We start from the raw sequence: 72,089 nt of genomic DNA, 5'->3' as shown, positions 1-72,089 counted from the left end.
AGTGAGAATACTAATAATCACTACTGTCCCGTAAAGGTCCAGGTTCAAAATAAAAGAGTTAGGTAAAATTACAAGGTAAAGTTTAATGCTCAAACTAACAACAAAACATTCAGGACTCATAAGGATAATGTAATGGCAAAAAACAGGTTAAATATATGGTTAACTGCAATAGCCTCTATTAACACGAAATTAGCATGAGTAAATTTATCTAAGTCAGCCCTGTTAAAATGAGATACCAGATAATACTCAGTGAATGCCAGATATATTATTACAGATACAAAATTTTATTAATGATGACTGACATAAAGAACCTTACATGAATTACAAAAACCTTACCAGGCCAAAGAATTAACCTTATGCTACACAGTATAAGAAAAAATGTAATAACAGTTATACTCAAATTACACAGCTGCTAGATGTTTGGAGACTTCCTGAGCACTCACAACAATAATAAATGTACAGGGGAGGACAGAGATGTGAGCAAAATGAGGAGTAGATCTAAGTGGCAATAATGCAGAGACTGAGCTCACTATATAGGGGCCAGCAGAGCTTGATACAACTTGTAAGAAGGACGCACAAATGAAGCCATAGGGGACAAAGAGCTGACAATCCTACTCTGAACAACAGAAAGAACGACTTACTCTACTATAACGGTAGAAGGGGGGACTGAGGCAGAACACGCTCGTGATCAAACATGCAGCATACTGTGCGTTAAAATTACACAAAGGATGATGAAATCATAGGCTATGTAACACCTCCCCACAAAGAAAAAGAAATTTACAAAGGAAATTTCTTATTACTCTAAAACAATCTGTCTAAAGTCTAGATAAGCAATCTGCAATAACATTTTCTTCCCCCTTGACATGTGGTATGTCTAATGAATACTCCTGAAGAAGTAAACTCCATCTTGTCAATATCTGATTTTTGTCTTTAAACTTACTAAGGAATTTCAGTGGGTTATGATCGGTATAAATGACTATGGGGTTAAAACCAGAACACAAATAAAATGAAAAATGCTGTAAACCCAAAATCAAGGCCAAAAGCTCTTTCTCAATAGTTGAGTAGTTCTTTTGAGGTGGAGTGAACTTCTTACTGTAATAAGATACAGGGTGTTCAATACCCTGATCATCCTCTTGCAGCAAAACAGCCCCAGCTCCTGTATCACTTGCATCAACAGCCATCTTAAAAGGCTTAGCAAAATTTGGAGTAGCGAGCACTGGCTGACTTAATAGGATAGCTTTAAGTTTGTTGAAAGAGGATTCACAGTTATCGGTCCAGACAAATTTAACTCCCTTTTTCAGTAGGTCTGTAAGTGGTGATACAAGAATTGAAAAGTTAAGAACAAATCTTCTGTAATAACCTACCATTCCCAAAAATCTTTGTAGCTCTTTCCTACTTTTAGGTCTGGGAAGATCACTTATAACCTGAACCTTAGCTGCTGGTGGTGCAACATGTCCATCACCAATTACATACCCAAAGTACTGAACTTTAGCTTGACCAAACTCACACTTTGAAAAATTAGCTACAAGATTAGCATGAACCAAACGCTCAAGAAATTTACTGACATGGCATAGGTGATCTTTCCAGTTGTCACTGAACATTAATACATCATCAATATAAACAAAACACCCTGCCAAACCCTCTGTTACAACATTCATGAGCTTCTGAAATGTGGCTGGTGCATTCTTCATACCATATGGCATTACAGAACATGCAAAAGTCTTTCCTAGTGTTACAAAACATGAGATCTCCCTAGCACGTTCAGTCATAGGTACTTGCCAGTATCCCTTTAACAAATCAAACCTACTTATGTACCTAGCCTTTCCGATCTTGTCTATGCAATCTTCCACGCGAGGAAGAGGGTAAGTGTCTGTTTTGGTTATCTGATTAACACGTCTGTAGTCGATGTAAAGCCGCTGTGACCCACCTGGCTTAGGGACTAGAGTGACAGGAGAACTCCACTCGCTCTGACAGGGCTCAATCATCTTGTGGTCCAACAGGTAGCCAAGCTCCTTCTGGATGAGAGGAACTTTCACTGGGTTCACACGGTAAGGAGGCAATTTAATTGGCTTTGCGTCTCCAACATCGACATCATGCATCAACACAGTGGTTCTTCCTGGAGTGGCACGGAACACTTGCGGGTACTCCTGCAGTAATGCTGAAAACTCCTGCCTTTCCTCGGGAGGTAGATGAGAAAGCTTAGTCTGGAGATCATTCATGATATCAGGATTCTTCCCCAAACTATCACTCAGGCTCATACTGCATGGGAGAGCTTCACTTGCAGACTCGGGTGGAACAGCTACAGAGCAGACTAGATTATTTTCGTCCCGCCTGTGATATAACTTTAGCATGTTGATGTGACAAAGTTGCTTGTTCTTTCTACGATCTGGTGTGGCGATGACATAGTTGACATCACTGAGTTTCTTCTCCACGAAATAAGGACCACTAAACTTGGCTTGAAGAGGTTGCCCATGCACCGGTAGCAGAATCAAAACCTGATCTCCTGGCTGAAAGTGGCGTAACCTGGACTTCATCATACCAAGTCTTCATCTTCTCCTGAGCAGCTCCTAAATTCTCTCTCGCCAGCTGTAAAGCAGTGGACAGCCGCTCTTTGAACTTCATCACATACTCCAGCAGGTTGACGTCATCTTCCTCCGACAGCCAGCATTCCTTGAATAACTTAAGGGGTCCTCTTACTTCATGGCCAAACAGTAGTTCAAAAGGTGAGAAGCCCAGTGATTCATTTGGAGATTCTCTTGCGGCAAACACAACGAATGGAAGACCTTTATCCCAGTCTTTCTGATGTTCCAAACAGTATTTCTTGAGCATCGATTTGAGTGTTTGATGATATCTCTCCAACTCTCCTTGGGTCTGGGGATGGTAAGCTGAAGACGTGATCTGGGTGATGCCCAACTCTTTCAGAGACTGCTTGAAAACATTTGACATGAAATTACTTCCCCGGTCGGACTGTACCTCCTTGGGCAGACCAAACTTTGTGAAGAACCCTAGCATTTCCTTAACCACGTTCTTTGCTGAGATATTTCTAAATGGAATGGCTTCAGGATAACGAGTAGCCATATCAATCAGGGTCAACACATAAGAAAATCCTGAAGAAGTCTTAGGAAGAGGGCCCACAATATCCACCAACACACGGGTGAAAGGCGCCTCAAAAGGAGGAATGGGAACTAGAGGTGCAACCTTTTCGGTCTGATTACACTTCCCCACAACTTGACAGGTGTGACAAGACTTACAATACCAGGAAACATCCCTGAAGATACCTGGCCAGTAGAAGTGTTTCAAAATGCGTGCCACAGTCTTCCTCACTCCAAGGTGTCCTGCCAAACTGGAATCATGAGCCACTCTAATGATATCCTGCCTACAAACACGAGGGATGACAACTTGATGTACAACCTCCCACTCACAGTCGGCTGATGCTGCTGGGGGTCTCCACTTTCTCATAAGTACTCCTGACTTTATATAATAACAAGTAGAAGCACCGGCTGACTCTTCCTCACTGCAAGCAGAGTTAGCTAGACCTTTCAACTCAGGGTCAGCAACCTGCAACTCAACCAACTCTTGACGAGACAAATTATCAACACTACAGGGTACTGCCTCATCTGGTGAGTGGTCCAAATTAGCAAGAAAAGTGTCAGCTAGGATAACATCATCATCATCATTATCCTCTAAATCACCAGTAACTTTAGACTTAGCCCTAGTGACAGCACATGCAGGGAACACATCAGAGACATCACAATCCTGGGCCGCAGCCACTGGCTCACTAGACAACTGAGGAGCTGGACACACTTGACTTCCACCAATATCATTTCCAAGTAAGAAAGTTACACCTGACATTGGGAGTGTCTCAACCAACCCAACCATAACGGAACCATTAACAAAACCAGACTCTAAATTCACTCTGCACAGAGGGACAGAGAAGTAATTATTCCCTACACCTTGTAAGATTACAGTTTCATCAGAGGAATTAACATTAGAGCGTAGAACACTGGTCAGCATAAGGGATTGGCAAGCACCTGTATCACGATATATTTTAACTGATTTCCTGTCATTACTGTCCAGAGGACTGACAAAACCATCAGACAGGAAATTAGCACATGAACTCTTGAGAGTGTCACCCACGTTACTGCTCAAAAGAGGAGCTCCATCATGAGAATTTAAGTTACCCCTCAAAGCAGGTTCAGTTAACTCGGTTAAAGAATTCTGGGAACTCTCAAGAGTGGACACTAGACCAATTGACCGAATATTTAAAGACTCCTTTTTGTTCACATCACGCTGTCTCCTGAAACATTTCTCCGTAGTATGACCAAGATTACTACAATAAGTACATTTACTTTTCTGAAATCTAGAGGTGGAGCTGGTATTTACTTCCTGAGAAACATCATCTTTATTCTCTTTCTTGTTACCTGTACTCTGAGTAGAGGCAACGTACTTACTCTCAGCTTTCCCTTTTTCTCTAGAATATCTCTTGTGAGTGAGAACATATTCATCAGCTAAAACTGCAGCATCAGACAAATTATCTATTCTTTTCTCATCAAGATATAGGCTTACATCTTTATTAACACACCTTTTGAAGTCCTCCAGCAAAATCATCTGCTTAAATTTGTCAAAATCAGAATCCACATTCTTAGAATTTAACCACTGCTCTAACAGATCTTCTTTGATTTTTGCATACTCAACATGGGATTGCTTATCTTGCTTGTAAGTTGTCCTAAATTTTACTCTACAGGCTTCAGGAACAAGCTCATAGGCCTTAAGAATCAAGCTCTTAACTACATCATAATTATCAGATTGATCCTGAGGCAAAGATGCAAAAGTTACTTGAGCTTTACCGGTGAGAACAGTTTGAAGGAGTACTGACCAATACTTTTTTGGCCAACACCCTCTCAAACAACTGAAAATACTTTGTTAAATCAGATTCATTAAAAAGAGGGACAAGTTTAACATTTTTAGCCACATCAAAATCATCAGAGCTAGATAATCCAGTTCCACCTTGTTTCATGCGATACTCATGGTCTGCCTGAATCCTAGCAAGTTCAACTTTTGCCTGAAACTCAGCCTCCTTAGCATTTGCCTGAAATTCAGCCTCCTTAGCCTGAGACTCGGCCTCCTTAGCCTGAGACTCAGCCTCCTTAGCACGTGCTTGAAATTCAGCCTCCTTAACACGAGCCTCCTGCAGGGCTAGCTGTAACTTAGCTAATTCAATCTGCGTTTGCTCATTTGGAGGAGTTACATTAAACAAGCTTTCATTAATCATGTCAACAATTTGATCTTTAGAATGATGAGAGTGAACTGCAATTCCCAATTGTTGAGCAACAAGCTTAAGTTCATTCTTTGTTCTGTTTTCTACATCACACACTGTTTGCACATTTGACAAAAAATCTTTGGCTTCATCAAGCGTAGTAATAGTAGACATCATGAATAAATCACAGTCACAAAATATCAAGCAATATCCTTATGATAATATCCTGAATATCCTGATAAGAGGTCGCCAAATTTATGTTACGGAACAGAGAAAGATAATGTACACTTTAAGTGAGAATACTAATAATCACTACTGTCCCGTAAAGGTCCAGGTTCAAAATAAAAGAGTTAGGTAAAATCACAAGGTAAAGTTTAATGCTCAAACTAACAACAAAACATTCAGGACTCATAAGGATAATGTAATGGCAAAAAACAGGTTAAATATATGGTTAACTGCAATAGCCTCTATTAACACGAAATTAGCATGAGTAAATTTATCTAAGTCAGCCCTGTTAAAATGAGATACCAGATAATACTCAGTGAATGCCAGATATATTATTACAGATACAAAATATTATTAATGATGACTGACATAAAGAACCTTACATGAATTACAAAAACTTTACCAGGCCTAAGAATTAACCTTATGTTACACAGTACAAGAAAAAATGCAATAACAGTTATACTCAAATTACACAGCTGCTAGATGTTTGGAGACTTCCTGAGCACTCACAACAATAATAACTGTACAGGGGAGGACAGGAGGACAGAGATGTGAGCAAAATGAGGAGTAGATCTAAGTGGCAACAATGCAGAGACTGAGCTCATTATACAGGGGCCAGCAGAGCTTGATACAACTTGTAAGAAGGACGCACAAATGAAGCCATAGGGGACAAAGAGCTGACAATCCTACTCTGAACAACAGAAAGAACGACTTACTCTACTATAACGGTAGATGGGGGGACTGAGGCAGAACACGCTCGTGATCAAACATGCAGCATACTGTGCGTTAAAATTACACAAAGGATGATGAAATCATAGGCTATGTAACATTATATATATATATATATATATATATATATATATATATATATATATATATATATATATATATATATTAGTTATTTCCTGTGGCACCCCACGAGATGCATAGGGCCTCGATGAACTCTCCCCACCAATATTTGTCTCTTGCCATCTCCTTCAGGTCCCACTAACACTCCTCTCCTGCTTCTCTTTTCTTTGTCCTCAACCAGGATTCCCTCGGCCTACCTCTGCCTCTTCTTCCTTAAGGAGTCCACTCTGGCACATCCTGTATTAAACTACCTTCTTTTCTGTATATGTGCCCCAGCCACTTCCAGCGATACAGTCTCACATATTCATTAACTGGTTCCACTCTCGTAATATCCCATACTCATTCATTTGTAACTCTGTCTTGCCACTTTACCCCCAGAATCCTTCTCAGTATTTTATTTCTCTAATCCCAATACTTTCTGATCTGTTGCAAGTGTACTATACCATGACTCATGCCCATAAATTAAAATTGGTCTAACCATGGACCTGTAAATTTTTATTTTAGTATGTACCGAAAACATATTACTATTCCAAATAAATTTCAGCATTCCAACAGCTCGCCAAGCCTGTCTAATCCTCTCCTCAGTTTCATTGTTTAATGATCCATTAGATGATACAATCGTTCCCAGATATTTAAAATTTTCTACATTCTTCAACACATTATTCCCAATTACACAATCGATTTGGTTCTCCACGTTCATATTAATAATTTCAGTCTTTCCACAATTTATTACCAATCCTACTTTTTCTCCTTCCTCCACCAGACAATCAAGCACCTTCTGCATCTCGTAAATACTGTACTTCCGCGGATCAGTACAATATCATCAGCATAGTCCAGATCCATCAAACTCTTATTTTCTTTCCAGTTAATTCCTGAACCTGTTCTCCTTTCAACCTTTTTCATAACATAATCCATAACCAAAACAAAACAGCAAAGGCGGAAGAAGTCCTTGAATCACTCCTGATCAAACTTCAAATAGATCACTCAAAGAGCTAGGTGGTCTGAGTCTGGTAAATGTTGATGGAGGAGAGTGGAATCTGAAGCAGCTGCTGTTTGCAGATGATACTGCACTGGTGACTGATTCAGAGGAGAGATTGAGACAGTTGGTAGAGGAGTTTGGAAGGGTGTGTGAAAGGAGGAAATTGAAAGTAAATGAGAATAAGAGTAAAGTGATGAAGTGTACGAGGTTGATAGATGGTAGGGGGATGAATATAGTTTTGAATAGTGAGTTGCTTGAAGAGGTAGATTGTTTTAAATATCTAGGGTCACATGTTGCTGTGGATGGAAGAATAGATGCAGAAGTGAAGTTTAGAATAAATGAAGTAGGAAAGGTGCTGGGAGGAATGAAAAAAGTGTTTAAATGTCGTTCGCTTAGAATGGATGTAAAGAGAAGGCTGTATGAGGGTGTTGTGGTACCGATTGCATTATATGGGGCTGAAACATGGAATATGGGTGTAGCAGAGAGGAAAAGTTTGAATGTAATGGAGATGAGATGTCTGAGGAGTATGTGTGGAGTGACGCGTATGGATCGGGTGCGAAATGATGAAGTGCGAAGGAGAACTGGAGTTGTTCGGGAGATGGCTGGCAGAGTTGAGCAGAGGGTGTTGCAATGGTTTGGGCATATGGAGAGAATGGATAATGAGCGATTGGTGAAAAAGATAACTAGATCTGATGTGAGAGGTGTAAGGCTGAGAGGAAGACCACGAATAGGATGGATGGACAGTGTGAAGAGAGCGCTGGATGCGAGAGGGATGTCTGTTGAGCAAGGAAGAGTGGCTGTGCGTGACAGAAATAAATGGAGAGAAATTGTGAATGAATAAGTGATGACGCAGCCCTGAGGGGATATTCTCCCGCATTTGGTCTGATCAGCTAGTCAGGTCAGGTGCGGGTAAGGGGATGGGTCTGTTATGATGTGGCAGGGGTAAACCAGTTCTGCTGTCGGGCCCTGCTGCGGATGTCACTGATTGCATTGCCCAGTTGACCCTTGTGCGGTGTGGTGCGGTGAGGATCTGTCCGTTCTCCCCTTTGGGGCTAAGATGCGAATGAATGTGTTTGAATGGATGAGTAAATGGAGAGTGAGTCGTCCTGTCTCGGCTACCTCCCTTTCCTTGGGGGAAGCAGCCTAGGTATATAGATAGATAGACCTTCATGCAGGCTTCTAAGAGTATTTACAAATTTTTCTGGTATACCATAGAATCTCATAATTTTCAATAGAGCTCCACGTGAAACACTATCAAACGCCTTTTCAAAATCCACAAAACACACACGAAGTGGCATTTTCATCTCATTAGCTTGTTGCATTAGATGCCTTACAATAAAAATCTGATCATTACAACCTTGACCCTTTCTAAATCCCGCTAGTTCTTCTCTTAAAATTGTATCAATTACTGGGTCTATTCTGTTCAATAAGATTTTGGAAAAGACTTTTGCAACTGCAGGTGTCAAAGTTATCTCCCTCCAATTTCCACACACGGTTAAATCTCCCTTTTTGGTATTTTAATAATCACTCCATTTTTCCACTCTCCTGGAATGCCACCATTATACCAAGCCACATTAAAATGTTTCAAAAACGCATTTATCAACTCATCATTTTCCACCTTAATCATTTCAGGAAATATTCCATCCTCTCCTGGGGTCTTAAAATTCTGTACTTCCTTTATAGATTTTTCTACCTCTTCCAAGGTTATATCCCCCGTTTCTATCTGCAAATCTCTCTCGGCTGGCAAAATGTTTTCTTCAGCTGAGACTGGTCTAGTTAGAACAGATTCACTATATATATATATATATATATATATATATATATATATATATATATATATATATATATATATATATATATATATACATATGGAGTACCAGGAGAAAATGATAATGGGAAGAGACTAAAGGATATGTATCAGGAGAGGAGGTTGTGCATTTGTATCTCGTATTTTCAAACACAGAGATGCACATAAATATGCATGGTATAGAGGGAACGGGGACTGTGTTGAAAGAAGCCTGATTGATTATGTGCTTGTAGAGAGGTCGATGATGAGAATGGTTGCTGATACGAGGGCTGTGAGAGGACGATATGGAGATCTGTCAGATCATATGATTTTGGTATGCAAGATCAAGCTGAGAGGAGTGCGGTGGATCAGGAGAGAGAGGAGCAGTCAGGGAGAAAGACTGAAAGTTGAGAAGCTAAGGATCAAAGAAATGGCAGATGATTACAGGACCAAAGTAGAGGAGGAGTTAGAATTACTAAATTGGAATGGAATGGATCTGGACAGCCTATGAAATGCATATAGGGATTGCTTAGTTAGGAATGCTAAAGCGCTGTGTGGTGTGGCAATAGTAACAACAAAGAAGAAAGGTGCGTCATGGTGGGATGAGGAGGGAAAGAGAGCGGTGGAGGAAAAGAGGAAGAAGTGGCTAAAGTACTTGCAGAACAGGGGTTCAGTTGAAATAAGAACTGAATATGTTGAGAGCAAGAAGCACGTAACGAGACTAGTGAAGAGGAAAAAGAAGGAGGTAAATGAGGATCTAGGAAGAAAAATGAATGCGAACTACTCTGAATATAGAAAGTTATTCTGGAAAGAGGTGCGGAAATGTAGAAGTGAAAGCAGAAAGATATGTGATTGTGTGAAGGATGTAGGTGGTAGATTACTAACCAATGGAAAGGAAGTAAGGACCAGATGAAAATGTTTTGAAAGCCTGATGAATGGGAATAGAGAAAGCAGAGTGGCCGTAAACATTATTGTTTTTTTGGGGGGTGCAGAGAAGGAATGCAGTACCAGGAGACGTGACACTCGCACAGGTGAAGAGTACTGTGAAGCAGCTGACAAATGGAAATGCAGCTGGGATTGATGAGGTGTATGCAGAGATGCTTAAGTGTAGTGGAAAAAGTGGAATGAAGTGCTTGTTGGAGATATGTAAGAAGGCATGGATGAGTGAAACTGTGCCTGCAGAGTGGAAGAAGGCTGTGATTGTACCCCTGTACAAAGATAAAAGCGGAGCGAAGTGAGTGGAAGAATGATCGTGGCATAAGTTTATTGAGTGTGGTAAGGAAGGTATACGGAAGAATTATTATAGAGAAAGTAAGAGAGATATCAGAAGTCCTAGGGAGTGATGAACAGGGTGGCTTTAGGAATGGCAGGGGATGTGTGGGCCAAATATTTGCAGTGAGACAGATAGTAGAGAAGGCTTGTGAGAAGGCCCATAAGGTGTTTATGGCATTCATGGATCTGGAAAAAGCATATGACAAAGTTGACAGAGAAGGATTGTGGAAAGTTTTGCGCATGTACGGTGTAGATGGTAAGCTGCTAGGTACCGTCAAGAGTTTTTATGATGGTAGTGAAGCATGTGTAAGGGTTGATGGGCATCAAAGTGAATGGTTCACGATCGGTGTGGGGGTGCGATAAGGTTGTGTGTTGTCCCCATGGTTGTTCAGTATACGAGTATATATGGATGGGGTGATGAGAAATGTAAAAACACGAGTAATGGAGAGAGGGATGGTGATGGGTGGAATATATCAAATTTGTTGTATGCTGATTATGCAATACTGCTTGGAAGTACCGGACAAGAACTTCATAGGCAAGTGCAGAGTTTTGCTGAGGTCTGTGAGCGTCGTGCCTTGAAAGTAAATGTAGAAAAGAGTAAAGTGATGGTTATTGAGAGAGAAGGTGACTCCCAGTGCGATGTTACAGTGAATGGAGAGGGACTGGTCTTGGTGAATTTAAATACCTTGGTACAGCGATAGAAAAGAGAGGAAAATGTGCAAAAGAAGTTGAAAGTAGAGTGACACAAGGAAGAAAAGTAGCTTGTTCAATGAAGACCTTGATAAGAAACAGAGGCTTGAGTGTTGCAGCTGCACGAGGCTTGCACGAAGGAGTGTTAGTGCCAACTTTAACATATGGATGTGAGACTATGGTCTGGCATGAAAATGAAAAGTCAAGAATAAGAGAAGTGGAGATGAGACTGCTGAGGAATGTATGTGGAGTACAAAGGGTGGATAGGATACGAAATAATGTGATTCGTGATGGATGCGGAGTGAGGAAGTTGGTGGACACCAGAATCGCAGAGAGTGTACTGAGATGGTACGGTCATGTGGAGAGAAAGGACAACAATAGAGTGGTGGTAAAGGTATATCTGAGTGACTTCGAAGGAGGGAGGAGGAGAGGTAGGCTAAGGAGAAGGTGGAGAGATATGGTGGATGAGTCTCTGAGGAAGAGAGGTTTGGAAGTCGGTAAGGCTAGGGAACTGACAGGAGATCAAGCTGGCTGGATGAATATTGTGAGAAGTGCATGATCAGGGATTTTTGACACCCCTTTTTAACATGGCAGCATCTGGATTGACTCTATCGGATACAGTTACGTGAAACTACAGAACGTGGTGAATGTTTTTGGCGTAGTCAATAGAACCAGGATTCCGGGAGCTTGAATGATGAGTGAATGGAAGCGTTGCCCGTTGGATTGGGCAAATTTGGGCTGTCTGGACATAGCTACTCCTCGCCCTGCCCTAGGGTAGGAAAGGAGGTCCGGATGATGATTATGATGTATATATATATATATATATATATATATATATATATATATATATATATATATATATATATATATATATATATCCACAGAGTGCATTAGAATTCGGTCTATGTAACACTAGTGTAATTTTTTTTTAGTATTTTAAAATCCTTTTATGATGGACTGAATTAAGAAAATTATTTATTACAAAGGTCTCATGCTGTATATCTGGGCAATAAAATGCTCAGGAACTTTTTCTTTTTTATTACAACACTATCTATCTATAGCCAGACGTTTTACAGCTCACGTAGGACATCTCTCAATGAGAGAAAAAATTTTCACAAGAAAAGATGATAAGGCGAAAGCTCTTTGTCTCCACCCTAATTAGAAGAGCTGTGTGTTGGGAGCTGCCCCACACATAAGAAATTTATTCCACACAGGGGTCAAATAAAACTCTGTATAAAGTTAACAGCTGTAAGGAGGTGAAGAAGGCACACAGTCGGCTTAACACACCTGATCTCTTAGATGTTGATTTTGCAAGAGAGGTCATGTGATCTGTCCATGACAGGTGGCGAGAGAATGAAACGACAAGAACACTAAGAGATGATGCCTTATTAAGTTGTGCGTTGCTAAATATTAATGGATACTGTTGTGGAAGATTTTAGCGTGAGAGATGTAGGAACTGAATATTTTACTCACTATAAAAATAACAAGGTTTCTCTTGCTCGAATTGAATGTTTAATTCACACCAGTAATTAGGTGTACCACAACCCCATCCCACAATAATCGTTGAAGTAACTGCTGTGATGGACCCTGTGAGAAGCAAAATTGAAATATGAAGCGTGGAATCGTCAATGTGCGAGTGAATCAGGTTAAATGTGCAGCTCAGAAAGTCACTAATGAAAAGAAGGAAGAGAACTGATTGTAGGAGAGAACCCTGAAGAACAACGTTATTGATAGCTCTAGGAGAACAGTGGCAATCTAAAACAGCAGCTATAGACTACCAGAAAGGAAGCTTGAGGTGAAGACACAAAGAGAAGGATAAAAATCGTAAGAGAGCAGTTTAGAAATTACAGATTTATTTCAGACTCGGTCGAAAGTCTTAGAGACGTTAAGTGCAAAGGCGAAGCCTCCACCGAAGTCCCGAAAGGAAGATGACTGTAAGTTTGAAAGGAAGATGAGCAAGTCACCAGTAAAGCACCTTTGGCGGAATCCATGCTGGCGATCGGAAAGGTTATAATAAGAAAGATGTTTTAACCATTTTAAATGAAGATATTCGAAAACTTTAAAAATTTAATATAGTAAAGCAATTGGACGATAGTTAGAGGGCTGAGAACTGTCACCTCTTTGGGTCAGGCTGCATGGGTGCGAACTTCCTGCAAGATGGAATGATACAAGTCTACAGGCAAAGGCAAGAATTATACTTGGCAGGGGTGTAAGTACAGAGCAGTTTTTGCAAACAACAGGATCTGAAAACCTTATTAGGACTGATCCCAGTGAAGACAAAATGTACTTCAACTGAAGAAATTTTAATGTCACTCATGAGCAAGTTAAATGTGTAGGAGATGGATGAACAGTACTGGAATCGTTCAAAGTGGAATGGAAGAGAAAGTCTGGGAGAGGAGTTTTGCCTTTTCAATTGAAGAAAAGGGTAAAGGATCATCAGAACAGGGAAGAGGAGGGAAGAAAGATGAGGTAAAGTTATTAGAAACATTAGGTGCCAGACGCAGCAGGGAGAATTTGAAACAGAGTTCAGAGTATTTAGTACATATGGTATTATTAGTCGTATAGTGAAAAACAGACTTAACATTATTCCAGGCAGACACATGAAAGAGGTGGCATTCAGGGGTGCGTTGATAACGGTACCTTTTGTAGACCTCTTCCATATTGTGGATATTAGAACAAGCATGATTAAGCCTTTTTTTTTGTTTTTTTTTGTTTAAGTAACCTAAGGGTAGGAGAAAAGAATTTACAGTTTGTTTCCATGCCTGACAGAATAATCTTCGTAATGCAAGAAGCACAATGAGATGGCTCTCGTTCATGAAAGCATTAATCATCCCAGGGTAAATCAAGGAAGTACTGCCTGAGGGCCTTCCTATCCACAGCTCCAAAATGTTACAAATGCCGCTTCTTTGGAGGGTTCACAGGCCTCATTGATATGACAAGATAGTTTGTGGTTATATGACTGTGATGAGAGGATCACAGTGGAGAGAAAAGTTTAACTGAATTATAAGAAAAAGATAAAATATGTTGTAACACTCTCCAAGGCAGGCAGGGATACAAGTTGTGTACTGTGCAAGCTTCTCTAGATCATAGAAGATGGTGTAAACTTGTTCAGTACGATGATCAGGGAATGGAGAGGAGAGTCAAATGTACTGGTGAACATTGATATAACTTAAAATGGTGATTTCAGAAAAAAAGGAGAAATGGAAAGAAAGCGTTCCGTCTTATAAAAATGATAGTCAATGAATTGTGTATAGTTAGCAGAATAAAGGAACATTTCAACAACACAAATATATCAACTCGAAGACTAACAGGTAAGTTACAGTCAGAGTGTAAAGAATTCAAAAGAATTCATGAACAGGAGAGCAAGATATGTGTTGCATACATGTCAGGACTCCATATTATAAATATAAATAATAACAGAAAGCACGATGGATAGATAGACAGATAGACAGACTGATCACCAGACAAGGTATGGGAACGGGAAAGTAGCTTGCATCTCTTTAAGTGAAGGAATGTTGATCGTGCACCGGAAGCAGTACGTACACACAGATATACTGTGTTCTAGAAGCTTCCACGACAGTAGAACACACGTGACACGACCCCTGCTACACCAGAATGTAGGATTCTGAGATCAGAAGGAGACTGGCCACAGGTAGTAGGGAGAAGGAGGCTAGCAACATGCCCACCATTGGCTTTGAACTGTGTATAGAGAAAGTAGGAGGATAAAGAAAAGGGCTTGTTATCATTCACCTCAAACAACTGAGTTTCAGTTATGAATAGAGGGTGAGGGTTAGATGATTAGAGGTGGTGCTCAAAAGGGACGAAGTTAGAGGAAAACCCACGAATGTTCCAGAAATGAATAGCAAGTAGTCGGACAGTTGTACAATGAATTTTCCTTGATCGTCACCATGAGAGGGACTGATGGTGGGGGCATTCATTGTCCTCGTCCCCCCCCCCCCCGTGGACTCAGAGGCTGGATGGTGTGTTACCATTTTTAAAATCTGAAATATGACGCACATATAGTTTGGTGTAGAGAGTAAGAAGATAACGCAGAGGAGAGTTGATGGCGTACCCTCCATGTTAGTAAAATACTAAAAAAATAAGTTAGGAAAAGTACAATAGACAGTCAGAAGCTAGTCCTGGGGAATAGTGAAATGAGAACTCCAGCTCTTCTTGTCACTAGCTTTATCATCCACTTTAGACGTAGAACCCTATTTGACTAATGATACATTCGGCTTTACATCCGACACTCTTGAATGGAAAGAAATGTGGGCTGGGAGTGACAGCAAAATTTCTTGGTTATAAGCTGTGAAAATAATAATTTCAGAATTGCTGCTTGCAGAATAGGTGGTGTATGTAATAAATTCACGAATATTCTTGAAAGGAAGAAGAGCGATAGGGCTGAGCTGTGAAAATACCGAGTGAATAAAAAAGGATAACACCGAGAAGTATGGGCATACGCAGAGGGGGCTGCAATGAAAGTCTTCGAAAGTGAGACAGAGGGAACCATTGGAAGATACTACTCATATGTAGAACTGAAGAAGAATGCATATACACTGGAGGAAAAAAAAAAAGGAAAACAAATGGTGCCTGGCACAACAAACCTCGCCTGACAGCAGTGATTTTATTGCTGTTAAATACCGACTCGTTTCTGCTGTTTAGTGTCAGCTTACGATTAAAGTCCAGGGGAATGGCACAAATGTTTTCAAGTTAAGTCTTGTGAAAACCAGCGATCTTGCATTTGATCTTTCAGGGTCACTCAAGGTCAAAGGCCATGCTGCTAAATGAAAGCCCATATGAGACTTCCTATATCTCGGTAATAGTAAATATCTCTTATCTTCAGCGAGTTTCGAGTTATAGCCCCCTGAATATCCGTGACCTTGAGTTTGACCTGTCAAGGTCACTCAGGGTCAAAAGTCTTGGTGCCAAATGACAGCCCACATTACGAGTTCCTGTATGTTCATAATAGTAAATACAGTATCTCTATCTTCAACCGTTTTCAAGTTTTAACCCTCTGAAAATCCGCGACCTTGATTTTGACCTTTCAGAGTCACTCGATTACCTCCAAAATTCAATCACTTTCTTTTGAAACCAGTGCCCACATATCTTGAAAGTTTCATGTAATTTCATTCCGCCGTTTTTCCGTGATGTTGCTAACAATCGAAGAAACAGTTAAACAAAGAAACAAAGAAACTCGACCAAAAACAATACCTGGCGGACTCCATCCGGACGAGATAATAAGTGTTTAAGGGAATAAGGGCTCATGTGAGGACTAAGTTACCAAGATACCGTTCGGGTACTGCCATCCCTTGTCGAGTGTATCGAGGAGGAATCAAGGCATCGTTGATGATTATAGTGACCATGAAGATGATATGAGGGACTATCATTATCCTTTTGTAAAAATTTATTGTAACTAGTGGTCGATAATCTTCGCGATATTTAGTATTTTTTCTTATTTTGAATCTTGGTCATGATCTGGCTGCTGTGGAACATTACTTTCAGGAGTCTGATTTTATCTTTGTTATATTTACCACTGCTTTGGAACTCCACTACATCCCTGACTGTTGATTCATCCATTATTCTGCGAATAAGAGTATTAGTCTAATGAAGTTTTTTGCTTGTCTCTCTTTGTTTTGGACCTGGGGCCGGATACTCGTAACATTAAAAGGCGCCTTCTGTGGCAAAGGCACCTTTGCATGTCGCCCATACTCAAAAGCCCCACTGGGCGCGGTCATCTTTGAAAACAGTCACCGTTAGCATCTTTGAGGAAAGGCGCGTCGAGGTTGTCCTTGAGCAGTGAAAAGGCGCCTCTGATGGCAAGAACAACTCGTGGATGATATTTATGTGAATTACTAACTCAGTAGCTACTTTGTGTGGAGTGGAATGGTTTGTGTCAAAAGTTGTTACTGGGTAGCAACACATCATACACTAGTAACAGTGAGGTAAATGGGGAAATATGTGTAGTATCTGGAGATAGTCAACTCAGCGGTAGAGGCACTCACTGTTGAATGCTGCTTGATGAATACATGTAACCATAATATGGTTATTCATGCTGCACCAATGTGTGTCTAATGTTACAATTGTTTGTTCAGTGCATATAGGTATTATATTTAGCGATATATGAGGAGATCAGTGTGATTTCTGTTGGATCACTCATCGTGTAAGTCCAACTCACTAGCTTCAGCTGCAGCTATTGTACAGTACTTTATTTAATAGTAGTTAGATACATTCAGTTTTAACCATTATATTTGCTGATCTGAAGCGAGTTAGGCTGCCCATTCACAGATATGATATTATATTACAGGGAATCGGAAATCTTTCGTTTTATGAAATTCCTAATCAGTTTGTGAAGAGGATTATATCATAACAGTAGAAATGAAGGTTGGAGTAGGTTACGGTTATAGTAGTATGATTGAAGGTTGCAGTAGGTTAGGCGATGTTAATATACAGTACAATATTAAGCAGGGTAAGGTTAGGTAATGTTAGAGTAATGTTAGGTCTAGATTGTATTGGTTTGTTTAATAACGTTTTTTTTTTTTTTTTTGTGAGGAAGAAGGAACCAAAGGCAATGAGACCGCAAAACTGTTCCTTCCAAGAGAAAAACAAAATACAAGAGAGAGCCAAATTCAAGTTCCATTCATTTCGAGATGCCTGGACACACTGCATTTGAAAGACTGGAGATCATAGGAAGCAGGAAATACAGACAGAGGGAGACAGTTCCAGAGCTGACCTGTTGCATAAATGAAGGACTGAGAGTAACGGTTAACTCTTGCATTAGAGAGTTGGACAGAAAAGGGGTGAGAGTTTGCTGCTAGAAGGGTGCTGTGCGCCCGTCGTAGAAGTAGAGGAATGCATGCAGAGAGTTCAGAGGAACAGTGACCATTGAAGTAGCGATAGAAAAGAGATAAAGATGCAACATCCTGGCGAAGAGACAGAGGTTGAAGGGAGTCAGTAAGAGGGGGAGAGTTAATGAGACGAAAAGCCTTTGACTCCACCCTATTGAGAAGAGCTGTATGTGGGGAACCTCCCCACACATGAGAGTTGTACTCCACACAGGGACGGATAAAACCCCTGTATAGAGTCAACAATTGTGCAGGGGCAAAGAAGGAACGGAGTCGGCTTAGCACACCCAATCGCTTGGAAGCAGATTTTACAAGAGATGTAATATGATCTTTCCAAAATAACTCCCAAGTAAATGAAACCCCAAGCATGTTCAACGATGACGCAGGATTAAGCTGAATATTATTATACATAAGTGGGTATACCTGTGGAAGATTTTGTCGGGTTGATAGGTGCAAAAACTGAGTCTTTGAAGCATTAAAAACAACCAGAATTTTTTTTTTTTTTACCCCAGTCAGAGATTAGAGCCAAGTCAGACATTAGGTGTGCCATTGCCTCATCCCTTGCCTGTTGAAGTAACTGCTGAGATGGACGTTGTGAGAATCGAATGGACAGGTGAAGGGTGGAGTCATCAGCGTATGAGTGGATAGGGTTAGATGTACAGCTTAGAAGGTCATTGATGAATAAAAGGAAGAGAGTTGGTGATAGGACAGAGCCCTGAGGAACACCACTGTTAATAGATCTAGGAGAAGAACGGTAGCCGTCTACAACAGCGGCTATAGAGCGACTAGAAAGGAAGCTATAAATGAAGGCACAGATGGAAGGATAGAAACCGTAAGAGAGCAGTTTGGAAATTAAAGATTTATGCCAGACTCGATCGAAAGCCTTTGAGATGTCAAGTGCAATGGCAAAGCTTTCGCCAAAGTCCCGAAATGAGGATGACCAGGAGTCTGAAAGGTAGGTGAGAGGATCGCCTGTGGAGCGTCCCTGACGGAACCCATACTGACGATCAGAAAGAAGGTTGTGATAGGAAAGATGCTTTAAAATTTTTCTATTAAGATTAGACTCAAAAACTTTTGAGATACAGGATATTAAAGCAATTGGACGATAGTTAGAGGGTTGGGAATGGTCATCCTTCTTTGGGACTGGCTGAATGAGAGCAAACTTCCAGCAAGAAGGAAAGGTACAAATTGACAGACAAAGACGAAAGAGTTTGCCTAGGCAGGGTGTAAGCACAGAAGCACAGTTTTTGAGAACAACAGGAGGGACCCCATCAGGCCCATATGCCTTATTGGTACTGAGGCCAGCAATGGCAGAAAATACAGCAGCCGAAGAAATTTTGATGTTAGCCATGAGGAAGTCAGAGGGGGGAAGTGATGGAGGAACAGCACCGGAATCGTCTAAGGTGGAATTGGAGGAGAAAGTCTGAGCGAAGAGATCTGCTTTATCGGTAGAAGAAATAGCTACAGAGCCATCAGAGTAGAAAAGAGGAGGGAAGGATGATGAGGTAAAGTTGTTAGAAAGGTTTTTGGCAAGGTGCCAGAAGGAGCGGGAAGAGTTCGAATTAGAGAGTTGAGAGCATTTTGTACGGATGAAATTATTTTTAGTAGAGCGCAGAACAGACTTAGCACGATCCCGGGCAGCAATGTAAAGAAGATGTGATTCAGGGGTAGGTTGGCTCCGGTACCTTTTATAGGCCCTCTCCTTGTTGCGGACAGTATTAGAACAAGCGTGATTAAACCAAGGCTTTCGTGCATTAGTCAAAGGATATGAGAAAGGAATGTTACGACTAGGATATGATAACTTAGACAATGCATAATATAAATTAATATAATTTAACGAAACCTAGCCATCATTGACCAAACCTGACCTGAGTACAACCTAAAGTCAACCAAAATTATTTCGACGTAAATAAAATCTTTTTTACAGATTGATAGGGGGTTTAACAAAATTACTCTTTTCACAGATTTCCTGTAACATTATAATCTATAGCCTACTGTTTCTTGTAGCTGTGGTTGCTAATTGAGTATTGTGAAGTATGTGGTTAGAAACAAAGATCACGGCAGTCTCACTTTGGTTTGGTTAGCATAGGTGACTTTTTTTTTTTTTTTTTGATCAGTCACTTTTTCCCCATTAGTATCTCTTCAGCCTCAAGCTAAATCCTCATTATGTTAATGGCATGGCACCTAACCTGCAGGTGCAAAGGTCGCCTATGCTAACAGGCAGCAGCGGAAAATCCATCCACTACGTTTCCTCATACGCTTTGAGTACAGTAGGTTAGATTTGGATATCCAAGGTGATAATAGGTTAGGCCAGTTTAGGATACTGGTAAGCTGGGTTAGGATAGGTTAAGTTAGGGTTCGTTGTCCAAACTACAAACTTACCTCCCAGATTTCCTCTCACGTTAACTGAATCCAACCTAAACTAACTTTACCTAATTATTCTAAATCGCATATGGCAGAAAAGATAGTGTTAAGAAAACGTGGAAGTAATGAGACAGATCGTTGTTGTAGTTGGGCCTTGAAGCTACAGGACAAAACAAAATCAAGGAAAATATGGCCTGAAACTAAAATCCTGTAATACCAGTGTTTCTCCCACCTTAATCTAAATCCCCTCCCGAGGATTGCAGCTGCTGATCCACCAGTAGGTCTAGGAAACTAAATAATTTTTTTGGCTTAGAAATGTTGAACAGTGGCCAGAATATAGTTTGTGTGTGTGTGTGTGTGTGTGTGTCTCACTCTCTCTCTCTCTCTCTCTCTCTCTAATATATATATATATATATATATATATATATATATATATATATATATACATATATATATATATCTGTGTGTGTGTGTGTGTGTGTGTGTGTGTGTGTGTGTGTGTGTCTGTCTGTCTGTGTGCTGTAAATGTTTAAGGAAGGCGTTATTGAAGTTTCACACATAAATACACCGTATCTTTAGTTTGTGCAGTGAGTTGTGGGTCCCGCATATAGCTTTGAAGTCAGTGAGACCGAATCCTAGCTTGTTTATTTTGCCATTCTCACAGAATATTATTACGAAGGCGGAAATATGTCAGGACTACTGCACTGTACCCTCACTTGATGTTTTGTTTACCTACGTCAGCTGACACGAAAATGCTGTTTTGTGATTGGTAAACAATTCCTAAGCGTATTTTCATAAAGCTGCTGTGAGGGTATCAAAGGGCACCTTCGGAGGGAAAGTTGCCTTTCTGCGGAAAGGAACACGAAAGGCGACTTTAAAATTGTTTAAGTATAGGAATCCGAAGTCCCATCAAAAGTCCTTTTGACCTGCTGTTCAAAAAGGCTTTTTGAGTATCCGACCCCTGATATCCTTTTCCTTGTCTCCAAAGCTGATTACTGTTTTATTCAAATAAGCTATGTCCCAGAGAACCGTCATATACGCGGAGGGGTTCGTGCAAGACTCAGAAGACGAGGGAACAGGAACCCTCTACCGACGACAGTATTTGGAAATGTTCGTTCACTCAGAAACTAAACGGATGAATTAGCCGCAAACTGCAGATTTTTGTATGAATATAGAGACAGTGCAGTAATTTCTGTTACCGAAACCTGGCTGGAGGAAAGAGATGGAGATGGAACTGTGTTGATGGATGGTTTCAGGTTTGTCAGGTCAGACAGGCAAAGTACTGTGAAGAAAAGTGGTGGTGGTAATGCTAGATTTATCAACGATAAATGGTGTAATAAAGTAACAGCCAAACAGACATACTGCTGTGAAAACTTAGAATTTTTTTTTTTTTTCTTTTTTTTTTTTTTTTTTTAATGCGAGGAAGAAGGAACCAAAGGCCATGAGCCCGCAGTAACAGTTCCCTCCAAGAGAAAAACAAAATACAATAGAGAGCCAAATTCAAGATCCGATCATTTTGAGATGCCTGGACACACTACGTTTGAAAGACTGGAGATCATAGGCAGGAGGAAATACAGACAGAGGGAGACAGTTCCAGAGCTGACCTGTTGCATAAATGAAAGACTGGGAGTAACGGTTAACTCTTGCATTAGAGAGTTGGACAGAAAAGGGATGAGAGTTTGCTGCCAGACGGGTGCTACGCGCCCGTCGTAGAGGTGGAGGAATGCAAGCAGACAGTTCAGAGGAGCAGTGACCATTAAAGTAGCGATAGAAAAGAGATAAAGATGCAACAGTGCGGCGAAGAGACAGAGGTTGAAGGGAGTCAGTAAGAGGAGGAGAGTTAATGAGACGAAAAGCCTTTGACTCCACCCTATTGAGAAGAGCTGTATGTGGGGAGCCTCCCCACACATGAGAGTTGTACTCCACACAGGGGCGGATCAAACCCCTGTATAGAGTCAACAATTGTGCAGGGGTAAAGAAAGAGCGGAGTCGGCTTAGCACACCCAATCTCTTGGAAGCAGATTTTACAAGAGATGTAATATGATCTTTCCAAGATAAGTCCCGAGTAAATGAAACCCCAAGCATGTTCAAGGATGATGCAGGATTAATCTGAATATTATTAAACATTAGTGGGTATACCTGTGGAAGATTTTGTCGGGTTGATAGGTGTAAGAACTGAGTCTTAGATGCATTAAAGACAACCATATTATTTTTACCCCAGTCAGAGATATGAGCCAAGTCAGACATTAGGTGTGCCATAGCCTCATCCCTTGTTTCTTGAAGTAACTGTTGAGATGGGCGTTGCGGGAACCGAATGGAAAGATGAAGGGTGGAGTCATCAGCGTATGAGTGGATAGGGTTAGATGTACAGCTTAGAAGATCATTGATGAATAAAAGGAAGAGAGTTGGTGATAGGACAGAGCCCTGAGGAACACCACTGTTGATAGATCTAGGAGAAGAACGATGGCCGTCTACGACAGCGGCTATAGAACGACCAGAAAGGAAGCTAGCGATGAAGGCACAGATAGAAGGATAGAAACCGTAGGAGGGCAGTTTGGAAATTAAAGATTTATGCCAGACTCGATCGAAAGCCTTTGAGATGTCAAGTGCAATGGCAAAGCTTTCGCCAAAGTCCCGAAAGGAGGATGACCAGGAGTCTGAAAGGTAGGTGAGAAGATCGCCAGTGGAGCGTCCCTGACGGAACCCATACTGACGATCGGAAAGAAGGTTGTGATAGGAAAGATGCCTTAAAATTTTTTATTAAGAATTGACTCGAAAACTTTTGAAATACAGGACGTTAAAGCAATTGGACGATAGTTGGAGGGTTGGGAGTGGTCACCCTTCTTTGGGACTGGCTGAATGAGAGCAAACTTCCAGCAAGAAGGAAAGGTACAAGTTGACAGACAAAGGCGAAATAGTTTGCCTAGGCAGGGTGTAAGCACAGAAGCACAGTTTTTGAGAACAACAGGAGGGACTCCATCAGGCCCATATGCCTTGTTAGTACTGAGGCCAGTAATGGCAGAAAATACATCAACTGAAGAAATTTTAATGTCAGCCATGAGGAAGTCAGAGGGGGGGAAGTGATGGAGGAACAGCACCGGAATCGTCTAAGGTGGAATTGGAGGAGAAAGTCTGTGCGAAGAGATCTGCTTTATCAGTAGAAGAAACAGCTACAGAACCATCAGAGTAGAAAAGAGGAGGGAAGGATGATGAGGTAAAGTTGTTAGAAAGATTTTTGGCAAGGTGCCAGAAGGAGCGAGAAGAATTCGAGTTGGAGAGTTGAGAGCATTTAGTATGGATGAAATTATTTTTAGTAGAGCGAAGAACAGACTTAGCACGATTCCGGGCAGAAACGTAAAGATTATGTGATTCAGGGGTGGGTTGGCTCCGGTACCTTTTGTAGGCCTTCTCCTTGTTGCGGAGAGCATTAGAACAAGCGTGATTAAACCAAGGCTTTCTTGCGTTAGTCAAAGGATATGAGAAAGGAATGTATGCTTCCATGCCCGAGAGAATAACCTCCGTAATGCGCAAGGCACACTCAGATGGCTCACGGCCATGGAAGCAATAATCATTCCAGGGAAAATCAAAGAAGTACTGCCTGAGGGCCTCCCAGTCCGCAGCTCCAAAATGCCAGAGACGACGTTTCCCTGGAGGGTCCGCAGGCCGTACTGGAGCGATAGGACAGGTTAAGGTAATAAGGTTGTGATCGGAGGAGCCCAACGGAGAGAAAAGATTAACAGAGTAAGCAGAAGGATTAGTTGTGAGGAAGAGGTCAAGTATGTTGGAGCTCTCTCCAAGGCGGTCAGGGATACGGGTAGGGTGCTGTACAAGCTGCTCTAGGTCATTAAGGATAGAAAAGATGTAGGCTTGTTCACCAGGTGAACTGTCAACCCTATTATTTACACAGGGAATTTAACATTATATTCATTTTTACTTTATACATACCACAGTCTGCCAATATGGAAGTTGCAAGTGAACTACTGTCAGACTGCATTAGTAAATTTGATAATGATAGCCCTGAAAGCGTCAAGATCATCGTTTGCGACTTTAATGGTTGTAATTTCCATGATCAAATGCCAGCGTACGAACAATACATGAAATGCACAACCCGAGGGAATAGCACACTAGACCTTATGTTTTGCAATATCAAAGACAGCTACCGTGTTGTGAAGAAAAAACGCACTTGGAAATTCAGACCACAACATGTTATACTGTATCCCTCCATACAGACGGAAACTCAAACGGGGAAAAAAGGAAAACGTTACAGTTAAGTGTTGGAATGAAAAGTCTATCTCACAACTCCAAGGCTGCTTCACGTGCACGGACTGGCCAGCATTGTATGATGTCAACGCAGATATTTATGCTAACGTGGATGTAATGCAGATATTGATGCTAACGTTGATGTAACGCAGATACTGATGCTAACGTGGATGTACTGACTTCGTAGGCCTATATTGTGTTTTGTGCAGACATGATCGTCCCATCAAAAACAGTGACCATATTTCCTAATAACAAACCACGGGTAAAGAAAGATCTAAAACTCATGCTGAATGAAAAGAAAAGAGCCCTCTCAAGTGATCGCAACCAAATGAAAGCAATTCAGGATCGGTTAGAAGGAAAAACATCGAGTGGCAAGAAAGCATACAAGGAGAAGGTGGAACATCAGTTCAGAACTAACAAACTTAAAGATGCTTGGCAAGGTCTGAAACTATTATGTGGCTATCAAACAAAATCTAAAATGTTAGAATCAGAAAACACTAAAGATTACGCTAATGAACTGAACAAATTTTTTGCCAGATTTGATACACACAATTTTGAAAACTAACATGCCAACTTAAGATCACTGCTAAATGATAAAAATGATAGTCGTATTGAAATATCACTTGAGGAGGTTCGCAAATCTTTAAGAAGACTGAAAATCGGAAAAGCAAGTGAGGCCGACAAAGTGAGCACCAGAGTACTGAAGTTATGTGCTGAGCAACTAACATTCCCTTTACATACACTATTTCAGGCGTCAGTTAACCAAGGTAAAGTCGCAGCTCTATGGAAGTTATCAAAAATCATCCCTGTACCAAAAAGTCAAACTTCTAAAGTTAACAATGACTTCAGGCCTGTGGCACTCACATGTGAGATATTTAAATGTTTTGAGAGCATTGTCAAGAATATTTTGTGCATGTATATCAGTGAGTATAAAGACCCACACCAATTTGCCTATTCACCTGGTAGAAATGTGCAAGATGCTCTCCTAACCATGAACCACCAAATAATTAGTCACTTCGAGAAGTCAGACTCCTGTGTTGGCATACTATACGTTGACTTCAGTAGTGCTTTTAATTTTAACACTGTTCAAACCCAAGTGCTAATTAACAAGCTCTTAAATATGAATGTAAACAGTAACCTTATTTCTTGGATCCTTGGTTACCTTTTAAACTGAACACAGTTTGTCAGCATATCAAATACAATATCTGATGTCATAGTCATAAATACAGGAGCTCCTCAAGGATGTGTAACTCACCTGTCTTATATACCATATACACTAATGATTGTCAGAGTAACTTCAGAAATGTTACTATTATGAAATATGCAGACAACACTGCTACAGTTGGGAAAAAAAGAAATGGTGATGACTGACTATTTCAGCCTGGTGAATCAGTTTGTTTCATGGTGTGAAAGGAGTTTCTTAAATCTTAATGTTTCAAAAACTAAGGAGATGATCATTGACTTTAGGAAAACTCAGATCCCCCTGCACAACTTGTAATAAAATCTCAAACTGTAGTTAGAGTGGATGAGTATAAATATCTAGGAATCATGACTGACAACAAACTATCAAGAGACAGCAATGCAAAGGTAGTCTACAACAAGTGTAACCAGCGAGTGCATCACCTTCACATCCTAAACAATATTAAGGTAATAAAACAATAATCTCATTAAAAAAACTTTGTTGAAATCATTATAACTTTTCAATAACCACGTGGTTCAGTGCTCTCACATGTAAAGATAAAAATAAACTCAACAAAACAGTAAAACAGGCAAAAAGGCTGAAAGCAGATGTGACACCACTGGATGAGTTGTACAAACTGTTATATAACAGGCTAAAAAAAATTATGATGGATGAGACTCACCCGCTCTACGAAAACTATGTATGCTTGAAATCAAGCAGACGACTAAATGTACCTATACAGCGAACTTCAATATATAAGAAATCATTTGTACCTGTAAGTATAAAAATAATTAATCACACACACTTTGCAATTAGCAATTATTCATAATTATCTAGTATTTACGTTAGTCTGAAATGTGTGAAAGTGTGTAAATGTCTTTTATCATAGTTTTAATAGACAAGAGCCCAAGCCAACCCAAGTTTCTTTTATACAATGTACAAAAGACTAAATAAAGTATATTATTATTATTATTATTATTATTATTATTATTATTATTATTGTTATTATTATTATTATGGATGTGGTTGAGAAGATTAAGAGAAATACACTGAGGTGGTTTGGACATGTGAAGAGAATGGAGAATGAAAGACTGACTGAGAGGGTGTATGTAGGTGAGGTGGAGGGAGGGAGAGGGAGAGGTAGACCGAGGATGAGGTGGAGGGATGGAGTTGAGAGGTATATGAGGGAGGGGGGGGTGAGTTGGGGGGAGGGTAGTCAAATGGTGGGTGACAGAGCGACTTGGAGGCGTTTTGTCTGCGGCCACCCTTTGCGGGATTAGGGCGTCGGGCTGTAGATAGATAGAGAGATAGATTATTTACTTCTTCCGAGTCTATGTCTTATTTCTATTTCAGGAGATCCGACAGCAGCTTTTACTTCTTTTTAATTATTTCTGCAAAACTAGCCCCCATGGTTTTTACCACACTTTTTGTTGAGTAATTTATAGTTTTAAATATTTTTTCATGAATTACATAAAAGAGTTGATGTTTTATATCCGTTTCTTGATTTTTCTGCATTTTCTTAGCCCTTGACTTTCCCGCTCATTAATACTGAAGGCACCCATTTAGGTCTTAGCCCACATTTCGCCTTTTTTTTTTTTTTCCTCTCTCTCTCTCTCTCTCTCTCTCTCTCTCTCTCTCTCTCTCTCTATTTTTGTCCTTTGTAAACAGCTTCTCTTTCATCATAGCTTCCAGTTTTAACTTTAAATCAGGCATGCTCCGTTTCATTACACCGGAGTCTTTTTCCAAAAGCTTCATTTTTTCAGTAACTTTTTCATCTTCTCATTATACAAGGTCTTCCACTTTTTTCCTACCGTTTTTCATATCAGCATGAGGAGCGACATGCATTGCTGGTTGTGGTGTGCGAAACAGAGGACTACACCTGCCAGTTCAGCAACCTTCATCAGTTTGAAGGAGTGTTTCTTTATTTTTTTCCACTATGCACTTTTCACTTTTTACTGTTTTGCCAAATATAGCTTATCCTTATTATTTAAAACATGCCTCTACATTGAGGCACTACAATCAGTTCAGTTTTGTTACAAAAGTAGACAAGGAGCTTCTGCTCGAGTTTCCCCGTGTGTGTGTGTGTGTGTGTGTGTGTGTGTGTGTTTCACCGTGGTATTATCAACAGGGTGAGATACAGCTGGTCACAAATCATGGAGCTGGCGCTTCACGGCTTATCTATGCCAACCCGTGTAAGCAGGTGTCGCACCTGCGGTATGCAAGAGAGGCCGGGGTGTCCCTCATCACATTTGACCATGAGTCTGAGCTGGACAAGATCAAGGACTGGTACCCGGACGCGAGGTAAGACAAAGGGAAGAAGGTTTAGATTAATGCCTTTGGACTGCCTTAAGCCAGACAATCAGTTTTTTTAAAAGCCCATTCTTCCTCTTGTATAAAACTCGCCGTACTCGATGTTTCCATACCCACCAACTTTCTGCAAATTGTAATTTTAAAGGCAAAGTACGTGCCTCGGAACCTAACTTCTTACCTTCCAGACTTGATTCTTATGAATTCCCAAGCCTTAAGCTATGGTTGTCCTGTCAGTCGCTGACTAAATATAATTTTTTTTTCGTTGTTGCCTAACTCTACTGACTATCCAAAAATTTTCGGCTATCTTATTGCTAATCAGAAAAAAAATATGGATGTTGTTTAGTAGAGTTTAATGTTCATTTCTTCGTTTATTTGTGTTATTGGTTCACTAATCATTTGGCTCGGAAGCCAATATATTTTCTACTGTTACTAACCTACAACAGCCTGTGCAGCACCTTATCTGTATCCATGACCACCTTGTAGAAAGTTTCATAGGAGTAATTTCCTTCATACAATTTATCCTTCTTTCGACTTTGTCATAATCTTCTCTCTTTCTCCAGTAGGTTCCGTCAGTCACAGCCTATAGACCCGCTTAAGAAGTGGCGTCTCAGGAATTTCAGTGCCTTAGACTAGACTATCCTCAGGCAGCAGTTTTTTCCCTTGAGTGATAGATGCTTCCGTGGTCGAGAGCCATCTGAGCGGGCTCTGTACATTGCAGAGCGCACATTCCTTTTTTCTAATCTCCGACCAGTGCTAAGAAGCCTTGGTTTCATCAAGCTTGTTCTACTTTACTGATGTCCACAGCAGAGGTGGCTTTCAAAGTATTGAAAGCCACATGCAATTGATGTTTCGGCATGAATCTTGCTAAAACTGTTTTTTGTACTGTTAAATACAACTCCATGCAATCTAAGTACATCCAACTTTTCTAATTCAAGCTCTTTCCTCTCCTCCTAAAACCTTGTCAAAAATACCTGCAGTTACTTTATCTCTTCTTCCATTCTCCTCTCTTCCATTAGATAACTCTGTTGCTGTTTCCTTCTTGGGTAATACTGAACTCTGCAAAGATTTTGCCTTAAACTCTGCCCTAAAAGATTCCTTTGTTGCTTCTTTAACTTCTCTTTATCTTTGACTCGCCTATGCACGTCACTGAAATATCCTGAATGTATGTGCAGTTGGCTCCATTCTTGCGTGACTTATCTGCAACTGATGTCTCATTTTGAAGTGCACACCCATAACCACGACATGAGAGCCAGATTACTTAAACACTGTCGAAAAGAAATCTCTCCACAACAGGCTGTTTTTATGGCATCATTCCTCTCCCAAAGTTTACTCTCAATATCGGTTCCTTGAAGTATTCCACAACTGATCTTCTTAAACACTTTTCCGACCTCTGGTCATTATCTCCTCGGGATTTCACTGAATCCTTAGTTTGTGCACTTGACTTCTTTACGGCCTGCGAGAATGACATAAATCTTAGTTTCCAAACTGACTCTCTCTCTCTCTCTCTCTCTCTCTGTTCCTTCCTCAAGTATCATCTCCGGTCATTCTACAGCTGCTGCTGCAGGCGACCATTGCTCATCTTTCAGATCAATTAATTAATGGTGCTCTCCCTCTGAATGAGCTTTGTTTAGCCATATCCACTCATACATTAACAACTTTTCCCCTCACATCCCCACCCTGCAAAGAGAGTCTGACAGGGACAGCATGACTAAAACACTGAATCTAGCTTCCATTTGAGATACCCAGCTGTTCATGGGGATGGCTGCCACCTTACAGAACTGCCGAATATGAAATCAAATGAACAAATGAATGGCTAACCGGCGTCCAGTTCTATTCTTTTTCTCATGGGGTTTAGGTATTCATAAACTGCAGTGAGGAAAGGGACGTAACTAAAACTGTAACAATATCTCAGCATATGCAAGAATGGGGACTTCAAGATAGTGTTACCGGAATGTAGCACCGTTCAGCACTGGAAAAGTGTTGGGAACGTGTGGCCTCATTAAATTAAAGCTTTAAAGAAGAGCTTTTCTACTTTGCTTTTAGGCACTGGATCAGGGAAACGATTATTTAATTTGCTTTCACTTCTTGTTTAAATCCTTCATCTCGACCTGATTATCAGTAGTTCAAAAATTTGAAATCAAAGTGGGCATCCACTGAGCATCTCCCACCAAGATTTACAAATGATGACGATCTGATTCCTCATCTGAGCGAAATCCAGCTTCAGCTTCTCGTATTGCCCGAGACCAGCTCAAGAACAATCAGGTCCTGGATGACTAAAGAATTTCTAGAACTTGATATGATTTTCCTCGGTGAGTCTCATGAGATTCTCCTTCAATCGTCCAGGAGCACATGATCAAAGCTATTTAAACGATCAGTCTGTATATATTAGGAGAGCAGTTGTTTAAGTTCATATTCACAAAGAAATCATGTCTGGGCATGTTGGGCTCCTCGGTTTCAGAGTGTACCTTCGGGAAGGTATGACTGCATCAGCTGTAGATGAAACTCCCACAGATGACCTCAGGGTGTTGGAAAGTCGCTGTTATTATCACCAGAATAAAAAATCCATTATAATAACCAGTACACTCGAAGGCCGAAAGCCATCCCTGGTATCTGTTAAAGGGCCTTGTTTCATTGCCTTTCTTTGGCGATTCTGTTTCTCTAATCTCGAAAAAACTGATGGCTCGAACCATGGGAGAGACAAAAGGGAACATTAATGACACCAAAAGTAAGTCAAAAGTGGATTCAAGCTTTAAGAACTGCTAATTCCAATTCAAATCCTTCATGACGGCTCAGAAACTTGGATGGAAAATTAAAGATATCTAGAGGGGCAAGAGACAATAAAATACCTTACAACTGTGAATGATCATTGTGTGGAAGGGATTTGCAGCGATACAGAAGTACAACGGAAGGCACACAAAGATTAAAGATAGCTCCAGTTCCCTTTCCAGTTTGTGTCTCACCACAACCATGCCCATCCACAATTTACTAAGAAATCGTGATTGTAACTAGGATACACTTTGTGGTACTAACTACCAATAGGACCCCAACTTGAGCGTCTAATACGCTGTTTGGGGAGGGGGATCCAACTGCTAATTACCTGATTTCTAACTGTAGCATACAATTGGCTTTTTTTTTTTTTTTTTTTTTTTTTAAACTGAGCAATCATAGGGTTTGGGGTAGTGGAATTCATCAACAGATCGACGAATTTCAAAGTATTTCTCTCACCGCTAAATGTCAATCAGCTTTATTGAGGGACATACTTTGCTGTTCCTCAGGAGGAACATAAAGCAGGATTGGGAACATTAAAATTCAGGGCATGTGGTGATGTTGGCGGTGGAAGTGTGGTCACAGGTACAGTACATCTGAACCTGGAGCCAGTGGAGAGCAGGCTGAATCTGCCCTTCTCTAGTCCAACCATTCTCCTTTTAATGGACATGTGGCATGTTGAGGGATGCTTTGGCGAGTTGAGAGACGTTTGTTTGACGTCCACTCTGCTCCCTGGATAAAAACAGTTTTCAGCAATCCTCAGTTCACCTGACACACTACACATAAGTAACTCATTCTATATCCCCTCCCAGTTCATACCGTCATATTCTTTTTCCAAGAGAGTACTCGGAAATAAACAGGAGAGAAAGAAATTTTCTAAACTTCATAGAATTAATCTTTACACTGGAAGTGTATCTCACAGACATCCGCATCCTTACATTCTTTTTGATCGTCCAAAAGAGCATAAAACCCCGATCGCTATATCTGTTTATTTGTTGCCAAACGTCTTAATCCTGTTAGGGATGGCGACGAACAAATCGCTTTCATGTCACCCTGTCCTTCCCCGTCAAGCTGGTCCCTCTCTAAATCACACCCGCTTCTCTGATATATTTCTCTCCCCCATCCCTTCATCTCATCTTCAATCTCCCCCTCCCTCTCTCTTCATCCTCCTCATTCGCATACACTTTTTTAGTCAGTCTCTCAGTTTCCATTTTATACATATTGTTACACTTTCAAAGTACTTGAATACACTCATATTCTCCATTTCCTGACCATCCAGCCTCACTATTTATTCTGCGACTTCATTTCTCTCAAAGGCCATAACTTTACTCTTAACACCATTTCATTTTTTTAAATTAATTTCTTACACACACTCTGCCACTCATTTACCTAGCTTTCCAAATTCCATTAATCTGCATTTATCAATACATTGTCACAGCCCCCCAAAAGAAAGAAAGAGTACATGCAGTTTCCAAATCTTACCGTCTCACAACTAAGGACACCCCAGCAACCACTAACTTACCTGCTATTCCTTTAATAACGACATCCATAAATCATCATCATCATCATCATCATCCGGACTTCCTTTCCCACCCTAGGGCAGGATGAGGAGTAGCAACGTCCAGACAGCCCAAATTTGCCCAATCCAATGGGCCACGCTTCCATTCACTCACCATTCAAGCCCCATGAATTTAGAGGATTCAGCAACCATCATCATATATTGCATACATTTATTTCTAAATAGCGCAGTCCACTCGGGTAATGCCATTTTCAGGTAATTCTGCTATGAGTGAAAGTCAGATGGTTTCCTGTTACCCAGTAAATCATTTACTAGGCTGAGATGTAACCATAACCAAGTCGACGCCTGGTGTTCTATTGTACTCGTATAACAGCCCTGCAATTGAATGGGGCCCCCAAGGGGTTACATGTATCCAAGGGGTTGTTAAGATTTAAGGATCACATAATACCACTCCAGGAAGAAGTAGGCTGGTTACTGTTGCCTTAAATATCCTATCCGGACAAAGTAGCCTAGCCTCAAGTCTCCACGCTCTGATGGGACAAAAATGGACTGGGTAGAGGTAAATAGACAGGTAGATTGACAGACAGTTGAAACTCACATCATTTAATGTGAAGATGCTAAAAATGAGCCCGAACTTGTTCGTATCATCACGTTTGATATAGCTTCATCACACAGGTATTTTCATTACGTAAATACCACGTAATTGCGAAGCAGAACAAAAATGCCGCTAGTACAAGAAAATGTCTATTTGAGTCAGTAAGAGGATGGAGGGTCAAAGACTGACGAAGAGAGTGTATGTGAGTGAGGTGGAGGGGGAAAGAGGGAGGGGGAGGCCGAGGATGAGATGGAGAGATGGGGTAGAGAGGTATATGAGAGAGGGGGGTGTGAGTTGGGAGCAGGGGAGTGAAATGGCGGGGGACAGGGCGACTTGGAGGCGATTTGTTTGTGGCCACCCCAAACGGGATTGAGGCGTCTGGCAATAGATAGATAGATAGAAGAGGACCTTACTAACCCCATCCCCCCTTTTTATAACCCATTACATATGGTCTGTAGTCCATATTTCCGTTGACTCGATACGTTGCATAATTATATCCCTTTACATTACAAATGGTCTGTAGTCCATATTCGCGTTGACTTGGAAGGTACCGAAGCGCTGTTTACTCGATACGTTGCATAATTATATCCCTTTACATGTTCTTAATGGAAAGTGTACCGATGTTACAAAATATGTAAGTTATATACAAAAGAATTGTGGGGTGTATTAAGCAGGATTACTTGCTGAGGAAGGGGTGCACAGAGAATTCCACTACAGTACCAGCAACAATACAACCTTACATGATTCCGGTGCTGTTCCTCCATCACTTCCCCACTGTGACTTCCTCATGGCTGACATTAAAATTTCTTCAGCTTATGTATTTTCTGCCATCACAGGCCTCAATACTAACAAGGCATATGGGCCTGATGGAGTCCCTCCTGTTGTCCTCACGAACTGTGCTTCTGTGCTTACACCCTGCCCAGGTAAATTCTTTCGCCTTCGTCTTTCAACTTGTACCTTTCCTTCTTGCTGGAAATTTGCTCTCATTCAGCCAGTCCTAAAGAAGGGTGACCATTCCCAACCCTCTAACTATCGTACATCCTGTGTCTCAAAAGTTTTCAAGTCTACCCTTAACAGAAAAAGTTTAAGGTATCATTCATACCACAACCATCTTTCTGATCGTCAGTATGGGTTCCGTCAGGGACGCTCCACTGGAGATCTTCTCACCCACCTTTCAGACTCCTTGTCATCTTCCTTTCAGGACAGTGGTGAAAGCTTTGCCATTGCACTTGACATCTCATAGGCTTTCGATCAAGTCTGGCATAAATCTTTAACCCCCGGCGTCCCGTCGACGTTCTTTAACGTCCACACGTTTTGTCACTGCCAATCCCGTCGACGTACATAAACGCGAAAAAATTGCAAGGTCCGTAATTTGCACAATTTTCAATTTTCGCGAGTCATTTTTGGTACGTATACACATGACACCTTCCTCAACAAGATGCCAGGCAGGGACAATGCCTTACCCAGCATGACCTCCTCCCCCCCCCTGCATGCCATTGTCTCAGCAATTCACCTGTTATCAGTGATATGGCCAGTATAGCCATGTCATGCCACGGTATGAAATTCAGGGCCAGAGTGATTCCCCAATCAATGAAAATGTGGAGGACAAACTTTATATAGCATTAGAGGAAGAAACAGTTAGAAATGATGATCAGGTAATGTGGCAAAAAAAGGTCAGCTATTAGTGAGTGAAACAATGCTTATAATGCCTATATTACTGCTTGAAAACCAATATACTCTTGTACTACATATAAATTCGTACCAAGTAAATAAATAAATACCGTTTATGAGTGGTGTGAAATAGTTATCCTCCCATAGAACTCGTTTTCTTTGGTGCCAGCCTGATAGAAAACCCAGTAAGGTAAGGAGGTACTCCTACCTGTAATGAGTATTTTAAACCTCAGGTGAGCGATTTCTCTATGAATTTTCGATGTTTCTCACCAAAAGCGAAGGTTTGAGCCAAAAAAATTTTTTTCCTAAAATGGTCGGGATTGGGGGGAGTCAGTGGTGGAAAAGTGGTCGGGATGGGGCGGGTTAATTTCCAAACTGCCCTCTTACGGTTTCTATCCTTCTATCTGTGCCTTCGTCAATAGCTTCCTTTCTGGTCGTTCTATAGCCGCTGTTGCAGACGGCCATCGTTCTTTTCCTAGATCTATCAACAGCGGTGTTCCTCAGGGCTCTGTCCTATCACCAGCTCTCTTCCTTTTATTCATCAGTGACCTTCTAAGCTGTACATCTAACCTTATTTACTTGTACGTTGATGATTCCACCCTTCACTTTTCCATTCGGTTCCCGCAACGTCCATCTCAGCAGTTACTTCAACAAACAAGGGATGAAGCTATGGCACACCTAATGTCTGACTTGGCTCGTATCTCTGACTGGGGTAAATTTAATCTTGTTGTTTTTAATGCATCAAAGACTCAGTTTTTACACCTATCAACCAGACAAAATCTTCCACAGGAGTACCTACTAGTGTTTAATAATATCCAGCTCAATCCTGCATTATCCTTGAACATGCTTGGGGTTTCGCTTACTCTGGATTTATCTTGGAAAGATCATATTACATCTCTTGTGAAATCTGCTTCCAAGACATCAGATATGCTAAGCCGTCTCCATACCTTCTATACCCCTGCACAGATGTTGACTTTATACACGAGTTTTATTCGCCCTTCTGTAGAGTACAACTCTCATGTGTGGGGAGGCTTGCCACATACAGCTCTCCTCAATAGCGGGGAGTCAGAGGTTTTTAGTCTCATTAACCCTCCTCCTCTTACTGGTTCCCTTCAACCTCTGTCTCCTCTCCGCACTGTTGCCTCTTTAACTCTTTTTTTATCGTTACTTCCATGGCTACTGCTTTGAACTGTCTGCTTGCATCCCTCCACCTCTATGACGGATGCGTAGCACCCGTCTAGCAAAAAACTCTCATTCTTTTTCTGTCCAGCTTTCTAATGCAGGAGTTAACTGTTACTCCCAGTCCTTCATTTATGCAACAGGCCAACTCTGGAACTGTCTCCCTCTGTCTGTATTTCCTGCTGCCTATGATCTCCAGTCTTTTAAATGCGGTGTGTCCAGGCATCTCGAAATGAACGGATCTTGAATTTGGTTCTCTTTTGTATTGTTTTATTTTTTTTTTCCCTTGGAAAGAACTGTTTTGCGGGCTCCTAGCCTTTGATTTCTTCTTCCTCGCAAAAAAAAAAAAAAAAAAAAAAAAAGTGGTGCAGTGGTTAGCACTTCCAGCTAACAAAATCCTGTGCTTGGTGCTCAAGCCGGTCAAACTGATGGGTTCATTATTCGCCCCCCTCCCCCTCTTGTCCCACTTCGTCCAGCAGTACGGCTGGATGCCTAGATATAAAAAATCATTACTTAGCTCGTGTGTCAGGAAATCTGACACGGGAAAAACTGATTGTCTTAATGACCCTCGTGGTGTAAGTGGTTTTAATGTGAGCATTTGTCTTCTTCTCTAACTAGTCTGTTCTGTTGTTCCAGTACCTATTAGGTTAATACTACACATATGGTAGGATAACGTGTGGCATTTCTGTCACTTGTATCGTTATTTCACAGTATCGTGAATTTTAGACTGAAGTGATAATCACGTATTGAAATCTTCACAAGTACCCTTTAAGCGCGATGACATAATTTCTATTATACTTTCTCTAGACGTATACGATTTTATTTAGCTTAGGAGAGACTTTTAGAACTAATGTAGTAAGGTTTGGCTTGTAAAATCTTTTTGACCACCGTGGCACTCTCTAAAACTGAATAAAAGCGTATGGATGTTGCAAAAATAAAATATTACAAGGTCATCGAAATCAAGATAATATACACGGTTTCAGTGTAAGGACATAATCCTTTCACGATATTCCTACTGTATTTAGTAGATTCTGGTCTTATTTCTATTCCTAATAAACATAAATACCAGCCAATTCTATGATAAACTATATTCCGTGTTCATGGTAGTACAACACAAACGATACGATGAATACCCAGCCAACTGTGCTCATCATTTTATTATGGAGTAGACTCTAGCTTTCCTTAAATTATTCATTCACATTATTATTAGCCGACTTTCTTCTCCTTCTGTATTGTGGCCAAGTCTAATTTTGCTTTGGTTACTCATTCAGACAGGTAGTGGTCAGTTCTTTCATCTTTATATTATGTAGCCGAATCTGTTTTCATTCTGTTACTCTTTCATTTGGTACCCCTCAGTTTTATTTTTCCTTTTATTATGTAACCAAATGTAGCTTTTCTTCTGTTAGTAACAATAATGCGAGGCGATTTTGCTCTACGGTATTTTCCATTCCATATTTAAATTGGCAATATTCCGTAATTATGCAAGTAATATGCACTCAGCACGATGACGTGTGACAGGCTTTTTATCGGTAGCTTATCATGTGTATTTCTCTACTCATTACTCAGGTTAGTCCTACGCATCCGGTACGACGACGAGGAGGCGCTGCATGTGCTGGGTCAGAAGTATGGAGTAGCTCCACAGCACGCTAGGTAAGGTGTGAATAAGATTGAACTTTTACAACTTTTTCCTCACTCAGACGGTACCAAACAATTTTCTTTCCCAAACTTGAGAAAATAAGTATGAAAACATGATCACCCTAAAGACAGAATGTTGGGGTTGGTGCGGCCTCAAAGTTAAACACCACTGATAAGACACTAGCCAAACATATGACGTGACTTGTCTCTACAAGAATCTGATGATGACTAAAGTACGTATATTTAGCCTGTCTCCTTCAAGTGATGGCTGCCGCGAAAAGAGGCCGGAATTTTCAAACGTCTTATTTTCTTTTCTTTTCTTTTTTGTTTTAATGCAAGGAAGACGGAACCGTGTATATATATATATTCATTCATTCATTGCCAGACGCCATGTATCCCAAACGGGGTGACCAACGGCTTAGAGTTAATTGTTTTACAGGGAGGGGCACTAATCCTCCACCAACCCCACTTGACACGTAGGGAGAACGTTATGCCAACAGCATCTGGTGTTCCCAGGCGGTCACTCATCCAAGTACTAACCAGACCCAACGTTGCTTAACTTCGCTGATCGAACGGGAAGCGGTGTACTCAACGAATATATATATATATATATATATATATATATATATATATATATATATATATATATATATCATCTCAGCCGTTTGTGTGTCCACTGCAGGACCGGCCTATCCCGACCGAAGTGGGGACGATACAGCCAATGTATCTCTACCAAGTGGCTTAGGCTGTCTAGTAGAGATTGTATGTAGGGTGACAAGTGCTTGTAAGTGTAATTGTAGTGGCTTTGGATGTGTGTGTAGTCTGTAAACCAAGTGTAATCGGCCCGCGCAAGCCGACTGGGTGCAAGCATACTGTATAGTATGCGACACTGGTTCAACCACAGCACCCTTTGTCCTCCAATGCAGTACCTGCCCTGAAGAACGCTCCCAAAGTTTATTACCCTGGCGGGGAGCGAACCCTCTTTCTTCAGTGTACGAAAACACACACTTTACCACTGTACCACAGAGGCTCCCTATATATCTATATATATATATATATATATATATATATTAATATATATATATATATATATATATATCCCATTGGAGCCCAGTGTCCGGAATATTGGACAGAACTGGGATTTTTCAAGTCTTTATAAAGTAGGGAACCCCCGGATAGGGACCTATGAGTTTCGCGACTATGAGCCGATAGGCGGAGGGCGGTACGCTTAGTACCCACCCAGTGCCATGCCTCGCCCAGCACCCCTGGGATCCAATGGATTAAATGACTCTCTGACCACCATGTAGTGGCGGTGAAAGTCAAGGTGCAAATGCAATGGAGGAACAAAAGGAGGGAAGGACTGGAAGAAGTAGTCCATACACAGAGGTTAGAAAGGTTGCAAGAGGATGGAAAAAATACCGAATATACGAGAGAAGTGGAGGAGCGATTGAGTAAATACGATTTGGAGCAGATGGGGAGGTGGAACGGGTGTGCAAGACATTCACAGATGAAATCTGTGCAGCATGTGAGGTGGTGTAAGGCGTGAAGAGAAGACGATTGGGGGTGCAAAGAACAACATGGTGGAATGAAAAGGTGAGACAAACAGTGGCGCAAAAGAAGAAAGCATATAAGAAGTGGATAGAAAGCAAAGGCATTGAGGAAGTTGAGAGACGGAAGAGAGAGTTATGTGTAGAGAGGAAGAGTCATGTGAAAAATTAGTAAGAGAGTGTAAGAAGAGGGTGGATGAGGAAATTGGAAGAAATTTGAGTATAAGGTGGAGGGAAAAGTAAGAAAATGCTCTAGAAGGAGGTAAAGAGAGTAAGACAAGGTGATAAAGAATTTAGTCGGAGAGTGAAATATAAAAATGGTAGACTACTAGTGGAGAAGGGGGAGGGGAGGGGAAGTGAGCAATTGGAGGGAACACATTCAGGAACTGTTAAACGTAGAGAATGAAAGTGATGCGAGGATAAGTGGTTGGTGAATGGCTGGGAGAAGGAGGGAGATGAAAAGAGAGGAAAAACTCAGTTGGATGAAAGTACTGGAAGCAATGAAAAAGGTCTAAATGGGGAAAGCCCCAGGAATAGATGGAGTGTATGGTGAAATGCTGAAGCAAGGGGGAGAAATAGCAGTAGAATGGATTTGGAAGATGCGCAGATTGGCCTGAGAGGAAGACAGGGTTCCGGAGGATTGGAAGTCAGGTATAATTATTCCCCTGCACAAAGGCAAAGGGGGACAATAAGTGTGTGATAATCATAGGGACATTTGTCTTCTTAGTTTTGTAGGAAAAGTGTATAGTACGATACTTAATGACAGAGTTAGGGACATAACAAAGGAATTATTGGTGAAGAATAGGGAGATTTTAGAAAGGGAAGAGGCTGCATCGATGAGATTTTCATCCTTAGGTCTTTAGTGGAAAGTTTCTAATGAAGGGAAAGAAGTTGTATTAGGCCTTCATGGGTCTGCAGAAAGCGTATGACAGGGTGGATAGACAAGGAATGTGGAAAATATCAAGAATTTATGGAGTAAATGTGAAGTTCTTGAATGCCGTGAAGAGTATGTATGAGGGTGATGAGGTTGCAGTGCGTGTGTATAGTGAATTGAGCGAATTTTTCTATCTGATTGCTGGATGGAAACAGGGATGTGTCAGGTCTCAATGGTTGTTCAGTCTGTATATGGATGGGGCTATAAATGAGATACAAGGTAGGGCAGTGGATGTTGGAAACTCCCTGTACTGTTGTTTGAAGATGATACTGTAGTGTTAAGTGAAGACAAAGTGGCATTGCAAGGCTTGGTGAATGAGTTTGGAAGTGTGTGTTAAAAACTTAATCTAAAGGTGATTGTAGGGATGAGTAAAGTCTTCGAAAGAAATGAAGTCAGTGAATGTACAGTGAAGTTGGATGATGTGGAAATGGAAAATGTGAGTGCGTATTTGGGAAGTGTGATGAGTAAAGATGGAAGTTTGGAGGATGAAGAACTTGAAAGGGTACAACAAGAAAGAAGGGCTCCTGGTTCTTTGAGAGCAGTGATAAGAAACAAGGAAGTGAGCATGGAAGTACAAAAGTTGCTACATGACAGTCTTGAGGTACCAACTATAACGTATGGAAATGAAGCGTCGACTTTGTTGGAAGGACACAAGTCAAGAGTGAAAGCAGTTGAAGTGTGTTATTTGAGAGGAACATGTGGAGTTACAGCACAGGGAGAGACAGACTGACAAAAAGGAAGTGAAGGAGCGTTTTGGTGTGGATGTGGTAGAAAGCGTTAGGAGAAATACACTGAGGTGGTTTGGCCATGTGAAGAGAATGGAGAGCGATACTAGCGAGTAAAGTGTATGTGAGAGAGGTGGAGGGGGGGAGAGGGAGGGGAAGGCCAAGGGGAAGGCGGTAGCTGAGTCAGTAGAGGGGCGGCCAGCAATCCTAATGGATCGAGGATCGAATCCCTGCTGGGGCAGGGAACAGTTTAAGGATTTGAATTTCATAAAAGCAGACTTTACTGATCTACCGGAAGACCCTTCGACATGTCATAAAACTACCTCTGCTAATACCAATATACAAGTCCTGTATGAGACAGCCCTATCATATATTCGGTACGGACGGTGGGTGTTAGCGCTGAGGTGGTGACATGTGGAGGTGTGTAGGAGGACTACTGGGCCTTGAGATGGGCCCTGAAGCCTTCGCCCACAGTCGGACACATTAAAAAAAAAAAGAAAAAAAAAAGGAAGAGATGGAGGGATTAAGGCGTTAGGCAATATATAAAACTCAGAGAGAGAGAAATAAAATAATTTATTTTGATTTAATGAGCACCATATAACTTATAGGTAAGTGATATACGTTTTTGACAAGTGTGAATTGCTAAGAAACGGCTTAGGGAAATATATAAAAATATAACGTATATATTTAACTAACCCGTCCGAAATCACTATTACAGTACATGATGCCTAAAAACGAATTTCTAATGTCTTGCGCAGAGGAGTTTTCAGGTACTCCCATTTTCTTCTTATCTTCCTGAATTATAATCAAGTAAAAGTAGGGTGATGAAACAAAACGGTTTTTGGTATTAATTATATATTTCGGGCGATTTCTTAAGGGCACTGGTGTAGTATTGTTTTTTTTTTGCCTATCGACCATTGAGGCCGGAGCCCCTGGTCATTAAGGCAAAAATATATATATATATATGTATATACATTGACACATATATACACATATATACGAACATATATATATATATGTACATACATACATACATACACACATCCATGCATATGAACATACACACTTTCATGCACACGTGTATATATATATATATATATATATATATATATATATATATATATATATATATATATATATATATATATATATTGCATTTTTATTTTTATTATTTTTTATATTTTTAACCTTATATTGCTTATAAACTAAAATGCCTAATGTAAAGACCCTAAAACTAATCACCTAACAGACAAATCGCTAACCTATACTAAATCCTAAGAGACAAATAACTAGACCAACACTAATAGTAAAAAGCCTCGACCAAGAGAACACCATCGACTGCAGATACGTAATGCCTTTCTACATTACATACCTGCACTCATCACCTGGTGACTGTCACTCGAGGCACAACCTAATATAGGGCAGTATTATAAGATAGGTGTTTCTGACAAAATTATCTGCGACTGAGGACTTATCAGCATACTAAAACAATAATGTAAGAAACAAAGTCTTTAATAACAGTTATTTCTTACGGACTCTTGTTATTCGTAAAAACTGGTTAGACTACTTTGATGAAGGCTTGATATCCCCCAGGTCACTGCTGATACGTGCTGCCAAACTAGGACTCAACGTGGTAGGGGTGGCATTTCACGTCGGATCTGGATGTGAGAAGCCACAGATATTCGGTGACGCCATTGCAGCTGCTAGACAGGTTCGTGTTTTGGACCCCCACCCCCTAACCCACGCACACAAACAGATTCCCTTTCACATACTTCCACACTCGTTCTCTCTCACTCACCTTTGTATTTCTACATACTTCCCAAAGCTTCAGGTTATTGGGAGCAACGTGAGTTGATCGTGTTCTTAGTATGTTTCTTGTTGTTGGAGAAAATTTTGAAGTAAACCTTCCTTGCAGCCAAGCCATTAATCATACAGCACCCGATTTCACTAGGTACAGTCTCATGGTTCTTCTCAACCCCTCCGCATGCCAGTTCATCCCACCCCATATTATTATCATTTTGTCCCATGTCAACTTCGTTAGGCCCTCATATCGGTACTTTTACCTTTGAGGAGATATCCATATTCAAGTTTACCTTCACTGGAGTCAAACCACTAATCCTGCAACACCCATTTAATAATGTATACTTTCCTGCCCCAGGCATACCACCAGTCAGGTTTTCAACCCATACCACTCGGCCCTTTGCTCAACATGGCCATTGTTTTTGTTAACACTCTAATTAACAGTTTCTTACAGCGACGCAGATTACGTGGTCGACGAATCAGTTTGATTCTTGAAAAAATGAAACACTGACATGGGACTCCTGTGTACTAGCGTTCGTCACACGGCTTCATAATGCAACTGCAAAGCACATACAACATTGCCTGTACATGTAACGGTGAGAAGGTTGCGGGGGTGGGGAGTTGAAAGTGTTGGTAGGGGGTCGGAAAGACATGAGGTATGAGGTGAGGAGACATAAGAAAGGGTTAGGAGTGGAGCGGAAACGGAGAGGAAGGGACGGAAGAGAAGAGGTGTGTAATGGGAAGAGGGAAAGAGAAAGGGCCTTTCCTCAACATCAACGCTTGACGAAAAAGATTAGGAGATAAGAAGACGAAGATTCATAGACGCAGGCAAGCCAAAACAGTAGGCAGGATATCGAAATATTATTCTCTTTTGTCCGGCGACTGGTGATCTATTATAGTGATTAGAACACCCAAGCTGGACTGATGGTCTACCATAGGGTTGATTACCTAGTGGTGTCTGGAGGTTTTCGATCATGTAATACTAAGTGAAATTAGTCTGGCCAGGCTAGCCTTCAGCTCTTACAGACGAAAGAGGGTAATATGAAAGTGGATGTAACTCAAACCGTTTTCTAATCTTCCCTAGAATGCGATCTGCAAAGGTCATTGTCATATCTACGTCTCCAGTTGCACTGCTAGGTGAACAAAGATAAGAGAACATCAAATACTGTTTGCCGTGTGCGGGTGAATACCGAATATTGCAGTTCTCTCTCTCATATATATATATATATATATATATATATATATATATATATATATATATATATATATATATATATATATATATATAAAATCATGATTTTGAGTATCCACTGCAGGACCGGCCTATCCCAACCGAAGTCGGGACGATACAGCCAATGTATCTCTACCAAGTGGCTTAGGCTGTCTGGTAGAGATTGTATGTAGGATGAGAAGTGCTTGTAAGTGTAACTGTAGTGTTGGAGTGGCTTTGGATGTGTGTGTAGTCTGTGAACCAAGTGTAATCGGCCCGTGCAAGCCGACTGGGTGCAAGCATACTTTACAGTAAGCGACACTGGTTCAACCACAGCACCCCTTGTGTCCGCCAATGCAGTACGTGGCCGGGTGAACACTCCCAAAGTTTATTACCCAGGTGGGGCGCGAACCCTGGTTCACCGGTGTACGAAACGCACACTCTACCACTGTACCACAGAGGATATATATATATATATATATGATGAGAGAGATATTGGAGCCTTTGTGGTACAGTGGTAAAGTGTGAGTTTTCGTACACTGAAGAACGAGGCTTCGTGCCCCGCCACGGTAATAAACTTTGGGAGCGTTCTTCCGGGCATGTTCTGCTTTGGCGGACATAAGAGGTGCTGTGGTTGAACCAGTGTTGCATAGAATAAAGTATGCTTGCACCCAGTCGGCTTGCGCGGGCCGATTACACTTGGTTCACAGACTACACACACATCCAAAGCCACTCCAACACCCTACATACAATCTCTACCAGGTAGCCTAAGCCACTAGGTAAACATACATTGGCTGTATCGTCCCCATTTTGGTTGGGATAGGCCGGTCCTGCAGTGGACACTCAAACGGCTAATATATATATATATATATATATATATATATATATATATATATATATATATATATATATATATATATATATATATATAGACAGTGCAGCTGAAGAGAGATTCAGGGCCTCATTATTCAACCTGAGATCATGGAGGACAAGGCAATCCCCCAGTTTTTTAAAACAAAATAATGGAACATAAGAGCAATTTGACTCTCGAATCAAATTATGTATTGCATTTTGCAAAGTGGGATACTGTATATAATCCTGTCCTAACAAATGCTTTAAAACTGGTCATTAAAAAATAGGGGTTTATTCTTACCCTCATCCATAAAGATTTGGTACCAGCGAGTTCCTACCTGCTGTACTCTGGTGGAGGAGGATGTCTTGTGCAAATCTCAGTGTGCTGGAGGATAAGGACAGTATCCCTTTCACGATTCAATCTTTTGTTATATACCAGCCACCGCCAGATGTTATTATTCATCTGTAAGTGTTTGATATAAACGTAGGAGTTAAATATTGTCATAATTAGCCTCCCCATCCTCTGCCTTGCTACGGCCAGAGGATTTTGTTAAGTTGTCGTAGATGTATGAAGTGTTAGTATCATAACTATTACCTCTCTCATTGTCGGGTTTGCCCTAGTATTATATTCTGGCTGATGCCAGATAATATCAATTTCTTGAAAATTAGTCATCGGAGTCTGACAACTGACACCATAAATCATTTCCGTGTCATATTTCTCGGTTACTAAATTCCAGCAAATGCCAGACGATTGTATTCAGATGAATGTGAATCATAGGGGTCCGACAAAAAAAAAAAAAAAAAAAAAAAAAAAAAAAAAGGTCAGGAAAGCTCTTTTCTTCATACAGGTGTTTGATGAAGCTGCTGAGGAAGGGTTCAGTCCTTACGTGCTTGACATAGGTGGAGGATTCCCCGCCACGAACAACGCCCTGATGGTGGAGATGGCTTACAGTATCAACGATGCCATAAATAAATATTTTCCAAACAACGACGTGCAGGTAAATCACTTCCTCACTTCTTTCAACCGTTGATCATATCAGTTTATTTTGATTCTTGATATCAACAGACCAATTGTGGGGGGCACAATCCTAATGAAGTTCTATTGAGATTTCAAGGACTTTTGTTGGACTCACTTTTGTCATTCTAAAACATTCGTGGCGCTTCATGCAACTTCTTCTCTGTTAAACACTACCACTCCTTCTCCATTTTTTTTTTTCATACTTTAAAGCAGTAGACTGAGACCATTGACAGCAGCCCCTAATCTGTAAATACTACTTTTGGCACGCAGAACATCTGTGTTTTATGTTGCCTATTTCCTGTCTTCTCATGTAGTGTTAAGTCACACAGGGTTTATCAAAAAATGTTATTGAGAATTTAAAGCTGAATAATCTGTTACGCTATCTTTACAGTACTTATTGTATGCAGAAATTTGTAATATTTTGGAACACATCATCGATATATAGCAGACAACTAATTTTACTCGTTTCAGAGACAAAGGTGGCTGCAGCATGTGTAGATGCGTAATCTGATTTTTTTGTGTTCTCGACCTCGAGTCTTCCTAATCCCCTTGAATCTGACTATCTCAATCCTGCCGGCCTTTGAATATATCTATGTTGGTTATTATTCCAATTTTACAGGCTACAGACGGAAGGATAAAGTAGGTACACACACACACACACACACACACACACACACACACACACACACACATACACACACACACACACACACACACACACACACACACACACACACACACATACACACACACACACACACACACACACATGAAAAGACAGGGCAAATGTGCCATTTCCGGTGGAGTTCAGTTTGGTAGGAATGTTTGTTGTTGTCACTGTTGATTAAGTCGCACCCAGTTGAGCCTAAATTGGTAGGTGTAACTGGTCGTTGTAAATGAGAGGAATAGTTTGTTGTTGTTATGGTTGGCTGAGTAGCATCCAGCTGAGTCCAAACTGGTAGGTATAATTGGCTTTTGCTGTAGTCAGTCTTAATCTGCTACCGAGCCAGGGGGGATCCCGTGAGCCTCTCTGCCTGTCGACATCCCTGGGATACTATTGTATCCGTAACAGTATCAAATATTTCTCTTGTATGACTATGTATTTCTCCTTTCAGGTGTTTGAAGGAGTTATAGTGACGATGATACGTTTTCTTTAATGTCTTACGTAATTCTGCTTTGAAAAATCCTTGACTGAGGAATTTTCTTGTGATCTGTTGGATTTTTGTAGTAAAGTTTTCCAAATTTGTACTTGCCTTTGCGACCCGTAGCAATTAACACCGCTTGCTGGAACTCTAGGTATGTTTCCCGACAAATGTGGGTGTGATACAATTTCAAAATTATTATCATCTCTTTTATCGTAAAATTTTTTGTTATAACTTTGTTTTGTAATTCGATATTATTTTCCATAAAGCTTGTTTGGCAGTTGTCGGTGTTTAATTAATACTAGTACTTCAGGATAAATTTCTTTTATCCATTCATTAATTTCTCCATCACTGTTTAAGGATATTAGATCGTCAGTGAATCGTCTAGTTTTGTTAAATTTCTTCGCTACTGAATATTGACATGTGCTGCATACAGTTGAATTCATAAATATATAAGTATAGATTTGCCATGAATGGGGCTGGATCTGTTGCCATGGATATTCCTATGCACTGTTTGAAAACCATATTTCCACACGTAAAATCACAGTTTTCTACCAGGCAATATGTTATATCAGTTATCTGATCCTCAGAGAACGTCAAGTTTTTGCCATCTCTTATTTTTATATATATATATTTTTTTTTTATGTGAGGAAGAAGTAACAAAAGGCCGCCAGCCCGCAAAATTGTTCCCTCCAAGAGAAAAACAAAATACAAGAGAGCCAAATTCAAGTATACTTCGTGTTTACCTACTGCGATCAAATTCTTATGCAATTCTTTAAAAGCAACTTGCACTATCCATTCCAACTTCCTTTTTTATATCATCGTGTTCGATCTTCGTGTATAACGTTGAAAAATCATATGTTGCTATGTTTCTTGCATTTCTTTTGTGATTGATGGAAGCAATATCCTTTCTGCACATTTCTGAGTTATCACATTTCCACATATGGTTGATTCCTGTATATAAATTTAGTTTGTAACAATATCTTTTGTGCTGTTTATAAATCATTTTATAAATGTGTGATAATTTTTTTGCCAGTGATTTTGTTGCACATACTCAGGAGGAAATTATGAATCTGAATTTTACGGGGTCTTTATGCATTTTTATTTACAGTATATGTATGATAATTTTTTGTTATCATCATCTACCTCGATTCCGTGATTAGAAGAATATGATGACTGCTTTTCAATTATTTTATTCTCTTTACTACTAACTATTGTCTATGTTTCGGAGACTTGATCTATCATGCCCAATTCTTGTAGAAGTGTTCGTATGTAATATACTTTGCAGATGATTGCTATATTATTATGTGATTTGTCTATCAGGACCAAAACATACGATTTGTGCAAGTCTTCAAGATCCTTCATTGCTTCCTTATCTCTGAGTACTGGTTTTGACAATCTCCATCTACAGAAGTGTTTCTTCTTGAGTTTGCAGATTTTTTCATCACTTTTTGCATGACTTTTACTTTCCATTCCATCATAAAACATTCATTAAATTCTTCTGGTTTACACCATTCTGCAGCACATTTTTTGACTGCGATGTTAACATTTTTTCTCACTTGTTTCCAGTTGATTCCTTTAGCCTCCTGATAATTAAATCCTTTTTTCACTAGTTTTCGTAGTCTAATTTTTTTTTTTTATTAGGTCTAGGTTACCTGTTATTACATGCTGATGATGAATAACAATGAACTCTGTATCGTAACACATTCATGATTTTGCGCAAACCATTCTTTAACATCTAATTCTTCAATAGTCTTTTTGTAGTTTAATAATCTTCCTCTTATAGTTGGAGCTTCTTTATTTTAGAATCCAGTAGGAATGCTGTCTTTGATATCTGAAGACTTGAAAAGTATACTCAATTCCAATTTTTCTATGCCTTTGTTACAAAACTGAATTTTACAGTTTATTCTTGTGAGTTTCTTTTGCATGTCTTCATTATGTTTTCATGATTTTGTAGTTTCCAAGATCTTCTGTTATCTCTAATATTCTTGAAAGTTTTGAGATTCCATCCTCATTGTTTAATCTTGTGTTTTGCACTAGCATGAATAATTCACCCGGTTCTTTCTCTCTCATTTGTGGTATTGATTTTTGACAGTATCTTAACAGTTTACTCATTGATAAGCCGATCATGTTTGTGACATTCGTCATAAATTCTGTTGTTCTGCTGCTTCTGTTGTTATTGTTTGAAGTTCTTTTTCCTCTTTATTTTTCTGTTTTTGTTGATTACCTCAAAACTCTGCAATTATATCTTCTCGTTGATTATGTTTTTTTGTTTTTTTTACCATTTTATCATTTAACACATAAGGATAGAGTGTTCTTAGTGTATTTATCCAATACTTTTCTTAGCTTCTCCTTTTCGAGGATGCTTGTAAATCTTCGATGTTGTTTTCCGTTCTTTCTGTTCCATATACTTTCTCAGTTATTTGAAATGTAAAACACTTATCTTTACACTCACCTTCGTTGAAATGGTCAGAGAGTATCTTGCATGCTGATCCTTTCTCTTTGTTTCGAATACTGTATCGATGTTGAATTATTCTAACATTTAGTCTTTGCACTGTCTCTCCAACATACTGACTTAGACAATTGTCACAAGTAAATAATTTCATTCCATTAAGCAACGTTGGGTCTGGTTAGTACTTGGATGGGTGACCGCCTGGGAACACCAGATGCTGTTGGCATCCCTACGTGTCAAGTGGGGTTGGTGGAGGATTAGTGCCCCTCCCTGTAAAAGAATTAACTCTAAGCCCTTGGCCACCCCATTTGGGATACATGGCGTCTGGCAATGGATGGATGGATGGATGTACGCGTGTTGTAAGGTTTTCCTGAAATACTGCTTCTGAATTGACTTGAAACATTAATTTTTGGACATGTCATACACCTTTTGTTTTTACACTTCATCATGTGATTATAGCAAACTCCAGATGAAGGTTGAGATTTAGTCCCATTCGCTGACGTGACTGAACCACCTCCAACGTTCAAAGTGTCACTGTCAACAACAGCATTACCTTGTCGAGGTTGAGTAACTCTCACGGAGCCAGATTCTTGATCAGCACAAGAGGAAGGCATGTTCATTGGGGGTTGCTCAATGATCGTTTTGATTTTCAATATAAGCATCAACTATAATAAATCAGTATTTTATCGGCAGTAATATTTACTAAATGGTAATTTTCGATGGGTGAGAGCTCAGCTGAACTGCCTCAATCAAACCACGATAATCACCAGACACACATATATGAAAAGACAGGACAAATATGCCATTTCCAGTGGAGTTCAATTTGGTAGGAATGTTTGTTGTTGTCACTGTTGATTAAGTCGCACCCAGTTGAGTCTAAATTGGTAGGTGTAACTGGTCGTTGTAAATGAGAGGAATAGTTTGTTGTTGTTATGGTTGGCTGAGTAGCATCCAGCTGAGTCCAAATTGGTAGGTATAATTGGCTTTTATTGTAGTCGGTCTTAATCTGCTACCGAGCCAGGGGGGATCCCGTGAGCCTCTCTGCCTGTCGACATCCCTGGGATACTATTGTATCCGTAACAGTATCAAATATTTCTCATGTAAGACTATGTATTTCTCCTTTCAGGTGTTTAAAGGAGTAATAGCGACGATGATACGTTTTCTTTAATGTCTTACGTAATTCTGTTTTGAAAAATCCTTGACTGAGGAATTTTCTTGTGATCTGTTGGATTTTTGTAGTAAAGTTTTCCAAATTTGTACTTGCCTTTGTGACTCGTAGCAATTAAGACATGTATACAGTAACCAGTATTGTCGAACTCGAGGCATGTTTCCCGACAATTTTGGGTATGATACAGTTTCAAAATTATAATAATCTCTTATACATAAATATCATTATTGACTCCGATGTGAAGTCACAGACACAAACACACACACACACACACACACACACACACACACACACACTGGAGATAGGACAACACAGACTTAGTTCAAATATACTCTGCAAAAGCTAAGTAATCCCCCTCTCCCACGCATCAGAGCCTATTTGTCTATCTATTGCCAGACGCCCTTATCCCGTAAGGGGAGGCCACAAACAAATCGCCTCCATGTCGCCTTGTCCCCCGCCATTTCACTGCCTTGCTCCCAGTTCACACACCCCTTTCTCATATACCTTCCACTCCATCCCTCCATCTCATCCTTGGCCTCCCCCTCCCTTTCCCCCCCTTCCACCTCACTCACATACAGTACACCCTCCTCGCCAGTCTCTCGCTCCTCATCCTCTCCACATCGGAGTCAATAATGATATTTATGTAACCTTCTGACCTTCTATGTGCGATTTAATAAAATAAGATAATTATGATTTAATTACCCTGCCGTCAGTCTCGCTGAGTTCATGATGACCGGAATATATTATATTGCCTTTGGTTGAGGATATTATATCCTGTTTTAGCACCAATGACTTTTTATATGAATTACTTCTGTGCTGATGCAAGCATATTTATCTGCAATCTCTGATTTCTGCATAAGAATGACATAAATAAATTATTCTGGTTGTCTGTATATTCCTAACTGACTAATCACAAGCCGTAGAGTTATAAATCCTGCAATGCAGGATGGTATTTTTTTCGGCAACACGCCCGATAACGTTGCGCGAGATTCAGACTGTGTGTGTGTGTGTGTGTGTGTGTGTGTGTGTGTGTGTGTGTGTGTGTGTGTGTGTGTGTGTGTGTGGGTGGGTGGGTAGGTGTACCCTAACTCCTCCTAGGCTGTACGATAGATTTAAATGAAACGTCCCAACTGCGTTCGACTGGTTACTCCGAAGGTCCTCCACTATATACTTTTACAACTCTGATTATTACGGAGGTTAGCCCTATCACCATGAAATCAGGAAACGAAGGCGGGTGAGGCCTTGATATCTTAATGTTTGGGGAGCCTGAAACCCCTTAAAGATTACTAGGAAGTCAGCCCCCACCCACAAAAAAAAAAAAAAAAAAAAAAAAATAAGGGAAGTGATCAGATGGATTTCAACGAAACCTCTTAGTTTAGATCTTTTGGTTGCATGATAATACCTTCCATTATATAAAATTGGGGGTCCGCCACCCTCCAAAACTTATAAAGAATACAAAATTGGGGAAGAAGAGCACATTTTGATATGGTAGTACATGTTATAGAATGGGACAATTCGGCTGAAACTCGCTATATATCATCCCATAATATATTACATTCATATATGCCACCATTGCTATCATGTGGTTTCTACATCGGGATACTAGCTTCTTTTTTGATGCAATAATATTATTTTGTAATGATTTCAACTCAGCATGCACATAAGAGGATCAGGTATGACGTTGACATGTTTTCTTAGAATGCACAGGAAGAAACTACACACCTACTTTATTTAATATTTTGATATAGGTTAGTTGTAGTTATGTGAGGGTGAATTTGAGGACACATTGTTAGGGGTATTAACATACAGCAACATGGCTCCTGTCTGAATTTCATCTAAGGGTAAAGTCGAAAGGAACATAGATACATGCAGTGTGTATAGTGGAATGTGATGTATTCCTCACAGTTCAGTATTTTTTATCTTAATTCATTATGATTATAGGTAAAGCCATACATACAACAACATTAGTCTCACGGAACGAAGAATCACTGCAAGGTGAATAAAATCCTTTGACATTAATCTTAATGAAAGCTTATGCTCCCAATATCGCCCGGAGGGTTTAATGTCTCTCTTCTCCACAGTTGCCACTTCAGTACCTCTTTTATTACATAGCCACCCAACAAATGACTTTTCTGCCGCCAAATGGAATCATTGAACAATCTGCATGAAGAAAAATGCATTAAACAATTAAGAACGTTTTTCAATTTAATTTTACAATAAAATGAGTTTCTAATATGTATGAAAGTAACAAAATTGCACTTTACTTTCATGGATAAGGTAACAGGACTTCCATCTATTCTATCTATATAGCTAGGCTGCTTCCCCCAAGGAAAGGGAGGTAGCCAAGACAGGACGACACACTCCCAATTTACTCATCCACTCAAACACGTTCATTCGCATCTTGGTCCCAAAGGGGAGAAGGGACAGATCCTCACTGCACCACACCGCACGAGGGTCAACTACGCAGTGCAATCAGTAACATCCGCAGCAGGGCCCGACAGCAGAGCTGGTTTACCCCTGCCACATCATAATAGATCCTGACCTGATCAGCTGATCAGACAAATGCGGGAGAATATCCCCTCAGGGCTGCATCATCAATCATTCATTCACAATTTCTCTCCATTCATTTCTATCACACACAGCCACTCTTCCTTGCTCAACAGACATCCCTCTCGCACCCAACGCTCTCTTCACACTGTCCATCCATCCTATTCGTGGTCTTCCTCTCAGTCTTGCGCCTCTCACATCAGACCTAGTTATCGTTTTCACCAATCGCTCATTATCCATTCTCTTTATATGCCCAAACCATCGCAACACCCTCTGCTCAACTCGATCAGCCATCTCCTGAACAACTCCAGTTCTTCGCACTTCATCATTTCTCACTCGATCCATACGCATCACTCCACACATACTCCTCGGACACCTCATCTCCAATATATTCAAACTTTTCCTCTGTGCTACACTCATATTCCATCTTGCAGCCCCAAATAATGCAGTCGGTACCACAACACCCTCATACAGCCTTTTCTTTACATCCATTCTATGCGAACGACATCTAAACATTTTATTCATTCCTCCCAGCACCTTTCCTACTTCATTCATTCTAAACTTCACTTCTGCATCTATTCTTCCATCCACAGCAACATGTGACCGTAAATACTTCAAACACTCTACCTCCTCAAGTAACTCACCATTCAGAACTATATCATCCTTCTACCATCTACTGACCTCGTACACTTCATCACTTTACTCTTATTCTCATTTACTTTCAGTTTCCTCCTTTCACACACATTGCCAAACTCCTCTACCAACTGTCTCAATCTCTCCTCTGAATCAGCCACCAGTGTAGTATCATCTGTAAACAGCAGCTGCTTCCTCATTCTTCCATCAACATTCACCAGAATCAAACCTCCACCTAACACTCTTGCATTCACCTCCCTTGCAACACCATCCATATAAATATTAAACAACCAAGGCGACATCACACATCCCTGCCGCAGCCCCACTCTCACGGGAAACCAGTCACTCACAGTATTTCCCACTCTCACACACGCCCTACTATTTACATATAAACTTTTCACTCCTTTTAGTAACCTTCCATCAAGACCATACAATCTTAAAACAGTTCATAAAGCCTCCCTATCAATTCTATCATATGCTTTCTCTAAATCCATAAATGCCCAAAACACATCCTTGCCTTTCGCTAAATACTTTCACACGCTTGTCTCACAGCAAACACCTGATCCACGCATCCCATCCCTCTCCTAAAGCCACACTGCTCATCACCAATCACTCCCTCTGTACCCTCTCAAACTCTCTTAATTAACACTCTACCATACACCTTACCTACAACACTCAAGAAACTTATACCCCTAAAGCTAGTACATTCATACTTGTCACCCTTGCCTTTATACAACGGGACCACACAAGCACTTGCCCAGTCAATTAGCACCATACCTTTCACAAAGCACACATTTATCAATCTTACTAACAAGTCAACAATAGTCGCTCCACCACCCTTCAGGCATTCAGTAGCACACCCATTCATACCTGCAGCTTTTCCTGTTTTCATCTCCTTTACTGCCTCCTGCACTTCCCCCATCATAATCAAAGAATCATTCAACTCTCCCAACATATCTATTCCTTGCACCTTTCCATCTGCCACAATCTCAGCCACCCTTTCCTCCTCTACATTGAATAGTCTTTCAAAATACATTCCCCATCTCTTCCTTACTGCATCCATCTCATTTAACATCCTTCCATCCTCTGCTTTTACTCGCTCTTCCCTCCCAGACTCTCCCTTTCACACCCTTTTCACCTCCTTCCAAAACATTTTCTTATTCTGTTGAAAATTCTCAGTCAACCGCCTACCCCACCCCTCATCTGCGGCCACTTTAGCATCACGCACAGCCATTCTAGCCCTCTTCCTCTTTTCGTTATACCACTCATATGACATCTCATCCTTCCTCTGCAGCCACACTTCATATGCACGTCTCTTCTCAGCCACGGCCATACTTACTTCCTCGCACCACCATTCACTTCCTTTTCTTACACCACCACCCACGCATCTCACACCACACACCTCTTCCGCATGCCACACCACAGCACTCTTAAACAACTGCCATTCCTCCTCCACACTGCCATTTTCCTGATCTTTCACTGTTTTCCACTCATCTCGCAATTTCTCCTGATACTCTATCATTTTCTCTCTTTTATCCAACTCACTCACTTTCAAAACCTCCCTGCCATACCTAACTCTCCAAGCTCTCACCCATCTCTTACCTACTCTTAACTTTCCCTCCACCAAGTAGTGGTCAGACATACCTCCACCCTCCCCTCTCAGAACTCTCACATCCAACAATCTTGCTATTACATTCCTGGCTCTATCAACAACCCTTCCACCCTCCTGTCTCACCCATGTATACTTATAAATATCTTGCTTCTCAAACAGGGTATTTCCAATTACCGTCTCTCGCCCAAAGCACAATCCTATCATTCGTTCCCCATTTTCATTTCTTCCAGGTATACCATGCATACCAACTACACCTTCAACTGCTACATTTCCCACTCTAGCATTCAGATCTCCCATCATTACCACATTCACATTCGCTCCAAAACTCTGCAGACACTCATCAACATCATTCCAGAAAGACTCCCTCTCTTCTTCATCCCTTTCACTACCAGGCCCATATGCACTGTCAAACACCCACAACTCACACTCAAATTTCGCTTTCACTCACATCAGTCTCGATGACACCTCCTTCCATTCAATCACACACTGCTGTACTTCCGGACTCACTAACAAGGCCACACCTTCTCTTGCCCTTCCTCTGTCAACACCTGACAATCTTCCATTCACACTTCCAAACATAGACTCACCCTTCCCTTTCACTCAGAGTTAACGCATCCAACTTTCTTCTCACAAACATTCTCCCAGTCTCCTCCCTTTTAGCCTCAACTGTACTACATCCACGCACATTCATAGACCCAGTCTTCAGGGTACGGGGATAACTCAGTCCCCCATCCCTTTCTCTGGCCTGTCTCTTTTTAGGAACTCATCAGTTACTTAACAAATAAGGGATGAGGCTATGGCACACCTAATGTCTGACTTGGCTTATATCTCTGACTGGGGCTAAAGTAATCTGGTTGATTTTAATGCATCAAAAACTCACTTCTTGCATCTTTCAACCTGTCAAATTAATCGCAGGAGTATCCTCTGGTTTTTGACAGTACCCAACTCAATCCTGCATCATCCTTGAACATACTTGGGGTTTCATTCTCTTGGGATTTATCTTGGAAATGTATTACCTCTCTTGCAAAATCTGCTTCCAAGACATAGAGGGTGCTAAGCCGACTCCATGCCTTCTTTACCCCTGCACAGTTGTTGATTTTATACGGGTTTTATTCACCCCTGTGTAGAACAATTCTCATGTGTGGGGAGGTTCCCCATATGCAGCTCTTCTCAACAATGTGGAATCAAAGGCTTTTCGTCTCATTAACTCTCCTTCTCTTGCTGGCTCCCTTCAACCTCCATTTCTTCGCCACACTGTTGCATCTTTATCTCTTTCCTGTCGCTACTTCAATGGTCACTCCTTCTCTGAGATGTCTCCCTGCATCCATCCACCACCAAGGCGGGCGAGTTGCACCCGTCTAGCAGCAAACTCTCATCCATTTTCTGTTGCAATGCAAGGGTTTATTGTTACTCGCAGTCCGTCATGTATGCAAAATAGGTCAACTCTGGAACTGTCTTATTTGTGTTTCCTCCTTCCTATGACCTCCAGTCTTTTACGAGTATACACACTTTGTCCAGGCATCTTGAAATGAACGGATCTTCGATTTGACTCACTATTAATTTGACTTTATTTTTTCTTGGAGGGAACAATTTTCGGGTTGCTAGCCTGTGGTTTCTTCTTGGCATAAAAAATTACAGTATTGATTTTCAGTCTATATCTTCGTAGGAATAATAACTGGTCTATAGGAGAGAGAGAGAGAGAGAGAGAGAGAGAGAGAGAGAGAGAGAGAGAGAGAGAGTGTCCCATGGGCAGTATACAGGATGGCAAGTAAATAACGTTGCACCAGAATCTCACTTGCCTTATGTTTTATGGGGACGGCTTAGTCTGCTGATGTGGACGAGAATATGGGAGTGAAAATAGAATATGGGTAAGAAATACATGATAGTGTTTGATAATGCATATATATATATATATATATATATATATATATATATATATATATATATATATATATATATATATATATTGTGGTAGGTGGGGGCGCTCACCATCCACTCACTCGATGTAGTGCTGCCGTCGGGTTTCTGCGCTTTCCTCTCCTCCATCCTTCTTTCCTTCCAGCCTCTTCTGTCTTCCTTTACTTCATTCTTTCCTTGTCCTTCTGCCTACGGATAACTTTACACTTCCTCTTCTGTCTTTCCTTCATTCTTTCCTCTTCCTTCTGCCGTTGGGTGACTCTACAGTACACTGAGAGACAAGCTAAATGGTCTCCTGTACACCAGGAAACCATTTACTACGGTGGGTGGTAACCATATAACCAAATTTTGGCGCCTGGTGGTTTAGTGAGTAATTATTGCGCTCCAATCGGATTGAGCCGGTGAAGGTTTATATCCAAGGAATGGTTGGGGTTGATTGCTCATGTAATGCCACTCAGGGATGAGTGAGGCTGGTCACTCTCATCTTAAATGTCATGACCAACTGCTTAGCCCCGAGTTCCTACGCCCCTCATGGGGCAATGTAGGATTGGATGATGGATGGATATATATATATATATATATATATATATATATATATATATATATATATATATATATATATATATATATATATATATATATATATATATATATGATCTCTTTGGACATGTGGAGAGAATGGAGAATGACTAAGAGGATGTACTGTATGTAGGTGAAGTGGAGGGAGGGAGAAGGAGGGGAAGACCGAGGATGATGTGGAGGGATGGAGTTGAGAGGTATATGAGTGAAGGGGGAGTGAGCTGGGGGGAGGGCAGTCAAATGGTGGGTGACAGAGCGACTTGGAGGCGATTTGTCTGCGGCCACCCTTTGCGGGATTAGGGGGTCGGGCTGTAGTCAGATAGATAGATAGATAGATCTCTTATCTGTCACCCACAATCCCATTCATTCATATCCAGATGACTCAATACTTCATAGTTCATTCACACTCAGACACCCATTTACAAAGGCTAATAACTCTACCTCTCAACTCAGTACAGCCATCTCCATAAATCAAGACCTATCTACGATCAGTGAATGGAGACAAAACAACCTCGTCTCATTTAATGCTAGTAAAACCAAATATATACAATTTAGTAATAGACAGGTATTGCCAGATTCATACATTACCTTCAATGCTACTAATATTCCCATCTCCAAAAGTACTGAAATTCTCGGCGTCTCACTTAACAATGCCCTCAGCTGGACCTTTCATGTCAAGATCACTTGCTAAAGCCGCCTCAAAGAAACTTGGATTATTGTACAGAGTCTGTAACTTCTTCACTGACGAGCAGTTAACTACAATTTATAAGAGTCATGTGCGCTTTCAGCTTGAATATTGCTCACCTTTCTAGAAAGGATGTGGAGAGGTTGAATTAAAATAACTAGACAAAATTCAGAGCAAAGCTGTTGGAATTATTAGTAACCCTGCTATTATAAACTACCTCCCCTACAAGTAAGAAGGAATGTTCTCTTCCTTGCATTAATATGCAGATATTTTTATTTCAAATGCTCAGACGAAGTTGCGTCCATGGTGCCACCTCTCCTCGTGCTACACGGGCATCTGGTAGCGCTCATGACTGGAATGTCACTCAGCCATACTGCAGAACTTCTGCCTATCAGAATTCTTTCATTCCCCGAACTGCATCTCTCTGGAACTCGTTTCCTCAGAGTTGTTTCCCTCCAAACTTCAACCTACAGCTATTCAAGTCTAAGTGTTACAGATATTTTATGAACAGAGGACACCAGTTATCTGATGAATGTATTATTTTTATTTTATTCATTAGTTTTTCCTTCCTCTGTTTTATATATATATATATATATATATATATATATAGAATGTTTTTCACGCTTCAACCGGGAATTGAACCCGAGGCCTCTGGATGGAAGTCAGGCACTGTAACCACTACACCGTGATGTGAGAAAAGCTAAGCCACCTGAATTCTGTGACGAACCAGGTAAATCCCTTATGAAAGGATATGTTTCAGTCTCAACACACCAGGATTTTCGCTTAGCCCCACGCAACTCGTATAAGTGGCAGAGGATTATCAAGTAGTGGTAACAGTGCCTGACTTAGTGTCTAGAGGTCTAGGGTTCGATTCCCTGTTGGAGTGTAAAAAACATTTGTATACACGCTTGTAATGTGTGTCTCTCCAACATATAAAGACGCTCGTGTACTGGCTGGGATAGATTACAACTGCTGTCATTTGCAGAGTTGCATGGAGCTATGCGAAACTCCTGATGTGTTGAAACTGAAATATATCCTCCCATAACGGATTTACCTGGTTGTAGAATTCAGGTGGCTTAGTTTTTATCACGAAATGGTGTAGTGGTAATAGTGCCTGACTTCCATCTAGAGGTCTCGGGTTTGGTTTCCGGCTGGAGCGTAAAAAACATTTGTACACAAACGTATATTATATATATATATATGGTGTGTACAGAAAGTATCATGACCTTAGGCTTAAAAAATTATATAAATAGTTAACCCGTTGAGCTAGGACACCAATCCCCCTCAAAGTAGGCCACTTTTGACTTTTCACACGTAGATCAGTATTGTTTCCTTTATCTGAAACGTTTTTCAAAGTCAGTTTTCGGTATCTCCTGGAGGTGCTTCGTCGCATTCATTTTGATCTCATGGATAAACGTTGCTCAAGACAAAGTTAAGTGTGCAAATCGCGAACCAGTCTTTCTGAAAACTATTAAGACTGGAGATGAGACCTGACTTTACAGGTACGACCCAGAAACCAAACCACAGTTGTCTCAGTGGAAATATGCAAAGTCGCCTCGGCCAAACAATGCACGACAGGTCCGCAGCAAGGCGAAATACAGTCGCATGTTCACATTTTTTTTTTTCCGAGTACAGTGGTGTTGTGCATCACGAATACGCACCAGAAGGTCAGCCTGTCAAAGAAAATTACTACCTCGACGTTTTCCGTCGTCTTCGTGACGCGGTTGGACAAAAGATACCAGAATTTTGGAAAGCAGCAAGTTGAAAGCTGCACCATGACTGCGCCCCTGCCCATTCCTCTCAACTGATTCAGGAATTTATGGCCAAGTACAACATCCCACTGGTTCGGTAGGCTCCCTGTCCACCAGAGATGGGTCTGTGCGACTTTTAGTTATTCCCCAAGCTCAACACTCCGTTGGAGGGTTCTCAGATTGAGATGAGAGACGAGCTCATGACGAATGAGACGAAGCACGTGCAGAAGATATCGAAAACCGAGTTTGAAAAATGTTTCAGGCAGTAGAAAGGACGTGTGTCAAGTCAGAAGGGGCCTACTTTGAGGGGGATTAGTGTCCTAAGTCAACAGGTTAGTTATTTATTTTTCAGAGCCGAAAGTCGGATACTTTCTAAACAGACCATATATATATATATATATATATATATATATATATATATATATATATATATATATATATATATATATATATATATAACATAAAAATCTGAAAACTGCTCTCCTCGTGTGTACCTCCGTCAGTAATAGTTACATCATACATCAGTGCACCATACTTCAGTACAATGGCTTCCAAGTGCGTCATTCCCAAACCAGGCTTGTCAACCATCCCAGGATGACACGCTAATTTCACGTCTTTTGCATAACCATCGTGGTCAGGTGTTCGAGTACTTCTTGATGAGACTGTACATTACAGTTTCTAATGTGGCGCCCCTGATGGCCAGGATTAGAACAAATTAAAAATAATAATCAAGCAAACATGTTGCAAACACGGTAGCCAATCACCTTAGAGATTCTACTTCTACAACCATACCATTATAAGATACAACGGGTCGGATGGGTGGACAAATTGGTGGTGTGGGCAGGGCGGGTGGTGTGGGCAGGGCGGGTGGTGTGGGTGATTACAGTTGAATGGATGGGGTATGGCAGGGCAGGGTGGGTGTGGTGTGGTGGGGCAGGTTAGGTAGGAGTGGTGGAGCAAATTATGTGGGAGGGTGAGTTAGTGGTCAGGATGCGTGGGTGGGTGTGAGTGTAGGTGAGTGGGTAGGCAGGGTGGGTGCGTAGGTGGGTGGCTGGGTGAGCAGGATGAGTGGGAAAGGTTGGTAAACAGGTGGGTAGTGGGAAAATAGGTCCATGGGGATATCCCAGAGGAAATGGATCCAAGGAGTTGCTCCTCCTTGGGTCCATTTCACTGGATAAAATGGGACACTGAGGGTCTTCTACAAGGGGCCATCCAGAGTTTCAGGCAATGCCAGTTTGCGAGCTCGTAAGTTTTTATCTGGGAAATGCCGGGTTCCCATGTTCGTATTACCTAAAAGACGTACGATAATATATCTGTAGCAAAAAATATTTTTGAATATTTGAAACAGTATATATTTGACACGCATTAATTCAAGTATTATATTGCTCACCCTTGTGGAATGGTTGTGGAGAGGTTGCATTAAGACAACTAGACAAAATTCAGAATAAAGCTGTTAGAATCCTTAACAACCCTGCCATTACATATAAACTACCTCCCCTGCAAGTAAGAAGGAATGTTGCCTCCCTTGCATTATTTTACAGATATTTTTTTGGCAAATGCTCAGACGAAGTTGCGTCCATGGTGCCACCTCTCCATGCCTTCCCTCGTGCTACACGGGCATCTGGTAGCGCTCATGACTGGAATGTCACTCAACCATATTGCAGAACTTCTGCCTATCAGAATTCTTTCATTCCCCGAACTGCATCTCTCTGGAACTCGATTCCCCAGAGTTGTTTTCCTCCAAATTTCAACCTACAACTGTTCAAGTCTAACTGTTACAGATATTTTATGAACAGAGGACACCAGTAATCTGGTGTATGGATTATTTTTTTTCTCCATTTGTTTTTCCTTCCTCCGTTCTGTTATTAAAAAAAAAAAAAAATACGTCCAATTTAATGTTTTCGTACGCGCGTTCGTCATACATAGTTATCAGAATCACAAGGTCGTGGGGGATACGGGGCCAGTTGAATGGATATTTCCCCTTCCTGAGAGACAACACTTTTTCTAAATCTGCACCGATACAAATGACAGATTTTTTTCTTCCTTTTTTTAATATGGTTTTCCTCAACTCCAGGATGTTGTCTGCATCTTATCCTTTGCTCGTACCAGACGATCCTGTCCAGTTTACAAAAGCACCATGTAGTGAAGAAGATAATGGAGGCCTAATATACTACCTCAGTTCGAAGAGTCTCTCCTGCGCTGAATAAAACAGTTTGAAGATAACGGGGAGAAGTGTTTCTCTCTGTCTCTTTTTGTCTGTCTGTCTGTCTGTCTGTCTTTGTCTGTCTGTCTGTCTGTCTGTCTGTCTCTGTCTGTCTGTCTGTCTGTCTGTCTGTCTGTCTCTCTTTCTTTCTGTCTGTCTGTCTGTCTGTCTGTCTGTCTGTCTCTCTCTCTCTCTCTCATATCGTCGTTTAATCCTCATATAATCCGACACGTAGATTGGAAGCATACACGGCTGAGTTGTAGAGGGGCATAGAAAGGTGGTCAGAATCAGTATATGAAGGTGGGGCCAATAGGAATTCTTAGACTCACCCTTAAGCTGACAAAAACTTTTAAAATTAGCAAAATTAATATTAGAAAGATACTTTTATAGTAAAAGTTATCAAAATATTGCAAAGCTCAACATAGGTCAGTGAGAGCTCAAAAACTAATCTCATCACATATTATATTTTTTAGATCATTGCAGAGCCAGGACGCTACTTAGTGAGCACTGCCTTCACCCTGGCTACCACCATCCTCAGCAGGGAGGAAGAGACTGGTGGTGGTGAAAACGGGGAACAGAGTCGCATTGTGTACTGCACCAACGACAGCGTTCACGTCTCCTTCACTATGAGCTTGATTGTTGGCAAGTTCTCCACACCTATAGCTCTCATGGTAATTACCCTCATCACCTAAATTACTCCTACAGAGTGGTCTACATTGTGCAGCTCCCCTTCACAAAGTTGATTATGTACTATTCGCCCACACCTATATTATGTGATGGCTTAGTGACCACGGTCAGAGCGATGTTCCAGCCATGCGAGTGAGCTCGAGTCTCAAGAGTTGACTGGAGCTTCTTCGATCATGTAATGACAAAGGAAGGAGTAGGCTGGTAACACTGGTCAACAATTTTGTCCCAAGGGTGCTCTAAGTAAAGTTTTTCATGCCGAATCCAAATATGAAATCAAATTTTTCCTACCAGCCTAAGGTTTTCTGTGACTCAGTGTTCATAATTATGTTCGGCATTTAGCAGTCACGGAATACAAAATTAATAATAGGCATATATATATATATATATATATATATATATATATATATATATATATATATATATATATCATCATCATCCAGACCTCCTTTCCCACCCTTGGGCAGGGTGAGGAGTAGCAATGACCAGACAGCCCAAATTTGCCCATTCCAATGGGCCACGCTTCCATTCACTGATCATTCAAAACCCCGGAATCCTGGCTCTATCGGATGCGCCAAAAACATTCTCCACGTTCTGTAGCTTCCCATAAACGTATCCGATTGAGTCAAACCGGCCTCCGCCACGTTAAAAAGGGGTGCCAAATCCCTGATCATGTACTTCTAGATATATATAATTAAGCAGAAAATTTTCTGGGGAATTAACGCAGTTTATTCCTTTAGGAGGATGGTAGGATAAATTTGGTCAGAGCAGCAGCTTATGCAAGTTAAAACACGTTTAGACCTGTTCAGACATGAGCCTAGTTCCTATGTATATAGCAGCTGCAAGTCAGTCTGCTTTTTGGTGCCACTGTTTTAACAGCCACTCTGTGTTGCTTTTATCATAAGTACTATATATATACTTTTCACTTTACATTAGTGCTGTGTTCATCTAGATCAGTGGTTCTTAACCTTTTTTGAGTCACGGACCCCTTCGAGAATCTGGTGAAAGCTATGAACCCCTCCTCTACAAAAATGCACCTAAGCACATAAACACAGCATTTTGCATGCATTGAATATACTTTATTTTATTGCAAACCACCTCATGCAGTGTATGACATACACAAAGTAAAAAAAAAAACAGTCTTTACAAAGAATTATGTTTCTGACTCTTTTTCATGCAAAAACTAATGGCCACTCGATGAAAAAATAAAATACATCCAACCTGTGGAAAGTAAACAAAACAAAACGTTAATTCTGCTCAAAAGTTCCTTTCAGTGCGAGGGTTGTTGTTGTTGTTTGGCTTGAATAAGAAGATGAATTGTGGAGTGGTCTATGACAAGGCAACACTCATGTCATCGTTGACATACAGTTGATTTCGACTTCGTTTAGATAGAAACAAGCGCTGAATTTCTTCTGTGAATATCCGGCACACACCTTCCACGTCCCCCATCTGCTCCAGTTCATATATGCCCAATCGTTCCTCCACTTCTCTCTTATATTCTGCTTTTTTCTCATCCTCTTGTAACCTTTCCACTCTCCTTGCAAATACTCCTTCTTCCCATTCTTCCCTTCTTCTATTTCTCCATCTTATTTGGATCTTGATTCTGGCCAGGACCTAGTAGTGGTCAGAAAGTCCACTCCCCCAACCTCTATAAGCTCTTGCATCCATTACACATCTTCGCATCCTTTCATCCACACACATAATCAGTCATTGCCTTTCTTTCATTCAGTTCACCACCCATCCTTCTCATCACTCGCCATGTATACCTGTGGATCATTTTATGCCTGAAGAGGGTATTGGCTATCACCAACCCCCTCCCAGCACAAATGTCCACTAACGCACTGCCATTCTCATCTATCTCACTAATGTGTAATAATATCCAGCTCAGTCGTGCATCGTCCTTGACCTTGGTTGGGGTTTCATTCACTTGGGACTTATCTTGGAAAGATCATATTGCATCTCTTGTAAAATCTGCTACCAAGAGATTAGGTGTGCTAAGCCGACTCTGTACCGTCTTTACTCCTGCACAGTTGTTGACTTTATACACGGATTTTATTCGCCCCCGTGTAGAGTACAACTCCCATGTGTGGGAAGGCTTCCCACATACAGTTCTTTTCAATAGGGTGGAGTCAAAGGCTTTTCGTCTCATCAACTCTCCTCCTGTTATTGGTTACCATTCAACCTCTGTCTCTTCGCCGTACTGTTGCATCTATATCTCTTTTCTATCGCTGCTTCAATGGTCACTGCTCCTCTGAACTGTCTGCTTGCATCCAGTCACCTTTACGACGGGTGCATAGCACCCGTCTAGCAACAAACTCTCATCCCTTTTTTGTCCAGCTCTCTAATGCAGGAGTTAACCATTACTCCCAGTCTTTCATTTATGCAACAGGTCAACGCTGGATCTGTCTTCCTCTGATTATTTCCTACTTCCTATGATCTCCAGTCTTTCAAACGCAGTGTGTCCAGGCATCTCGAAATGAACAGATCTTGATTTTGGCTCTCTTTTGTATTGCTTTTGTTTTTTTCTTGGAAGGAACGGTTTGCGGGCTACTGGCCTTTGGTTCCTTCTCTCTTGCATTAAAAGAAAAACAAAAAAATCGCCTGCCACTCTGGAAACCACCCATTCATCATCTGTCAGATACTCTCACATCATCTCATACCATTTCTATAATTATTCTTCCATATGCCAGTGTAATCTTTACTTCGGTCACGTAAATTTTCTATCGCCCCACTAGTTCACCCAAACTCGTCCATGCTTTTTGGTAGATTTCTCACAGACAGTTCATTGCGCTGTTTGGACTAATAGTTATCTAAATCTCACTTACACCTTCTACCTTCCTGTTGCTCATACTTTTCACATGATTTCTTAGTTCCGTCACTTTCATATAACTCGGCATCAGATTTCTTTTTTTGGGCAAATCTGACTCAAATCATGTTCTCTTGCACCTGCTCTCGTCATTCATATTCTTCTCAATGATCTAACTTCGCTTCCGTTTGTTTGCATACATCCATGTTCGTTCCTTACATTATTATATTTTTTCTCATATCCATTCATAACATTCACATGTTTTTCGCATGAATTTCTATTTTTTTTTTTCCGTCATTTTTCCTTCAGGTTGTCCATTTACATTTTTTTTTTCCTTTATGGCTACTTCTGCATCCCACCAAACTGTTACATTCTTGCTTCCTGACACCCTGGATACGACATAACCTTTTACCAGTCATCACAAATCACTCGATATGCTCTTTACAGGTTTTATAAGTTCATTTTATATCAGTTGACATACCTTTACTTTGACATTCCGTTATCTTTTGCTCATACACTCGACAGATTCTGAGTAAGACATAAAGCCTAAGCCAAATGAAAATTATATCGTCCAGCTGAATTCACTAGTACACTTGCTAAAACATTTCTACACCAAGGCAGAGTGTAAGATCTTTGCAGGCTGTTTAAAATGTCAAGTGCCTTCTAGCGGAAAACTTAGACCCTCAAACGTATGGATATGACACACCCACTTATTTTTGTGTATGGTATAAATAATGTACTGTGGGAAAAACTATACCTCTTTCACTGAAAAAGCGGGTGAAATGTGTGGACTCAGGGAGAGTAGGACATGGCCTAAATAACTTCTATGAGTGACTGAGTGAGAGGGCCTATTAGACTTTTGGAAGGATGTGAGGGGCCTATCACACCATTAAAGACAGTATTACATTCTCGAGAGTAAAGAAGACAGATCTATTTCTGAAACGGGAACGACCTACCAATCAGTTTCTGTGTACCATATGAAAATTATATGATCACTGGTCCATTCAGCATCCACCGTCCATTTCTATACTGTCCTATCATCAACATTGAAGTCTGGAGCTAGGATATCCAGTACAGACATTTAAGGCTACAATGACCAATCATACGCGTTTGAACAGCCTTGCTCAATGATCCCTTGGATTTACATTCGGCTGGAACGTCTAAAATATGTGCACACACAGGGAGGGAGCGAGAGGATGATGCTGAGTGACGTGAGGGGCCAGACACTGAGCAATGAAGACATCCTGGCCAGCGGAGTGAATCTGCCTCTCCTCCATCCCGGAGACTGGTTGGTCTGGCACAACATGGGTGCATACACTCTCTGTATGGCATCCTCTTTCAACTCATTCCTCAGGCCAGAGGTTTTTGTTGTATCGTCTTTTGATGCCTGGTGAGTCCATAAGATCAAATGTTCGATGCATGTGTGAGCTTACTGCACGGGTTGTATACAAACTGTGTGTGCGGTTTCATGCTCAGTTAAAGCTATTAAGAAACGATGTACAGTAGAACTATCATTTTTGTATGTCTTCAGTGAAAGAATTGGTCGAAAGTGGAAAGCAAAAACTATTTATGCATAGTTGCCTAAAAGTGGATTATTAGGTAATGTGCCATAGACTAACATATAAGCCTATCCTTGGCTACATCTCATAAGGGTCATCCCCCATAAGTCTATGATTCCCCAGGGACCTATTTCTGCATTGGTCACGTTTCTTCCATGAACATATATCCCCACCCTCCTCCCATGGACCCACCTTCCCTTATAGACCCATTTTTCCCATGGACATATTTTCTCAGTGGACTTGCTTTTTCCCCAATGGACATGCTTTCCCCCATAGACCTATTTCCCCCCATTGACCTGTTTTTCTGACTAGATGTCTTTTGTCATGAACCAATTCTTTGTCATTGGCCCGCTTTCGCCCAAGGACCTATTTTTCTTCATAGACCTATTTTCCCCGGAGTCTATTCTCAACCATGAATATATTGCTCACCATGGATCTATTCTCCCCATGGATATATTTTCCCCCACACTCAGATTTTCAGCCTTTGTGGAAATAATGATTTCCCCCAGTGGACCTATATTTTTCTATGAACCTGTTTCCTCCATGGATCTACTTAGTCCATGGACCATTTTTTACCCAGTGGATGTAGGATTTGGTCACAGGTAACGAATACTTATTTTAGTGGAAAAATGTTAACAGTTAAATGCAGAACCTGTTAGAAAAGTATGTTCAGACAACAATATATTAACTGCAATCTATAACTTCACATGGGTAATGGATGGCCTACAGGCAAGGGTTCTCAGCCATCTTCCTAACAAGTACCAAATGAGTTATCAGACCATCGACTCATACCCCCATTAATCTGACAATGAATACAGAATAGTAATATATGAAGGCTAAATTCAAAATACAGTGGTACTTCAATGGATATTATCTAATGATGGAAATTTTGATGAATTTTCATTTTTTTTTAATTTTCAATTTTTGTAAGCTGTTAAGAATTAATATCATAGGAAATGTACACTGATACAACGTAGGAGTGGAACTGTAGTAACTTTATGAATTTACACCAAGTCAGGTACCTTACTGACTAACGAAATTATAATTACTTCATTTGACAAGTAAGCATTAATACCATGTTTTAAATGACAACCAGTATTTAATGTCAAAAAGTTGTGCCTGCCTTGTGCAAACAAGTTTCTCAGTTCGAGGAGCAATATTAGACAGACATACGCGAAGGTCATGCTCCACATTAGCTGTGACTGGTGTTTTGTTTTATGTTCAACAGCGTTGAAAACTTTGCCCTTGGTAAGTATTAGAAAACAACAGCAAAGACCTCACAGCAATATCAGCTACAGCAGTGTAACGCTACCTCATTTTAGACAAGAGCTTGGTCACGAGAAGCGTTTCAAATGCATCTTTTGCATCAGAGTCATGCACCAATCCTAGGAATTCTTCTTGCATGTTATCTCAGAGAAGATGCACATTAACAACAAATGGATTTCTAATTAATTTTGATTCCAACTAACTCATTTCTGGGAAATATGACTGTAATTCCATCCGCAGAGAAGAAAGATGTGTCCGCACAAGGTGCACCAATTTTAGTTTTCCGGTGCTTTTGCTTTTACCAAGTGCTTCATTAAGATGTCCAAACATGCTAAGATTTTCGTCTTTGACTTTCCCTCCCATCAGCTCCATCTTCATGTTGAATGATCCTAGTTTGTCCAATAACCCAGTCACTGTGATAACACGACCTTGGATACGTTTAATGAGTTTAGACATAAAAATATGTCCTTCAAGTAGGCCAGCTTCTGAAGCCACTTGTTGTCAATCAAATTCTTAGTGAACTCAAATGACTTTGTCTTGTTGTCACGCTTGAAGAATTTGGAAAGCTCCTCCTTCAGTGACTCTGCTCCTGATACCACTTTCCACCGTGACAACCAGCGAATCTCATTGTGAAAGAGAAACTCTTCTTCATCTGCTCCGAACTCTTGGCATAGTAGTTGGAAGAGTCGTGTATTTAGGGCACATGATGGTATTCACCATGAGCACAAAATTTTCAAGTTGAAAGCTTAACTATGGTAGGAGAGTTTAAGATGCCAGAGCATATCTATGATGCACAAAATGAAGATGCCATATTTCAGGATTCGTCTCATTCACTCTTCCTCGAGACTCTGATTGACGGTGTTGTCAGTTGTGCGCGTGGCCGCATTTCATTGGGGTGCAAGATCCAATTTACCATATTTCATTTAAGCACCAATATATCATTACTAACCTAACTTAACCTAAATTACTCTTATGTTACCAATCGACTTTTCAGAATGGTTATGACCTGTTGTAGTTGATTATAGGAAAGTTTGTAAGACAGTCCATTTTAATTCGGCGCCCACTATTCTGTTTTAACCCAGTACTCAAGTAAAGTTTAATGGGATTCCCAGTCAAAATATTTTTTTCGCTTGCATGAAATGCCAATGCGCCCAAATGAAAAGCTCCGTGACAGACTTAAGTTTTTCCAAAAAAGTCCATCAACTTTTAAAAATTTGTAGACTTCATGGAAAATGTCTTCACTTGCTGTAGTCGACTCTAATGTATGACAGAACAAGAAATCCTCCTTGAAATGTCCAAGACCGATGGATTGTACATACCGCAGGTGCTGGGCACAAGCCGCCACATCAGTCAACTCATCGAGCTGAATTGAATATTTGCCTGAAGATGCCCCTTCTACTTTAGCAGTCACTTGTTATTTAATATCATCAGACAATCTAATATTCGTCGATGGACAGAATTATTTGAGAGAGGAACTGATGTAGCCTGCTCAGCATCACTTAAAATAATACAATGGACTATAAATTTAGAAGAGCAAAGGACAATAAACTTCTCTGAAAGGTTATTTTTTCTCTTCAACAAGGAGAGTATGCTTTCACCCCTGTTTATTTTTTGTTTGTTTGTTTGTCTGTTAGCAGGATTACTTAAAAACAAAAAGAGAGATTTGCACCAAATTTTGTGGGTTCATAGTCCATGTCCCAGGGAAGAATCAGTTAACTTTTGGGATCGATGTTTGTTTGTCAGTTTGTCTGTCAGCAGATTGCTCAAAAACAAAAAGAGAGATTTGGACCAGATTTGGTTGCTAGATAACCCATGTCTAAGGAAACAATCGATTAACTTTTGGGACCGATCCCGATAGTGTTACAGAATTAGGATCCGGAAAACACTTTTTGCGAAACCCTAATCAGTGATGAGAAAACTTAACCCAACAGAATGAGTCGTTTGGGAATTACTGTACGTTGTTCTTGTCGGAGAGATGTGCTCCACTGAGTGCCCCTCTAGTATTCTTGTGCAATTCTCAGTGATGCCGTGTACAATGCAGGTAACCCAAATTCGTTTCGATTACTGTACTGACTCGAACGATTAAAACGTACTCGCTTCAGTCCCACTTACTTTTTCTTGGAACATAATGCTCGTACTTTTCAGATTCGGGTGACAACTATTCAGATGTCGCTCGAAAAAGCTTTGCTTCATGCACCCCACTGACAAAATATTATGGGATAAAATTTGTCTACTGTATCTATCGATTGCCAGACGCCTTAATCCTATAAGAGGTGGCCACAAACAAATCGCCTCCACGTCGCTCTGTCCCCCGCCATTTCACTGCAATGCTCCCAATTCACACTCTCCTCTCTCATATGCCTCTCCATTCCATCCCTTCATCTCATCCTTGGCCTCCCCCTCCCTCTCTCCCCCTCCACCTCACTCACATACACTCTCCTCGTCAGTCTCTCACTCTCCATCCTCTTCACATGGCCAAACCACCTCAATGTGTTTCCATAACGCTTCCTATCACATCCACATCCACACCACAACGCTCCTTCACATCCTCATTTGTCAGTCTGTCTTTCCATGTGACTTCACAGGCTCCTCTCAAATAACTCCTTTCCATTGCTCTCACTCTTGACTTCTGTCCCTCCAACAACGTCCAAGCTTCATTTCCATACATTAGAATTGGTGTCACAATACTATGATGCAGCGACTTTTTTACTTCCATGCTCACTTCACCCTTTCTTATCTCTGCCTTCAAAGAACTAGCAACTTTTCTTCCTTTTCAAGCACTTCATCCTTCAAACTTGACACACGCCTTGCTTGGGGAGTCTGTGCCTTCTCGCCGGTGGTATTCTTATAAACATGTTCACAAGGCACAGTCTGCATCTCTTACACCGGTCCGGGATCCTAACCACATAACTGACCTTCCTACTCTGTTCTCTGTAATAGAAGTGCCTGAAAATCTAGCCTGCAGATGTTGACCAAGGGTTTTAAAACTAGTACCTGATCTCCTGGGGAAAACTCCTTGATTACGGGCATGCTAATACCACCTCTTCATCTTCCCCTGGGCCCACTCCAAGAGAGTTCTGGCAACCTCCAAACTACTGGCCAGCCTCTCTTTTAACTGTGTAACGTATTCTAATAAATTAACTTTGGTATCAACTTAGACCCACTGATTCTTTGGCAGCTTGAGAGGTCCTCTCACTTCATGTCCGAAAATCAACTGGAAGGGAGAGTAGCAGAGGCAGACCCTTGTCCCAGTCCCTCTCCTGACTGATACAAAACTTCCTTATCATGGTTTTCAAAGTTTGATGGTATCTCTCCAAGGCTCCCTGACTCTGAGGATGGTATGCAGAGGACATGATTTGGGAGACTCCTAGCTTCTTGAGGGTCTGATGGAACAGTTGAGATACAATACTACTCCCCTGGTCCGACTGGACTTCCTTTAGAAGACCAAATTGGGAGGTGGTGGCTGAATCGGTAGAGAGGCGGCCTGCAGTTCTGATGGACCCAGGTTCGAATCCTGGCTAGGACAGGGAGCAGTTTAAGGATTTGAATTTCGTAAATGCTGACTTTCCTGACCTACCAGAAGACCCGCTGACATGTCATAAAAATACCTCCGCTAATAC

At 40.8% G+C, this 72,089-nt stretch overlaps 1 protein-coding gene and 1 pseudogene across 1 annotated transcript; one reads left to right on the top strand and one right to left on the bottom strand.

Annotated features, from left to right (window-relative positions):
• Positions 1 to 26,072: 26,072 nt before the first annotated feature.
• Positions 26,073 to 68,462, top strand: LOC145401684 (ornithine decarboxylase-like). Its single transcript, XM_080273867.1, has 8 exons — positions 26,073 to 26,171; positions 27,845 to 28,005; positions 37,311 to 37,394; positions 42,179 to 42,296; positions 45,296 to 45,445; positions 62,628 to 62,825; positions 66,826 to 67,034; positions 68,432 to 68,462. The coding sequence occupies exons 1-8, from the start codon at positions 26,073 to 26,075 to the stop codon at positions 68,460 to 68,462; spliced, it is 1,050 nt and encodes a 349-aa protein (XP_080129993.1).
• LOC145401822 (5S ribosomal RNA) lies at positions 37,871 to 37,988 on the bottom strand (annotated as a pseudogene).
• Positions 68,463 to 72,089: the final 3,627 nt, after the last annotated feature.

Source organism: Coenobita brevimanus, chromosome 56, assembly GCF_032717465.1.
Source record: "Coenobita brevimanus isolate Jiangsu-jjx chromosome 56, ASM3271746v2, whole genome shotgun sequence".
In the NCBI taxonomy this organism is placed as follows: Eukaryota; Metazoa; Arthropoda; class Malacostraca; order Decapoda; family Coenobitidae; genus Coenobita; species Coenobita brevimanus.
Note: the sequence above shows the minus strand (reverse complement) of the source record. Positions and strands in the feature narration are given on the sequence as shown.

What these genes read in the sequence shown, in the direction of transcription:
- LOC145401684 (XM_080273867.1), top strand. Translation starts at nt 26,073, where the DNA reads ATGACTGACAACAAACTATCAAGAGACAGCAATGCAAAGGTAGTCTAC. An exon ending in ACATCCTAAACAATATTAAG is followed by an intron (nt 26,172 to 27,844) that starts GTAATAAAACAA and finishes GGTGAGATACAG; the next exon opens with CTGGTCACAAATCATGGAGC. An exon ending in GTATCGTCTTTTGATGCCTG is followed by an intron (nt 67,035 to 68,431) that starts GTGAGTCCATAA and finishes TATGTTCAACAG; the next exon opens with CGTTGAAAACTTTGCCCTTG.